The sequence below is a fragment of the Theropithecus gelada genome, chromosome 13 (assembly GCF_003255815.1).
Source record: "Theropithecus gelada isolate Dixy chromosome 13, Tgel_1.0, whole genome shotgun sequence".
Classification (NCBI taxonomy): Eukaryota; Metazoa; Chordata; class Mammalia; order Primates; family Cercopithecidae; genus Theropithecus; species Theropithecus gelada.
The window spans coordinates 17,636,352-17,708,440 of NC_037681.1; the positions used below are offsets into that span (position 1 = coordinate 17,636,352).

Genomic DNA, 72,089 nt, shown 5'->3' on the forward strand with positions numbered 1-72,089 from the left:
TCCTCTAGCACCACTGGGTTAGGGTCTCCACCACCGAGCTGGTCTTGGCAGAACCAGTGATTTCTCACACAACACCTTCCTTGTTCCATCAAAATGTACCTCTCCTGCTGCTGCCTTCTCTGGGTCACGTGTCCACTCTCTAACTAACCTAAGAGGGAAAAATAGTGAGAGGCTATTCTTCTGTATTCATTTCCTAGGACCACCATCACACATTACTGCCAACTGGATGGTTTAAAACAATGGAAATGTATTATCTTTCAGGTTTAGAGGTTAGAAATTAAAAATCAAGGTGCCAGCAGGGCCATACTCTTGAAAGCTCTAGGGAAGAATCACCCGTCACCTCTTCCTAGCTTCTGGTGTTGCCAGCAATCCTTGGCACTTCTTGGGCGGTAAACACATCTCTCCAATCTCTGCCTCCATCATCACACCAGCTTTGTTATGTGTTCCCCTGTGTCTTCACTTGGCCTCCCTTTAAGGATGCTAATCATTGGATCTAGGCCCCACCCTAACCTGGTTGGATCTCATCTTGATTACATCTGCAAAGACCCCGTTTCCAAATAAGGTCACACTCATTCACTTTAGTGGTGGATATGAGTTTCAGAATGACTCTATTCAACCCAGCACAGGTGGTCATAGGTATGCTGTTACATGGATGTCCAGGGGCTACTGAGGAGGTCACTTCTTTTTCTCCTCCCCAAGTGGTGGCTATGTGCCAGGCTGATCTAGTCATAGAAGGTGGAGCATGACTGAACAGCATAGAGGGAGGAGAAGGCAATCAGGAGTTGCTGTTGTTGAAGGGTAGATATATAGGACAGGCACAGTGATAGGTCCCTATACAGAATATTAAATTTAACTCACACAAAAGTACTGAAAATATGTCCTAGTATTCTGGTTTTGTAGGTGAGGAAATAGAGGCCCAGAGAGGTTAAGTCAGTTGCTCAAGGTCAAACAACCAGTTATGGGCAGAGCCAGGTTTGAATTGAGGCTTAAGACAAATGCTTCAAGGGAGCTTGGAGCTGATATGACCTGGTATAGCACAATTTCACATACTCCAAAATATTCCCTCCATAGACAGGGAAAAGAAAAAAACAAACAAACAAACTATGTTAGGCCACACCTTTGCCTTAGAACATCAAAAGCTCACATTAACAGTCACTATTTAAAACTCTCCGGTCCAAGCAGGTGCTGGTATCTTTCACTAGGAAACCTCAAGACAGATCATATCCCAGGTCTCTTTGCAGACATTCCCCACCAGCAGTCTAGAGCCTGGTAGCCCTGCTGGGTGGCTAGTCCCAGAAGGGAAATAACAATCATTGCAGTTCGACTCTCAGGAAGCCCCATCCTTAGGGGAAGGGGAGAACACCACATCAAGGGATCACCCCATGGGACAAAAGAATCTGAACAGCAGTCCTTGAGTTCTAGATCTTTCCACTGAAATGGTCTACCCAAATAAGAAACAGCCAGAAAAGTAATTCTGGTAATATGACAAAACAAGGTTCTATAACAACTCCAAAAGATCACACTAATTCTCCAGCAATGGATCAAAACCAAAAAGAAATCTCTGAATTGCCAAAGAATTCAGAAGGTTGATTATGTGAACCCCAAAAATCTGAGGCAGGTTTCAGTTAATCTAGAAAGTTTATTTGGCCAAGGTTGAGGACATGTGCCCGTGATACAGCCTCAGGAAGTCCTGATGACATGTGCCCAGGGTGGTCAGAGAACAGTTTGGTTTTATACATTTTTAGGGAGATAGGAGACATCAATCAACATATGTAAGATGAACATTGGTTCTGTCTGGAAAGGTGAGACAACTCAAAATGGGGAGGGGGCTTCCAGGTCATAAGTAGATAAGAGACAAATGGTTACATTCTTTTGAGTTTCTGATTAGCTTCTCCAAAGGAGGCAGTCAGATACGCATTTATCTCAGTGAGCAGAGGGGTGACTTTGAATAGAATGAGAGGCAGGTTTGCCCTAAGCAGTTCCCAGCTTCACTTTTCTCTTTAGCTTAGTGATTTTGGGGACCCAAGAAATTTTCCTTTCATATTTCCCTGCTTTTCATATTTAAAATCTTTTGGAGAAAACATTTTAGAAGAAAATGAGTCTGTGGTCTCAGGTTTCATCTGATCTGTCCTGGTTAGGATGGTTTGTTCCTAGATGGGTAGGTCCTGAGTTATTAGGAAAGCTCATTTTTAAAAGGTTGTGAAGTCTTATGTCCTTTGAAGAGAAAATAGGGGGAAGAAGAGAGAAAAACAACAACAAGCAAAAGAACAATCCTGGCAAATCGATATAGGCCACACAAGTCTAAAGTCCATAAGTCAGTGGGCAGGTATGAAAGTGGCTTATGTATGTACGTGAGTTGCTGTTATTTTCCTCTGAGGTTTAAGTTGTCTGGCTTCAGTTCACAGGAAAGCACAGCTTAGTTTTCAGTGACTCCAAATTAGGAAAAATGGGGGAAAAAAGAAGAGAAAAAATGAAAACATTATTGTGAAGACTTGTAGCCAAGAAAAATTATAATTCAGTCCAAACCGTAGAAAATAATAAAAACTGAAAAACATTGGGAAAGACCAGAATCGAACAACAGGTATACTATAGTTTTTGAAACATAATTTTTCTCTCAGGTTTCCCATTTTTACTAAAGATAAATCATGGTAGGACTGGTTTGCTTTATTACACTTGACCTAATTATTTGTACACAGTGCAGCAAAAATATTTACATAGGCTTATAAATTGGCTTTGATGGAACTTTGTTCCATAGAAGGAATCTCAGATGAGACTTTTTAAAAGCCAAGCCCAGCCATGGATTTGTACCATCAAATACCTGTGAGTTGAGTAAATTCCTCTTCTCTTGAGGTTCCAAGATAAACTTGGGGCTCCTGGGCCTGTCAGAAAGTGACATTCTTTACTTGCCACAGGTCAGGAACCCTGGAGAGGGACTGTGTAGACAAAGGTATGGGGTCAGTTTTTCCAAGGGGCTTTTATTGGCTCCATAAGTCAAGTTTGATTCCTTAAAGGAAAGCATACCATCCCTGTCAAAGCCTTGGTAAAATAACCAGTTTCTCCAATTGTGTCCTGTTACATAAAACAGATTCTTACTGCACTTATGTAAATAACAAATTGTCATAAGTTAAAAACACCCACAAATAGTTTCCAAGTTCTGGGGAAATCAGTTAGAGAGAAATGAATATGCTTCAAATTTTGTTCCTAGGAGTATACTTTACTCAATTGTTAAAAGCTGTAAATAGCTTAAAAGTGTTCTTGACTCTGAAAAACAAAACAAAGGATCAGCAACATTTTAAGCACAATTTAAAAAGATGATTTCAGACTTCTATTAGTTTAGTCCATGCAGTTAATTCCTGTTCTGCTTGATATTCCTGAACATTTCAGTTCTCTGTGGGTCCTGAAAGTTTTCCTCTTTTCTGACGTCGCAATCTCCAGAGTTATCAGAAACCTGCATTTAAGAACACCTGTTGGAGTTTTATAGCTGATTATGAAACCACCATCTAAAGAGGACCAAAACAAGACAACACTGGAAAAACTCTTCTAGGCCTTGGCTTAGGCAAAGAGTTCATGACCAGGAACCCAAAAGTAAATGCAACAAAAACAAAGATAAATAGATGGGACTTAATGAAACTAAAAAGCTTCTGCACAGCAAAAGAAATAGTCAGCAGAGCAGACAACCCACAGAGTGGGAGAAAATCTCCACAAACTATGCATCCAACAAAGGACTAATATCTAGGATCTACAAGGAACTCAAACAAATCGGCAAGGAAAAAAGAAGTAATCCCATCAAAAAGTGGGTTAAGGACATGAATAGACAATTCTCATAAGAAGATATACAAATGGCCAACAAACATATGAAAAAATGCTCAATATCACTGATTATCAGAAATGCAAATCAAAACCACAATGTGATACCACCTCACTCCTGTGAGAATGGCCATAATTAAAAAATAAAAACATTATAGATATTGGCATGGATGTGGTGAAAAGGGAACACCTTTACACTGCTAGTGGGAATGTAAACTAATACAACCACTATGGAAAACAGTATGGAGAGTCCTTAAAGAACTAAAAGTAGAACTACCATTTGATCCAGCAATCCCACTACTGGGTATCTACCCAGAGGAAAAGAAGTCTTTATATGAAAAAGACACTTGTACACCCATTTTATAGCAGCAGAATCTGCAATTGAAAAAATATGGAACCAGCCTAAATGCTCATCAACCAATGAGTGGATAAAGAAAATATTTTATATATATATATATACACACACACACACACATACACATACACCATGGAATATATATATATATGTATATACACATACATACACACCATGGAATACTACTCAGCCATGAAAGGGAACAAAATAACGGCATTTGCAGCAACCCGGGTGGCATTGGAGACCATTATTCTGAGTGAAGTAACTCAGGAGTGGAAAACCAAACCTTGTAGGTTCTCACTTACAAGCCGGAGTTAAGCTATGAGGATGCAAAGACATAAGAATGATACAATAGACTTTGGAAACTTGGGGAGAAGCATGAGACGGGGGTGAGGAATAAAAGACTACATATTGGGTACAATATACACTGCTCAGGTGATGGGTATGGCAAAATCTTAGAAATAATCACTAAAGAGCTTATCCATGTAACCAAACACCACCTGTTCCCTAAAAACTATTGAAATAAAAAATAAATTTAAAAAGATGTGGTAAAAGATTAAAAATAAATAAAAATAGAAAAAAAAAAACCTCTTCAATCGAATCGAATATGGTGGCCACTAGTGGCTATCGAGTACTTGGAATGTAGCTAGTTTGAACTGTTATGTGCTGTAAGTCTAAAATACACACATTTGGTACAACAAAGATTATAAAATATCCCAACTTTTATGTTGATTTTGAAATAATATTTTGAGTATATTGGGCTAAACAAAATATAGCATTAAAATTAATCTCACTTCTTTCAAGGTGGCTGACAAAAAAGTTTAAATTAAATGTGTGGCTCACATTTTATTTCTATTGGACAGCACGGGTGGAGAAGATCTCTGAACATAAAACACCAAATAAGTGTATTTTCCGCTGGGACTGGGGATGGGTGCTTTGGGGGAAGTGACGAGGTGCCGGGCACTGTTAAAATCAGGGTGGGCCTAGGTGGCAGTGAAGAGCAGTCTCTGTGCCGCCAGATGGCAAGTGAGAGCATGGGGTGCCTGACTGTTGGAAATGACAAAATAAATCAAGGAATTCTGAAGTTTCAGGGCGAAAAAATGCTTTAGAAATCATCATCTGACCCAATAAATGATGGAAATAAATACCCTGGATTCAGAATCTGAATGTTTTGGTTCCAGTCTCAGTTCCATCATTTATTAGATAGGACGTGTTGGGCAAGTCAGTATCTTTTCTTTTCTTTATTATTATTATTTTTTTTTTGACGGAGTCTGGCTCTGTCGCCCAGGCTGGAGTGCAGTGCCACGGTCTCGGCTCACTGCAAGCTCTGCCTCCCGGGTTCACACCATTCTCCTGCCTCAGCCTCCCGAGTAGCTGGGACTACAGGCGCCCGCCACCGTGCCTGGCTAATTTTTTGTATTTTTTAGTAGAGACGGGGTTTCACCATGTTAGCCAGGATGCTCTTGATCTCCTGACCTCGTGATCTGCCCGTCTCGGCCTCCCAAAGTGCTGGGATTACAGGCTTGAGCCACCGCGCCCGGCCAGTCTTTTTTCTTATATGTCTAATGAGGGACATAAAATCTGCTTGATCTTTCTTGAAAGGTTATTTCTATTATTTTAACTTATTTGAAAGCCCATTCAAAATTCTGAAGTACTGTAACAATATAAGATATTAAATAGATGTTACCTATTTTACAATCCTGGCTCGGCCCAGTTCTACAGAGAGTTGGTAATTTTCAAGGTGAGTAATTAATACGGAGATACTTTGGCAGTGAACGTATTATTAGTGTGTTTGTGCTTATGTTTAAATAGAGAAGAGAGAGGAGGCAAAGATAAAACCTGTAGCTCCCATTTTCTTCTTATATATGTTTACTTATTTTTTCTATCACAGTTATAACCCCTTAAGAAAAATTTAGATGAGAACTAGAATCCGGCAAAATTAGTTAAATCAGACCGAGATGAACAAGATAGAACAAAATGAGCTGTAGAATGATGTTTTGGCTGAGCTACTCACTCTGCCGGGGTCAGCACCTGCCTTAATTGACTCTTTTCAAGGAAATGCAGTACAGGTTGCTCTCTGCTGTTACCTGTGTGTCTTGACCCGCTGGGCCATTAACCCATTTGTCTTGAATTGTCAATTCTCTGGCCCCAGGATTGTCAGGAGCCAGGAGGAGCTGGGGAACACGACTGGGGCATTCTTGCTCCTGTTCCAGCCACAGGAAACCCCGCTGAGCCTGGGTCAAATCTTGGGAGTAACTGCTGACAGCGGTGATTCCTGAGCCATCCTCCCTCCACGGCTTGTCCTGGGTGAGGCCTCAGGGAGGCCAACAATTTCCTAGGCCTCTCTATTGCTGTACACATCTGGAACTGAAATTCATTGTATATCCCTTCAACCCTGAATTTAATCCTACGAAGTGTGAAAAATTGGTTTGAACGTCCTCATCAAAACTCATGTTGAAATTTAATTACCATACGTAATGGTATTGGAAGGTGGAAACTTTAATAGACGATAAAGGCCAGGGTGCAGTGGCTCACGCCTGTAATCCTGGGACTTTGGGAGGCTGAGGCAAGAGGATCACTTGAGCCCAGGAATTTGAGATCAGCCTGGGCAACATGGTAAGATCCTGTCTCTAAAAAAAAAAAAAAAATACAAAATTTAGCAGGGAGTGGTGGCACACACCAGTGGTCCCAGCTGTTTGGGAGACAAGGTAAGAGGTTCACCTGAGCCCAGAGAGGTTGAGGCTGCAGTGAGCTGTGATTGCACCAGTGTGCTCCAGCCTGGACAACAGAGGGAGACCCTGTCTCAAAAAAAATAAAAATAAAAAAATAAACAATGAGATCATGAGGCTTTGCCCTCATGAATGGAATAATACTCTTCTCTCAGGAGGGGCTTTCTTTCTGCAGGATCAGCTCAGCCCCATTTGCTGTCTGTCTTGTGTATTCACCTCCACCTTCCGCCATTCCACCATGGGATGACCCTTGTCAGATGCCAGCACCATGCTCTTGGATTTCCCAGCCTCCAGAACCATGGGCCAAATAAATTTTTGTTTATCATAAATTACCCAGTCTGTGGTATTCTGTTATAGCAACAAAAATAGCAGACTAAGACACTCACCCTCCCAGTCACCACAGGGGCAGAATTCTAGAAGATGCCCTTGCAGTTCTCATAAAACCCTGGGGTCCAAGGCTATCTAAGGGGTAGCCCTCCACAGCAATCGTCTGTGGGATCAGACATGGCTAAAGAGTTTTAATACAGCTTGTCTTTCTGACAATTAACTTAATACGGGTTCCTTGTAGAACACTTGAAAATTACTGCAAGGTACTGATTAAATCCCTTTTAATTATGTAATTTTTTTTCGTACAATTTCTTTTTCCTTTTTAAATTTTCTTTCCTTTTTTTCTTTCTGTCTTTTTTTTTTGGGGGGGGGGGGCATATGATTATCAAAAGACTAGGTCCGGGCGCGGTGACTCATGCTAGTAGTCCCAGCACTTTTGGGAGGCCAAGGCGGGCGGATCACGAGGTCAGGAGATCGAGACCATCCTGGCTAACATGGTGAAACCCCGTCTCTACTAAAAATACAAAATATTAGCCAGGTGTGGTGATGGGCACCTGTAGTCCCAGCTACTCGGGAGGCTGAGGCAGGAGAAGGGCGTGAACCCGGGAGGCGGAACTTGCAGTGAGCTGAGATGGTGCCACTGCACTCCAGCCTGGGCGACAGAGAGAGTCTCCGTCTCAAAAGAAAAAACAAACAAACAAAAAAAAGAGACTACAGTATATGAAGACTTCTATTTTAAAAAATGAGAAAAAGTTGATAATATCTTGTGATACAAAAAATTTTTAAAGCCAAATAAAATATGAAAAAGACAACCCAGTGAAGAGAGATCAAAGAATATAAACAGGCAGTTCAGAGCAGGTAAAACTGATGCAGCCAATGAGCGTATATGAAAAGATGCCCAGTCTCAGTCAGGAAATTGACTTTTCTCACCCAATTTAAGTCTAATTATAGCAAACCTTGGTGGAGATATGGAGCGTGGGAACACTTATACCCTGCTTTAGAGGGGTAAATGTGGTAGAGCTGCTTTGAAGAAGAAGTTTGTAACATCTGGTATAGTTGAAGATGCAATTCAGCTTAATTTCTATGCCTGCATATACACACACTTAAAACAAAATTGGAAACATTCATTAATACCATTTAATAACCTGCTTAAATAAAGAGCTTAACAGTATGAACATCCTTCTGTTGTTAAACAAGAAAACTTATTATTAAGAAGCCTCCAGCTGAGGCTTCTAACCCCTGCTTCCTCTGTTTGCACTGTGAGGGCCTCTGGCCTGATAAAAGGTCACCAGAACCTTTGCACACAGAGCCCAGAATCACTCACACCTGCCTGCTCCTCCACTGTCTGTGGGGATATGTGATAGCCCGAGTCCCTGCGTGCCTGATTTATTCCTCCCACCATCCACCCCCTCATCCTTCTGCCCTTGATTTTGGTCAGGTTACTAAGGAGACTGAGTTGGAGAGGTCCCCAGGGGATTCCAGTTCTCCTAGAAATCAAGACTGCAGGAGGCTGGCACGAGGCAGTGAGCAAGCACTTGGGAAAGGGCCCGCGCAAAGTGGGCTGAAGCTTGTATGCTACTGTTTGTTGCAACTGTGGGTGGAGTTAGAGGTAAGGTAAGAGAAGTAAGGTGGGAGAAAACGATGGCCCATACACTCCACCTCCAAAACCTTAAGCTTAAATCTTCCCACTGGTCCCATGATAGCCTCCTACTTTCTTCCCTTCATTTCCTATCCACTTGCCATTACTTTAACCATTCCTTTGCCAAACTCCATCTCACTTGCCCCTGTATCCTCCTTGCATGGCACCTGCAGAGCTGCGCCTCAGCCCCGGACAACTCCAGCCCTCTGCTTTCTTCTTGTCTGTACTTAGGTTGCCGTGTCATACCCCAGCATTTCAATGCCTCTAAATGAACATTTATGGGCTCCAATCTCAACTAGTCCATATGCAGACCCCACTCATCTTTTTGACTCTCTTTCAGCTCTCTCTCTCCAGTTCTACAGAGTGGCTTTTGCACTGCTCTCCATTGTCTAAGTCCACATAGTTTTTACTCCTCAGCACATGATTTGACCTCCTGTTTCACAAAGGACTTAAAAATCATTAGATAACTCCTTCAGTTTTCTCCCATCAACTCTATATACTGAACTGCATTGCTACCTGATTTTTTTCTCTTTTCTTTCTGTTACAATGGAAGAGGCATTCCCATTCCTGTCTCAGGCCAATTTCTACTCTTAAGCTTTTGAACTAATGTCTTCAACATCATTACCTGATCAAATAATCCTATAGTTTGTTGTATCCTCAATATTTTCTACAGCATTTGATTATGTTCAAGTCACTCCCAGGGTAAACCATGACAAAAGGGCTGTCTTTGACACAAGTCCTTCTCCAGATACTGCTCCAACTCTTCTCTCCATCACAGGTATAGTAAACAACCATAGAACAGTTTTTTACAAAATCATCCAGACTTCTAGGTAAGTGACTGCCTGGGGTCACAGGGTGAACAGGAGAGAAGAGGGAGGGGAGAGAAACTGGGAATGACTGCTAATGGTTGTGGAGATTCTTCCATGGATAATGAAAATGCTCTAAAATTGATTACGCTGATGATTGCACAACTCTGTGAACATACTAAAAACCACTGAATTGCACACTTTAAATGAGTGAAGTCTATGATATGTGAATTATATCTCAATCAAGCTGTTTTTAAAAAATAGCTTACTTGGCCGGGTGCAGTGGCTCATGCCTGTAATCCCAGCACTTTGACAGGCCAGGCGGGTGGATCACCTGAGGTCAGGAGTTTGAGACCAGCCTGGCCAACATGGTGAAACCCCGTCTCTACTAAAAAATACAAAAATTAGCCGGGCGTGGTGGCAGGTGCCTGTAATCTCAGCTACTCGGAAGGCTGAGGCAGGAGAATTGCTGGAACCTGGGAGGTGGAGGTTGCAGTAAGCCAAGATCATGCCACTGCACTCCAGCCTAGGCTGACAACAGCGAAACTCCATCAAAAAAAAAAAAAAAAAAAGAAAAAAAAGCTTACTTTTGGCACAATGAAAGACATAGTTAGGGGCTATCATGAGGCAGTCTTTTTATGGTGATGGGACAGTTCTGTATCCTGATTATGGTGATGGTTACTTGCATCTACATGTGGGATAAACTTCACAGTACTATACAATTCTGAAATATAAATAAATATTTTTTAAAAGACAGTGTAAAAACAAACTGGCGAAATCCAAATAAGGTCTGTACCTAAGTTTATAGTATTGTATAATACTAATGGTAATGTTCTGGGTTTGACATGCACTATAGTTATATAAGATATTGCCATTGGGGGAAGCTGGGTGAAGGGTACGTGAGAACTCTTGGTACTATTTTTGAAGTTTCTTGTGAAATTTAAACTATTTCAAAATAAAAATATTATTTTAAAATTTTGTTTCAGACTTCTCCCTTCTCCTTTCCAAACCACAGGGAGTCCCTTTTTCAAACAAATATATTCCTAGACATGGTTGAATGATCCAGAGGTGGGCACCTGACCCAGCCTAGGTTCATTGGAATTTTTTCCTGGATTTGTTTGTTTTTTTTAACTTGTGTATTTTCCCATTATATCGTTATACTACAACTGTTAGTCCATTCTTCCATTGATGAATTTTTTGGAGTGTTTCCAGTTTTGAGCTATTATGAATGAAGCACTATAAAAATTCTTTTTTTTTTTTCTCTTTTTTCTTTGCAGAACTTACAATCTGTGAAGATTCTCATACATGTCTTTTGGGAGACTTTTTTTTTTCATTCCTCTTGGGTAAATGACTAGAAATAAAATTTCTGAGGCATACAGTGTGTTTACTTTGTTAGAAACTGCTAAACAGTTCTCCAAAGCAATCATACCATTTTATACTCCAACCAGCAATGTATGAGAGTTCTGTTTTATTTCATTTTCTCACCAATGTGTGATATAGCTAGTCTTTGGTTTTTAACCTTTTTAGAGAGTGTGAAATACTGCCTCATTTTGGTTTTATTTTGCATTTCCCTGATGTCTAAAGATGTTTACCAATTTTTCATGATCTTTATTGGCCATTTGTATATCTTTTCTGAAATGTTGGTCAAATATTTGACATTGGAAGACCGGTGATGCAACCATATAAGTGGCTTCTTCAACAGGGTATGCGTTTTACCTATCATGTAGTAGATTAAAACCAAGACAAGAAAAGCACTCAGCACTTCAAGCCTGACATTGAAATATCCTGGGGTTAAGTTGAACGTTTTGGCGAAATTTTATGGAAGGGCTCCCCTTCTGCCTTCTCACCAGCTGTTGGTGCCAAAGTGCCTTTGCCACATTATTCTTGGGCAGGTCCCTCATTTTATAGGTTTCAAAGCTGTGCAACAGATGCTCGGGCTGTAGCTGCTTGTGTGACTGTTTCTGAACTTACCCTTCCTCTACTTCTACCAGGCAGGCTACAGAGTCCCGGCAATGAATAGCTCTTGCTTGTCCTGCCAAGTTTTCTTCACGGCTGAAGAGAGACTTCACCTCCTACTTCCTGTCCTATAATTCAGTTGTTAATTATTTTTCCTGAGTGCATGGATAAACAAACAAATGAATAAATCAACAAGAAGCTAAGCCATCAGGACCTGAGTGCAAACCCATTATGATAGTAACTGGCATCTCTACAAAGCACTGTAGTTTGTAACATGTTTTTACATATAAAATTTATTTTTATCTTCAAAACAAAGTCATGGGGCGTTATTATCATCTCCATTTTACAGATGAGGAAAATTAAGGCTCGGAGAGGTTAAATGAGTTGCCCATGGTCATCATCCTCCTTGGCTGTCGTTCCTGAGAAGGGAGAACTGTGCCTGGGATTCACAAATAATGACATGGCGGAGACAACCCAGTCTGTATTAGCACAGACTAGTGTTGGGAGGGAGGCAGGTGGGGACGCAGAGGGCGAGGGGACCAAGGGAGCCTGAGATACTGGATTCCTTTGACTCCCAAAAGTGCTAACCTAGGGTAGCTCGGGGCACAAGAGCAGGTCTTTGTCTGGTATGAGTTGAGAAGCCTTGCCAGGAACTCGCACCAGAATCTGCTTCCCTGGGTATACACAGTACCTCAGTTTTCATAATCATTCCTCTCCTCCTAACTAGGACAGTACTACTTAAGCTTTTCTGTTGAAGTTTTCCGATTGCTGAGGCCATTTAATCATTAGGGATGATTGGAGTCTCCACCACTGAGGCCAGGAACCCCAGATCTGTTAGGACTCCCTGGAAGCTGCCAGAGAATTGCTGCACTAAAGAGTCTTAGGAGCAGGCAACTGATTTGAGCGGGGAGGAGACCAGGCCACAGAGTTTTATTTGTGTAGCACAGACATTGCTTGCATATAGATTGTGTTTTTATTCTGGGGACTGAGGGAGATTATGACAGGTGCCAAGGTACCCTCAAGCCCCTCCTGGAAATATCAGTGCAACTCACATGTAGCCGTTCTTGGTATCCCTGGGAAGAGATGGAGATTTATTCAGTATATTTCTTCTTAGTGACAAGAAATTCCTAAGATCGTTATACAATAGTACCCACACTTAACCATCCACTGGGTCAGTAGGGCATTGCAGTTAAGAATTAGACTTTAGAGTATAACAAACTTAGGTCATTCCCCTTCCTGTTATTCTACCAGTCATACCATACAACGTCAGTGCATATTAACTACATTATTATTACTGGTGGAGAAAATATAAAGTGACACAAAGCCACTTTAGACTTAGTTAACTCATTACTTTGTATTTTAGAAATGACAACAGCACCTACAAACACTTGACAGATAGTGGTATAAAATCTGTGAGTGGTGTCATTTATCCAGACCACAGACAATGCTTTCTATCCAGATGAACTTGCACCTGTTGCAACGATTGCTCTGCAGGGTCATTTATCCACTGTGCTGGCACTTCTGATATAGTGGAAGAGCACAGATTTTGGAATCGTACAGTCCTAGGTTCAAATCCTGGCTCTGTCACGTGCTAACTGTGCCATCTTTGACAAGTTACTTAGCTTCTCTGAGTCACAGTTTCCTCATCTCTAAAATAAGGGATAATGCCTGCCCCACAGGGCCAGTGGAGGATTGAGTCATATAATATCCATAGGAACCCGACAAAACGTTGGGTGTTCAATTGTTCTCTCACAGTTTGAACAGAACAATCCACGTCAGTTTGAAAACAATTGGTTGAGTTGCGGAAGCCTGGACATTAAGACCCTCATACCTTGAAGGACTTGTAGCCCCACTAACTGAGAGCCGAAAGATAAGTATTCTTCACATTCAGCAGTGCTTTAAATGTTTTATTAATACTTACTTCTTCCAGTGCACGTAGGGACAGCCCCAGCCTCCACCTGCTCTCTTTTACCTAACTTATCATTCTTTCTTAACTTCTTCTTAGTCTCCCTTTCTTGAACTTTCTCATTGCACTTAGCCTGGAAGCCTCAGGTAAGTGGCTCTACTCACCCTGCAGTGAAGTGGGTCATGGGCACCATGTGGCTGGTGATAGACTACGGGTTTCTAAGGCCTGCCTCAGGACAGTAAGACTCCTGCAATATCCCTTATTCGAGAGTGGTCCTGACCGCAGCGTTGCCGGGGGTGGAGTAGACCCTCCATGGGTCACTTTCCTGAGAGTCAGGCAGGAAGCATCCGTTGGCTCGGAACAACCCTGCCACTCTTCCAGGGATGGAAGGCTAGAGGCCGTGCCAGGGACGTCTGTTCTACAAGCAGCAAGGCAGGCAGGGCAGAAGTGAATGCCAGTGGACTGTGCAGACCTCAGCTTGGAAGGGCACGTTCTCCTGGGAGCGGAGATTGTTTTATCGCCAGGGAGCTGGGAAGTTGCCTGTGGCTTTGTCCTCCTGTTTCCCGTACAGCGGCCTCGCACCTTTCTTCACTCGCTGGATGTGGGGGAGGACTGTGTGCAGTCTGAGACACTGGTCACGCTTGTGGAAGGACCCGGACCAGACTTCTTCCTCCCCTCCGCGCAATGTGCTTTGCCTATTTCAAGAACCTCCCTTCCATTTCCTGTTCCTGGGGCTGCACAATGAGCTTCCTGTCTTCCCTTGGACATAAGCCTGAAGAAAGATACTCTCTTCTTGGAGAAGTTTTCATCCCTGGCTGTATGCTTTTTTCCCATATCCTTAGCAAGGATGGACAAATGAGCACCCACGTTGCTACTCCCTGGTTTTGCACTGATCTCCCAGAGCGGGTGACCACACTTGCACCTGCTTGTCAGAAGTGGGACTGGAGTAAGGAGCCAAGTTCACCTATCATGATCATGTGACATACTGGCTTGAGATCATGTGACATATTGGTATGGGGATCATGTGACATTGGAATGGGGAACAAAGAGCAGGAGACTCAGCATTTCAGGTAAATAACCAATCCAAGAATAAAAATTGCTAGTATTTCCTGTTTTCTTATTTAAAGCAAATTATCTGTTTCTTATTTGCAAATTTAGAAGCTGTTTGGCACAATTTTAGCTATCTAGAAACAATCTATCAAAATATGCCTCCTGAGCAGCCTGGGGGTTCATTAGATTAATTAATTAATAGTGGTTAATCAACCCTTTGAAATCCTCTTATTAATGGGGTCACGTAAGTCCTAAGTACTATTATAACCAGGCCTAATGAGGTCAATGGTTTAAAGAGAGGGTTTTAAACCATATATAAAGCTCCTCTAATGATCGTTGGTACAGGACGAAGGTAAGAAAAGCCAGGTGAGTCTTCATCCTGGTGTTTAAAAGTTTCCTCCACAGCAGTAGACGACACTGACATCTACTCAGTTGAAGCCGGGTATGCAGTGATCTACTGACTAATGGATTCTCCAATTGTTAAACCTATGTTACAGGACAAAGGCCACCGCTTTGGAAAAGCTTGAAGTGCAGTTTGCTGCTGAGTACAGAAGACATTTGCAAACAGAGAGGGGAGATTTTCTCTGTAAGGTTGCAAACAAGGTTAGTGCTGGCCTTCTTGTATCTTGTAAAACTTATCAGCTACCATTTGAATGAAACCAAGAATAGAGTTGATTGAGGAAGAAATGGAGCAGAGGAAACCTCTTCTAAGTCATGTTCTTTGATGCTCCTGTTGGTATTTTGTTTTATTTTGTTTTCCCTACCGAGACCCTAGTGTAAGAATGGAAACACCCAGGCATGGTGGCGCACATATGCGGCCCCAGCTACTCGGGAGGCTGAGGTGGGAGGATCGCCTGAGCCCAGGAGTTTGAGGCCATAGTGAGCTATGATTATGCCACTGCCCTCCAGCCTGGGTGACAGAGCAAGATCCCATTTTTAAATAAACAAATGAAAAACCAAAACTGATCCTTGAAGGCAGGGGTAGGGCGAATAACTAGAAAGAAAGGATCAGTTTTTTTTAAAGAAAGGGAACAAAATTGTGGGGTTACCAAGCTTAGAGATGGGATGGGAGTGTATATCTGGTTACATACGTAAGATATGCATGGCCCATGTCAATATGAAATTGGATTGAAGTGAGTTGGGATTTTATGCTTAGCAAAGAGAGTGTGCTAACAAACCATGTACTGAGCCTGTGAGAATACTATCTTGAAACTGGGAAATGAATAGTGGATTGGAAACAACTCTGAACTTTTTAAAATAACAATGCAAATTTTTCTTTAGGAAATTTTCAAGTTTTAAAATTAACCAGTTTTTATTTCAAATCAGAGCAGGTCCTGGAAGATCAGATTCCCCGCCATGTTATCCTCTGTGGTGTTTTGGGGACTAATTGCCCTCATTGGTAAGTCACTGGCTGAGATTTAGCATTGTTTACGGGGTGTCCACAGAAACCTCCAGCACAATAATGAATCAGAAAGAGCAATGATTACCCGCAATGGAAGACTGAGCTCTCATTCTGACCAGCTTGGCCATTCATCAACTATTATTTCTATAATTAACAGTGTGTTCTGCTTGCTAAGCAGGTGAAAAACAGGATCTATGGGAATTTCAAATAATCTAATATTTATTGATCTGCTTACTTCCTGTCTGACAATGCACCTATCAGACTGGATATCTTACTGAGAGGTATATGGAACAGTGCCTTGGAAGCAAAACACATGAAGAGGAAATTATCAATGCCAAGCAGTGGATGAGAGTTCAATGTGTGTTGGTGGGAAGAAAGCACTAGTCTGGGAAAGGTTTGGGAGGAAGAGCTCACATCCAACTAGAATGCTCAGATGTGAAAGGCTTTTAGGGGGGACGTGTCAATTGAAGAATGCTTGGTGATTTAATAAGAAAAGGGAAGAGCCTGCTGGATGGGAAGAATGATTTCAGTAAAAGAGGAGAGGCAGAAATGAATGAAAAGTCTTTGGGTCGGTGTGGCCTGGACAGAAGAGGGGATTTCTCGGGGGAAGGCTGGAAAGATAGGTTGGTGAGTTGGTAAGAGATCTTGAATAAGAGAATGTTAAAACTGTGACCTAACCAAAATGAAAAGCCATTATGAGCAATGTTCAAGTTGTCTTTAATTATAGAATGGTGACTGAAAAGAAAGTGTTTCTAAAATGTTTAATTCTAAATTTGGAAAGACAAGGCTTCCCAAAAGTAATTTCCAGTCACTTATGGTCAAAAGCAGGGCAACCTAGTTTTAAATTTTTACTCCTTTTTAAATTGCCAGGTGAGAGCAGAGTTAAATAGCCAGCAGATTAATTATGAGCTACCATATTAGCTGTGTATAGCTGAAAGGTGACTCTTAATTTAAAAAGGGCTTGTGTGTTTGTAATGCCTACACAAGCAGTGTAGGTTCCATGGTCATATTCCAGTTCCCTTAAAGCAGTGGTTCATAAACTTTATGTGTAAGAGTCAACTGGGAATGCTGGGCAAAGTGCAGCTTCTTTAGCCTTATACTGCAAGATTCTGGTTCAGTAGATCTGGTGTGAAGAGCCCAGTGATAAGCTTTTTTCTTTTTTTTTTTTTTTTTTTTTTTTTTGAGATGGAGTCTTGCTCTGTTGCCCGGGCTGGAGTGCAGTGGCGCAATCTTGGCTCACTGCAAGCTCTGCCTCCCGGGTTCACGCCATTCTCCTGCCTCAGCCTCTCGAGTAGCTGGGACTATAGGTGCCTGCCACCATGCCCAGCCAATTTTTTTGTATTTTAGTAGAGATGGGGTTTCACTGGGTTAGCCAGGATGGTCTTGATCTCCTGACCTCGTGATCTGCCAGCCTCAGCTTCCCAAAGTGCTGGGATTACAGGAGTGAGCCACTGTACCCAGCCCAGTGATAAGAATTTTTAATAAGCATGTGTGGTAACTTTGATGCCTGTGATCTGTGGGCCACACAGTGAGCCTGGCAAAGACTGCCTCCCAGTGAAAGGACATTGAACCTGTCAATATAGGGACACTTGATCCAGATAATTTAAACAATCCCTTTCTGTCTCATTCCTTCATCCATCCAACTATCCATTCTTCCATTCAGCAAATATTTATTAAATGTCCACTTTATGCCAAGCATTGTTCCAGGTGCTGAGGAGGATATAGCAGAGAAAAACATCTAGTATCTGACCTAATGAAATTTATCTTCTAGTGAGAGGAACGAACAGAAAGAGAGTGAGAGGAAAAAAGGAAGAGAGAGGGAAAGAGTGAGAGGAAAGAAGGGAGATAAAAACATTTCACCTGTAAAAATTTTTGATGTGTCTCTAACATATAAGGACCAGCTCTAGCACAAAAAGATGTTCCTGGTTCATCTTGAACATTTTCTGCCCCAGGCTAGCAATCAGCCATTATTCTGAGGAGTGCTGGTTCCTCTTAGCAGGAAATGGTATTTAGAGACCACAGTGTGGGAAGTAAAAGTGCTCCATTGCTATGGAGTTGTCATTTATTTCAGGTGTTTTCAGTGGCGGGAACTAGAAAATACATATTTTTAAAAGAAAAACAATTATGCATTCAGATATTTCACATTTATATTTAAGAATGCAAGCATTTTATATCAGTTTTATATTTGTACCTCTGCTATCTTACACTAAAAATCCTAGTTCTAATGACATTAGCATTATTACTTATATACATACAGTAGTGTCAAAATAACTGTGACAGTATTACCAACCAATATTGAGACAGTAAATATAATTTAAGATTTTCTTGTGATTATTTATGTTCATTGGATGTATTCCTACGTAGTAGTATACACTTATATGGATATATTTTAAAGTCACTTGAGATAATTCTCCTCTATGTGTTTATTAATTTTTCAATTTGTTATAGAGTTGTGTTCATTTGTTTTTCTTTTTTATGGATTCCTTTTCTCCCTATTTGATTTAATTTTAAAATTTATGATAACATTTACATGGTTCCAAAATAAAAACTTTTTAAAAGATACAGTTAGTCTATCTTCTATCCCTGTTCCCTTTACCTTCCTCTTACCCTCTCCATAACTAACAATTTTTACCAGTTTTTCATTCATCCTTGTATCGTTTCTTTTGAAAATATGAGCAAATCACACAAAATATACAATTGTATTTTCTCCCCTTTCTTACACAAAGAGTACAATTCTATAAATACTATTTTGTCCCTGGAGAGAATTTTACAGGAGTATATACAGGTCTCGCTCTTTCCTTTTGCAGTTGCACAGTACTCCACTGTGGATGTAGCATCACTTACTCAACCAGTCCCTACATTAATGACGTTTGTGTTGTTTGCAGTCCTTTGCTGTTATCAACTGCTGGGATGAACAGCCTGTTGTAAAACTGTGTTCCACAGCAATGTGTGAGACAGCCTATTTCCTCACAGCCTCTCCCACAGAGCATATTATCAAACCTTTGGGCTCTTGCCACCTAAAGAGTTGGAAAATGCTTCAGAATGATGTTTTAATGTGGCCTTTCTCTTCTTCTGAGTGTGGTTTAACATCTTTTATATGTTTAAGGACCATTTTCTTTTTTTGTCTATAAACTGTCTATGTATTCTGCTGATAAGGTGATATTTGGACAGAGACCTGAAGACATGATCATGTAGATGCCTGGAGGAATAGCATTCTAGACAAAAGGAACCACAAACATAAAGGCTTTGAGGCAGAAACCTGCCTGGCATGTTGAAGGATAAACACAAGGAAGAATGTGGCTGGAGGAGAGTGAGCAAAGGGAAGGAGAAGTAGGAACAGGAGCAGCCAGATCTAGTAGGTCTTGGAGGCTGCAGGATGGACTTGGCTATTCCCCTAACGGAGGAGAAAGCCACTGGAAGGTTAAGACAGAAGACTGATAGCAGCCTGTGCATATTCCCACAGGGCCACTCTGTCTGCTAGGTAGAGGATCGGCTGCAAGAGTGAATCAGGGAGGTCAGTTAGGAGGCTGTTAGGAGAGTCCAGATGAGAAATGACACTGGTTGGGACCATGGCAGTAGCAGAGGTGGGAGGAGTGGTTAGATTCTATTTTTTTTTTTTTTTTTTGAGACCGAGTTTCGCTCTTTTTGCCCAGGCTGGAGTGCAATGGCGTGATCTCAGCTCACTGCATCCTCCTCCTCCTGGGTTCAAGTGATTCTCCTGCCTCAGCCTCCCGAGTTGCTGGGATTATAGGCGTGTGCCACCACGCCTGGCTCATTTCGTATTTTTAGTAGAGAGGAGGTTTCTCCATGTTGGTCAGACTGGTCTTGAACTCCCAACCTCAGGTGATCCTCCTGCCTCAACCTCCCAAAGTGCTGGGATTACAGGTGTGAGCCACCACGCCCAGCCAGATTCTATTTTTTTTACATCAAACATTTTAACAAATACTTTTTTTTTTTTTTTTTTTTTTTGAGATTTGAGACAGGGTCTTGTTCTGTTGCCCAGGCTGGAGTGCAGTGGCACCATCAAAGCTCACTGCAGCCTCGACCTCCCGGGTTCAATCACTCTTCCTGTCTCAGTCTCCCATGCAGCTGGGACTACTGGCATGTGCCACTACACCAGCCTAAGTTTTGTATTTTTTGTAGAAACGAGTTTTGCCAGCTGGTCTCGAACTCCCAGGCTCAAGCAATCCTCCTGCCTTAGCCTCTCAAAGTGCTGGGATTCTAGGCATAAGCCACCACATCCAGCCCAAAGTACTGTCTTATAACAAATATTTGGACTCTTAAGGTACAAATTAAAAGCCCTTGAAACAGTTAGAACAAACTTTTCAGCATTATAGAAAATAACCTTGTATCTCCCTTAGCAAAAGCTCTGCCTCTCCTTTAACAGGTAGACTTGGACAGAAACTCACTTTTTAAAGACAGAACAAAAAAACAAGAATAGATTTGACTTAAATCATTTTGGTAAATTCAATTTTTACTTCTAATTTTATTAGACAGACATACATAGGTACTCACCTTCACAGTAAATGATATAAAATAAGAATATATCTAAATTGTTATGGTACCCTTCTTTCTTATCTTTCTAAACAAAGGCAAATTGTTAATCCAGATGTTAACATTCCTCTCAAGACAATAGACACTGGGGACTCTAAAAGGAGGCAGGGAGGGAGGGAGGCAAGGGTTGAAAACCACACATCAGGTACTGTGTTCACTATTTGGGTGAAGGATCAATAGAAGGCCAATCCTCAGCATCACACAATAGGCCCATGTAACAAACCTGCACGTGTACCCGCTGAATCTTAAAAAACAAAACAAAACCTCTCAAGTTTCCTGCTTAAAAACCATCTGTCAGTTTTAATTCTGACATACAGTATGGTATGACTACAGTGCCTGAAATCCTTTGGGAGGCCAAGGAGAGAGGATGGTTTGAGCCCAGGAGTTTGAGACTAGCTTGGGCAACATAGCAAAACCCCATCTTTACAAAAAGATAAAATAAGCCAGGCCTGGTGATGTGCGCCTGTGGTTCCAGCTACTCAGGAGGCTGGGGTGGGAGAGTCGTTTGAGCCCAGGTGTTGGTACCTGCAGCGAGCTATGATCATGTCACTGCACTCCAGCCCGGACAACAGAGCAAGACCTTGTCTCTAAAAAACAAAGGAAAAAAAAGACTGCATATGTATTTGGGATCTATAAGAGATGAATTTCATAATATTTTGCATAGTGTCTTTGGATTAAGTGCTGTGTTAATACAAAACAACAAAAAAGGTCGGAGCAGAGTGGGCACGGGGATCTTCTGTCTGATGAACAAACAATGGCAACAAGAGAGTTGGGGAGTTCTGTCTGTGGCCTTCCGCCTTTGGTTTAGTGATGTTTATTGCAGCAATCCAAGCAATATCTTCTCACAGGATTCATGTGCGTTATGCTTCCGCCTCTAGGCACTTCCAGGGGCTCGTACCCCTTCACCCACTCAATGAACCCTCACCTACATCCGCGCCTGTACCACGGCTGCTATGGGGACATCATGACCATGAAGACCTCTGGGGCCACTTGTGATGCAAACAGTGTGATGAACTGCGGTAAGTGAAAGGCAGAGCAAACATCTGGCTTTTCCCCTTTCATCGTTTTCAGATTCTTTCTTAGGAAGTCACTTAATTTTGGAAAGGTATAATCATCATTATGACAATAGTACTAAAATGAAAAATGAGCAAAAAACGCAATCCTGGCCAATCTAACAACCCTCTTCTTTTCATTTTCCACCCTCATTCTTTCCAAACCTTGTCCAGCTGTGTTTGTTTCCATGTGTTGAAACTACTGCTTGAAAAAATATTAGAATTTGGCTTTGATTTTTGGGTGGTGCTGCTGTGTTTGCTTCATGTTACACATGAACATTTGAAGCAATACTGTTCCAAAGTCTTCTTCATCATGTTATCCTGGTTTTAGGGTGTCGGAGCTGGCAGCAACCACAAGCTCACATCGGACCCCAACCCCTCAATTTACAAATCAGAGCTCAGAGACTCAGCAAGGAGGGGGGTACTTCCCAATAGCACAGAACCAGCTAGTGGCAGAGCCAGGCTAAAACATACACTGGCTGACTCCTAGTCCAAGAGGCTTCCCAGTGCACCAGTGTGGCAGAATTTTTTTGTGTGTGTGACAGAGTCTTACTTTGTCACCCAGGCTGGAGTGTGATGGCATGATCTTGGCTCACTACACCCTCCACTTTCCAGGTTCAAGCAATTCTCCTGCCTCAGCCTCCTGAGTAGCTGGGGTTACAGGTGCCTGCCACCACGTCTGGCTCATTTTTGTATTTTTAGTAGAGACAGGGTTTCACCATGTTGGCCGGGCTGGTCTTGAACTCCTGACCTCAAGTGATCCATCCACCTTGGCCTCCCAAAGTCCTGGGATTACAGGCATGAGCAATTTGAAGGAGAAAAAACAGCAGAAGTGGCACCTGTTGGGGGTTGTGGACCTGTCTGTTTCTGCAGTCAGAGATCAAAAGAATATCTTAGGATGACTGTCCCAAGCCATTAGCAGTGATCACAGGCTGTGGCTAACTTAGCAAATTTTAAAAAATGGTTTTCTTCTGAAGTAGAAGAAACAGTTTCTTTTCTTTTTTAACTTTAAATTCTTTCTTTCTTTCTTTCTTTTTTTTTCTGAGTTGGGCTCTCGTTATGATGCCCAGGCTGGTTTTGAACTCCTCCTGGGTTCAAGCGATCCTCCTGTTTTAGCCTCCTGAGTAGCAGGGACTGACTTTAGGCACACACGAGCATGCCCAGAAAAACAGTTTCTTTTCTATTGATTTAGGGATCCGTGGTTCTGAAATGTTTGCTGAGATGGATCTGAGGGCCATAAAACCTTACCAGACTCTGATCAAAGAAGTCGGGCAGAGACACTGCGTGGACCCTGCTGTCATTGCAGCCATCATCTCCAGGGAAAGTCATGGCGGATCTGTCCTGCAAGATGGCTGGGACCACAGGGGGCTTAAATTTGGCTTGATGCAGGTATTTAGCTAGAAACTTTCTATCAGCCCCACTTCATCCCTCCTCACAGAAGCTCAGCCTCAACTAGAAATCCATTTGCAGTGCTTCCAAACCCCAGAATACCCTGGCATCTGGCTATAGGTACTTCAGCATAATTTTTTTCTTTTCTTTTTTTTTGGGGATGGAGTTCACTCTTGTTGCCCAGGCTGGAGTGCAATGGCGTGATCTCGGCTCACTGCAACCTCCACTCCCGGGTTAAAGTGATTCTCCTGCCTCAGCCTCCTGAGTAGCTGGGATTACAAGCACACGCCACCATGCCTAGCTAATTTTTTGTATTTTTAGTAGAGACAGGATTTCACCTTGTTGGCCAGGCTGGTCTTGAACTCCTGACCTCAGGTGATCTGCCCACCTCAGTCTCCCAAAGTGCTGGGATTACAAGCGTGAGCCACTGCGCCCAGCCACTCCAGCATAATTTGATCTGGGATTTCTGCAACACATCTTTTTATGTCATTCAAGGCTTATTCATTATTAGATATCCTTTAAAAAGTATTTTAGGAGTTTTATAACTACCTATTTGTGATAAATAATATGTAATACACTAAAACTGAGAAAATCTTATAAATAGCACTGTTATTACAGGTGTCCTCTTGGGGTTTGTGAAGTAGTACATTTCATCCATGTGGATCAAAACATGGTATAATTGAGCCCTACTTGAAACAACTTGTTCCTTTGGGTAAACTGGAGGAAGGGGATCCAAATTATCTGGATATTTGCTTCCAGGCTCGATTTTAAATTGTCTGCCGAAATACAGACTTCTGGCCTTCCCAGTTAGAAACAAATTTTTGTCTGAATTAGCTAGATAATTATTTCTTACGATAAATGTGTAGACTTCAGGTGTTATTTGTTTCAAAACAACTTTAACATTTTTTTTTTTTTTGTATATTAGAATGTTTCGCTAAAACTACGCCATGTCCATTCTCCCAAACGTTACTTTGTTTCTCTGACTCCACCTCTATGAAAGAAAGAACAATAGAATTGACTCTCTGGGGATAAAGGCCGGTATCTATGACTTGAATACCAGGAGAGGAAATTAGGAATGGCAGAAAAACGTGTTACCTCATCCAGATGCTGACTTTATTATCTGAATTTTCTAGCTTGATAAACAAGCGTACCACCCTGTTGGTGCCTGGGACAGCAAAGAGCATCTTTCACAGGCTACTGGGATTCTAACAGAGAGAATTAAGGCAATCCAGAAAAAATTCCCCACGTGGAGTGCTGCTCAGCACCTCAGAGGTAGGCTGTATTCTGAGCACTTTGTTTAAATGAGCAACGAATAAGACCACTCAAGGCCAGTGTGACCCGAGGCTCCTTGGGAGCATTTCCATGGGGTCCGCAGTGGCCCTGGGAGGAGCTGTCTACAGGCTGCATTCACACTCTCTGAACCACAGAGTTACTTCGAGTGGTCCTCCATCCTCAACCTCCATTTCCCCTCTGCAGAACACTGGGGTTCTTATTCATTGCTTATTGAGCTATTGAGTGATACCTTGAAACATAGTGACACCTGTTTCTACAAAAAAAAAGCATGGTGACACACTCCAGTCCCAGCTACTCAGGAGGCTGAGCCAGGAGGATTGCTTGTGCCTGGGAGGTTGAGGCTGCAGTGAGCATTGATTACATCACTGCACTCCAGCCAGAGAGACAGAGTGAGACTCCATCTCTCAAAAAAAAAAAAAACCAAACATATATATATATATATATATATATATATGTTTGCCTACCTCTCATAGGTTTTTTCCTGTTATAAGAAACTGTCAACAACTTTCCAAATTGTCTGAAGGATTTTACTCTGTGAGTATTCTCAGGACTTCAGGTGCTACGTATCCAAGTGGAAATCTCTGCTTGGCTGATCACAGGCCCCCTCAAGTTCAGCATCTCCCAGATGGAATTAACTCACTAACCTCCCACTATAAATTTGCTCTTTCTTCTGCATTTTACATGTCTTGGAGGCACCATAACACAGCGAGTCATCCCAGCCTGAAAACCAGATTGCTTTCTTAGGCTCTCTGGTTCCTTCTCTCTTCACACCCAACCACATCAATTCCTGTTAGGTTTACCTCCTATCGGCCCATGTTATGTTCTCCACACTCTAATGGCCTTAATCAGAACAGATTCTACTCTCGACTTCAAGGTCCTTGAAGGCAGGGATCGGGACCAGGCATCTTTTTCTCTGGATATCACAGCAGAGCGCAATTATGTTAAACACATACATAACTACTAAAGATAAAATTCTAGGGTAAAATAGCATACACACGCATATGTACATGTACCCAAAGAAATAAGTGTGTCTTGGGTACCTTGTAGTTAGTATGGGATCTCTCCTGGCACATAGTAGGTGCTTGAAAACATTTCCTGAATGAATAAATGAGTGAATAGATGAGTGAATTATTGTATAAATGAGAGAATGTTACAAGCATTTTCAGCAGAGGATGTACTGGGGGTCTAGTTCTGCCAGGCCTGGATTACATAAAAAAGCAAATATGATTTTTGCAACAAGAAAAACCAAAGACTTTGGAAAAAGAGAAAGAAAGCAATCTGGAATTTTCCCAGTGATTCTTGGGGTAGCGTGTCCTTTCAGAAAGGGAGAGAGAGGGAGGAGGATTTGGGATTGCCTGCTTTGGAAGATTTTCCTGGAGAGCTAACATCTTGGCCATGCTCATTGCTTATTTCTACTGAGAGTTAATATTTGAGCCTCACTCTGTGTTTCATTTCAGGTGGTCTCTCAGCTTTTAAGTCAGGAATTGAAGCGATTGCCACCCCAGCGGACATAGACAATGACTTCGTCAATGATATCATTGCCCGAGCTAAGTTCTATAAAAGACAAAGCTTCTAGGCAAAGTTCTGTGGGTGGGCCAGGCTGGCAGAGTGCTCAGATGGCCGCCTTTGAGAGTTTTATGTGAATGTGCTGTATTCAACACTGGCAAAGAAATGATTAAAATAATGAAAGAAAATTCATTTCCCAATTTTCTGAATGAAAATAAGAATTGAAAAAAGGAAAGAAAAATAAAAGAAATCCATCCAGTTCACAATATGCTTCCCAGGAAATGGACATATATAATTACTTTGTAGTAAAGGTGAATATCATGACAAGTGGCCCCTACGTATTCCAGCCAGGCTTCATTTTAGCCCATGATTCCAATGCCCACCTACTCCCTGTCTACCAGAATTGCTAACAAGTTAAGTAAGCCTGACCCGAGCCTTTGTCCTTTCCCCAGTATCTGCCCAAACCACTTGGGCTTTGCTTAGGAGAAGTTCCTGACTCGTAGGCCAGCCAACCCATGGGACAATGGAGGAAATAGGGATGGAATTCTAGCTGCATAGGAAACTGAGAGCCAACTGAGGTGAAGCTGTCATTCAAGTTACATACACCAAGTCCTTCAAACCCACAGCAACCACCTGTGTTTTCTTTTGTTTGTGAAGATCCAGGGACTGGCTTTTCTTATTTTCAGGAGTTGCTGCCACACACTTTCTTTCACGGGGTCCACCCCTCACAAAACATGGCTGAAGATAAGCATGTAGGACCCAAATCAATTATGGTTCTTTGTTTGCAAGCAAAAGTAACCACTTATAGAAATTTTAAGCAATACAAGGAAATTACTGGAAGGCTAACAGAACCAACTGAGAAGGTCAAGGAGATGAAGAGACACCAGGCAACTCTGGGGTCTGGGTAGCAGGAACGGGTTAACCATACTTAACAGCATCCCCAGTAAGTGAATGAATTAGCACCCTCACCAATATCCTCATACATGTACTCCAAACACCTTTTCTGATTACGTCATCATTCTGCGTCACTTTCCCAGTGCCAGGAGAGGCTCAGAGCTATGTATCCTGGTCACATATACACCTACCCCTTGGCTATTTTGCTACCTTGGTCTTGCTCACACTACCCACAACGGAGAAGAGACATCTCTGGAAGGAAACTGTGTGCTGTTTGTGGCCTTAACTTCCATAGTCAGGAGAGGACACAAGTGGAGTGTAAAGTGGACGCGTGACGATGTGGCCCTGCTGGGCCTTTAACTCCCTTTGGAGATGTTCAGTGAATGTTTCAGTCCGTCACTTCTGTTTCTGAGAAGGAATAAAAATCAGACGCACCTGCCTCGGAGCCCCCTTGGAGAAAGCCAAGTAAATCCTTCTTTGCCCGCTGACCTCTCAACCCAGCCTGAAGACTTGACCCAGGCAGAACCAGGAATCCTTGTTTCACCGGGCAGGCCAATGGTCAGTTTGTGTGGCAGCCCCTCAGCAGGTAGGCCGGCAGCTTGTATGACTGGTTGAGGCCTGTGCTGTACCAGGTGTTAAATATTTTTATTATCCTCCCTGCGTGTGGGCCATCCAGGATGCCCTTCAGATGTTCACTTTGCTCAGGAATAACTTACTTTGGGCTTTCCCTCATATGCATCAATTTCATCTAATCACTAGCCCCTTCAGTGTCATTACTGAAACAATAAAGTACATCTAGATGACATCACTTTCAGGTAATTTGAAAAACAAGAAATAGTACGCTCACGTGTTCCCTGAATGCATTCCCCCAGTGTTCTCTTTATGACTAGGAAGCCAAGAGATGTCCTGTGGGAGACCTCACATTCAAGTTGTCTTAGTTTGATTCCCCAGAAGCAGAACTTGAGGCAAGGATTCCAGTGTGGGTAGTTTATTTTGGAACGCTGGTATGAGGTGGCTGGATGATACAGGGACAGGAGGACAGCCAATAAAACGTGTCATCAAGCCAGCTACCACAGTGGGTACTTGAGCTCAACCTTGCAGGAATACTGCTAGGAACGGTGCAAAACCCACACCACAGAATTATTCTGCCCAAGGTACAAGGAGCTGGGGCATTTATACATCAACTCCTGAGAGCCGTTGGTTGAGGGATCTGACTGTAGGGCTTTGGGGGGTATCAATTCTGTGCTACTCTGGTTTGCCTTGCAAATAGGCAACACGTATTTCCAAGGAAAAGGGGCTGCAGGCACAGAGGTACACATACTGGCAGTTGGAAATCAACTGAAAATTCTAAAAGGCCCACGGATATGGGAGGGTGCTAACAGCATCGGCTTCACCAGGATTAGGTACATCTGGAGGTTGGGAATATCCTTCAAACATTGCTTGTTTTCATCTGTGACTTAACAACATGGTAAGAACAATCTGGATATAATACACAAACTTCATTATACCTAATGATTTTCAGGCCAAACTTCTCCACAGCCTGTTAGAATTAATAATTAGATATATTACAACTATCCAAGTCTTTTTTTTTTTTAAATGGAATTTCGCTCTTGTTGCCTAGGCTGGAGTGCAGTGGCGGAATCTCAGCTCACCACAACCTCTGCCTCCTGGGTTCAAGCGATTCTCCTGCCTCAGCATCCCGAGTAGCTGGGATTACAGACATGTGCCACCATGCCCAGCTCATTTTTTTTTTTTTGTATTTTTTGTAGAGACGGGGTTTCTCCATGTTGATCAGGCTGGTCTCAAACTCCTGACCTTAGGTGATCCATCGGCCTTGGCCTCCCAAAGTGCTGGGATTTCAGACGTGAACCACTTCACCCAGCGAACTATCTCCGTCTTTGTCCTCTTCCCATCTCCATCTAGCTCAACAGCTGATTCCCAGAGAGTTGCTGAGAACCATGTCGAAGATGTTAGACACAAACGTGGCACCATTAGCTATGATATCCAGTCATTCTCCATTTCCTTTATATTTTTTGCCTGTGCCCCCTTCAGGCATTATGAATTATTACGTGTCTACATCCTATTATGTAAAATAGCACTTTTATAGTTGTCCAAAAACCAGGTTCTTAGGCCAGGTGTGGTGGCTCACGCCTGTAATCCCAGCACTTTGGGGGGGCAACACAGGAGGATTGCTTGAGCCCAGGAGTTCAAGATCAGCCTGGGCAACATGGCAAAACCCTATCTCTACAAAAAATACAAAAATTACCCAGGCATGGTATCACAACGCCTGCAGTCCCAGCTACTTAGGAGGTTTGATCGGGGAGAATCACCTGAGCCCAGGAGTTCAAGATCAGCCTGGGTAACATGGCAAAACCCTATCTCTACCAAAAATACAAAAATTACCCAGGCATGGTATCACACGCCTACAGTCCCAGCTACTTAGGAGGTTTGATCGGGGAGAATCACCTGAGCCCTGGGAGGTCGAGGCTGCAGTGTCATGATCGCACCACTTCACTTCAGCCTGGACAACAAAGTAAAACCTTGTCTCAAACAAACAAAAAACCCCAAAACCAAACCAAAACAAACAAAAAATTAGGTTCTTACTGGAGGATGAGGAAAAATTGTCTTATAGATAGTTTTTGTTAGGTTTTAAGGGAAGGCAAGGGTTAAGGAAAGACACAGAGAGAGTGGTGGCTCTACAGCGAATGCAGGCTTTATGTCCAGCATAAGACCTGCAGAGGTGGGGGACCAGGTTAATGCCAGTGTCCACCGCTGCTTACAGGCTGGGGCAACTACAGGCTGGGCGGGAGGGGTCTGGAACAGGGGGCATGGCCGGCTGCCTGGGAAAACGTTCGTAACGTGTTCCCGTGATTAGGCAGTTTGGTGTTCCGATGCAGTGTGAGGTTCCTTACACTTTCTTCCAGCAGAATAGAATAAGAGAGTCAGGCGGTTGGGCAGGTGTGCCCGAACCCCTGTGGAATGTTGCACTTTGACCAAGGTCTGCAAAATGGCTGGGGGTTTTACAAAACGGTGCAGTTTGGACTAACAGTTTCCAAAGCAAAAAAAAAAAAAAACAAAAAACAAAAAAAAAACAACAACAAAAAAATAAAAACACCTAAAAATATTTCCCTTGCTAGACTTATTCATGATTATATTCTCATCCTTTCTTTTTCTTGGCTGTTAATGCCTCACCTGCTGAGAGAACTGTGACCTAATAAGAAACAGGTGTTTGGTCTCTGCAGCGTGGTGCAGGGGAGGCAAGGGGAGGAAGCCTCAGCTTCCACACCGGTGACCTCTAAGAACACCCTCCACACTGATGAGTGAAGTGCTGCGCGCTGTGATGCCTTCTGTTTTACAACACTAGGTAGGGGAAACATTCCCAGGCATACACAATATCCATTCCCATAACACAATCAGGTAAGAGACACATGCAAGCACTTCTCATGAAGCCTGCTGAAAAACACCAATTCACCTACAGACTTTAATTCCATCAACCACTACCTTCCTAACTGTGGCCTCCATTAGGACTTAATTAACAGGTTTGGGTGTTACAATACTAGGTATTAAGAAGTGTTAGGCCGGGTGTGGTGGCTCACGCCTGTAATCCCAGCACTTCGGGAGGTTGAGGTGGGCGGATCACCTGAGGTCAGTAGTTTGAGATTAGCCTGGCCAACACGGTGAAACCCCGTCTCTACTAAAAATACAAAAATTAGCTGGGTGTGGTGGCGCACACCTGTAATCCCAGCTACTGGGGAGGCTGAGGCAGGAGAATCGTTTGAACCTGGGAGGCAGAGGTTGCAGTGAGCCGAGATGGTGCCACTGCACTCCAGCCTGGGCAACACGGCGAGACTCCATCTCAAAAAGAAAAGGTGTTCCCCAGCCGGATGTACTATCCATTCCCATAAAACATTCAGGTAAAGGACACACAGCTTCTTTACCTAAAGTCTGTTGAAGCGTTCCACCTTTCATGATCCTATCAACCCTTGCCTTTTACTGTTCCCTCATTCTAACTGCAGCCTGCCTCAGGGCTTCATCAATAGGTTTTGGTACCGCAGTGCTGGGGGTTCCTGTATTGAGTCCCAGTAACCTTTTCTCCACACCCCACTCCTCTCGACCATTTTACCTACTGATGTACATAAGGCTTTGGGTCCCCACTGAGGAGGGGTAGAGCCAAGGGACTGTGACCCTTTTGTCAATCTTCATCTTGATGAACCTGCTAACAACTGTCACAGCGATTGCTGGTCAGGTTTCTCGTGATAAACTTTGCCTTTGGCTTTTTAAATGTCTCCAAACTGGAGTAAATAGAGTAGGCTTGTTTGGAACCCTTTAATGTTGAGGGACCAGCAGGGGTCCCTTGGGCCTGCTCAACCTTTGGTAGTGCTGTGTTAAATCCTTTGTTTTAATCCATCACTATCCATTTTATTCATACCATTTCTTAATAACCATCTAAAGCTTTCCACTCTGCTGGGACAAGTCCCACGACTCTCCTCTTTCTTCTTCTTCTTTGTTTTGCTTCTGTCAATATTTGCTTTACACACTTTCTTTCTTTTTTTTTTTTTTTCTTTTTTTTTTTTGAGACAGAGCTTCACTCTCGTTGCCCAGGCTGGAGTCCAATGGCGTGATCTCGGCTCATTGCCACCTCCATCTCCCGGGTTCAAGTGATTCTCCTGCCTCAGCCCCAGGTAGCCAGGACTATAGGCAAGCGCCACCACGCCCAGGTGTTTTTTTGTTGTTGTTGTTGTTCTATTTGGTGTAGAGCTGGGGTTTCACCATGTTGGCCAGGCTGGTCTCAAACTCCTGACCTCAGGTGATCCACCCACCTCGGCCTCCCAAAGTGCTGGGATTACAGGAGTGAGCCACCGCACCTGGCCAAGCACCTTATTTCTTAATTGCTGTTTAAAATTTTCTACCATGCTAAGACCTGCCCTCTGCCTTTCTCCATTCTCTTCTTAATTAACCTAATGTGCTTTTTTTCTTCAACTTTCATTTTAGATTAAGTGGGTACTTGTGCAGACTTGTACAAGGGTACAAGGCGTGATGCTGAGGTTTGGAGTACAACTGAACCCGTCATCTAGGTGGTGAGCATAGTACCCAATAGGTAGTTTTTCGACCCTTGCGCTCCTCCCTACTTCCCCCCTCTTATAGTCTCCTGTGTCTCTTGTTCCCATCTTTATGTCCATGTGTACCCAATGTTTAGCTCTTACTTATAAGTGAGACCATGCAGTAGTTGGTTTTTCTGCATTAGTTCTCTTAGAATTATGGCCTCCAGCTATATCCATGTTGCAGCAAAGGACATGATTTTGTTCTCTTTTTTTTATAGCTGCATAGTATTCCATGGTGTATATGCACCACATTTTCTTTCTTTTTTTTATATTATACTTTAAGTTCTGGGGTACATGTGCAGAACGTGCAGTTTTGTTACATAGGTATACATGTGCCATGGGGGTTTGCTGCACCCATCAACCCATCACCTACATTAGGTATTTCTCCTAATGTTATCCCTCCTTTAGCCCCCCACCCCCTACAGGCCCCAGTGTGTGATGTTCCCCTCCCTGTGTCCATGTGTTCTCCTTGTTCATTGTGGGTGGATCACAAGGTCAAGAGATCGAGACCATCCTGGCTAACTTGGTGAAATCCCGTCTCTACTGAAAATATAAAAAATTAGCCAGGCATGGTGGTGTGCACCTGTAATCCCACCTACTCAGGAGGCTGAAGCAGGAGAATTGCTTGAACCTGGGAGGTGGAGGTTGCAGTGAGCCGAGATCACGCTGCTACACTCCAGCCTGGGTGACAGAATGAGGTCCATCTCAAAAAAATTTTTTAAAGGCCGACGTGGTGGCTCATGCCTGTAATCTCAGCACTTTGGGAGGCTGAGGCAGGCAGAACACGAGGTCAGGAGTTCGAGACCAGCCTGGTTAACATGGTGAAACCCGTCTCTACTAATAATACAAAAATTAGCTGAGTGTAGTAGCGCATGCCTGTAATCCCAGTGACTTGGGAGGCTGAGGCAGGAGAATCACTTGAACCTGGGAGGTGGAGGCTGCAGTGAGCCGAGATCGTGCCATTGCACTCCAGCCTGGGCAACAAGAGCTAAATTCTGTCTCAAAAAAATATATATATATTTAAAAATAAATAAAAATTAAAAAAAAGAAACTACCAAAAAGTTTTCCTATGTGGTCTTACCAGTTTACACTCTTACTAACAAAGTATGAAGAGTTCCAGTTGCTTCATACTTCTCCAACAGTTGCTATTGTCAGTCTTAGTTTTAGTTATTAGTTTTATTTATTTCGTTATTAGTCTTAGTTTTAGTTATTGGCCATTTGGATATCTTCTTTTGCTTTGTGCCTTTAAAATCTTTTACCAATTTTTAGTGGTTTCTTTTTCTTTTCTTTGTTTTCCTTTTCCTTTTTTTTTTTTTTTTTTTTTGAGATGGAGTTTTTGCTTTTGTTGCCCAGGCTGGAGTGCAAGGCATGATCTCAGCTCACTGCAACCTCTGCCTCCCAGGTTCAAGTGATTCTCCTGCCTAGCTTCCCGAGTAGCTGGGATTACAGGCATGCGTGACCATGCTTGGCTATTTTTGTATTTTTAGTGGAGATGGGGTTTCTCCACGTTGGTCAGGCTGGTCTCGAACTCCGGACCTCAGGTGAGCCACCCACCTCGGCCTCCTAACTACTTTTTAGGATTACTTTATATATTCTGGATATGAATTCCTTATCTGATACATACTTTGTAACTATCTTTTCCCAGCCTGGAATTTGCTTTTTATCTTACATGTGCACTTGAAATGAGCGTGCATTCTGTGGCTGCTGGATGTAGCGCCCTGTGTAAGTAAAAATAGGATAGTCAACTAATTATATCATCTCTATCTTTTATTTTTACTAAATGTTTGTCTAACACTTGTTCAGAGGAGGGTATTAAGGTTTCCAACTATAATTTTAAAAGTTTCTGTTCTCCCTTTTAGTTCTGGTAAGCTTTGCTTTCTATATTTTGAAGTTATGATGTTAAGAGAAGGGTTCTAGTTCCAGATAACACGGAGCAAACACATGCCTACTTTTCTCTTACACTAAATGCAATGACAAAATCTGGACAAACGCATGGGCAGCTGTTTACAACCTCCAATAGGTAAACATCAGCAGGATTAGGAGGGAAGAACATCAGAATTTGATATGAGAATACCACCAAACTGGTGATGAATTTACCTTTATTTTTCCCTCTAGGATTCCCCTGCGTGAACTCTAAGCAGGTCAAACCCCAGAAATGAGAACTGAGCAGAGACAGAGAAACATTGAGGAAAACTTTCTAGTTCTGAATCGAGGGGCCAAAGAGAAAAATGCCACAGATAAAAACCCCACGTATTTTTTGTTCTACTTCCTCTCCATTCTCTCATGCCCTGGTCCATAAAAAACCCTCTGGCAGGGGTGATGGCAGCAGCAAAAGCAGTCAGCAAAACCCAAATCACTGGCGTAGGGGAATTCCCTGTTAATTCTGTGCAGCTGTAGCTCTAAGAGAATGGAACCAAACCCCATTGTTCTTTTACTCTCTCTGTTCTCCTGACACTGGGGCACCAGACATATCGCAATTGCCGAATTGGTTGGTTTCTGGCCAGAGACCCAAAATGCTTCCAGAGACCTCAAGCCAACAAATTCCAATAAGATTTATTTATTTTTTGTATTTTTAAAAAAACTTATCTATTTATTCATTCATTTATTTATTCTAAGATGGAGTCTAGCTCTGTCATTCAGGCTAGTGTGCAGCGACACGATCTTGGCTCACCGCAACCTCTGCCTCCCGGGTTCCAGCAATTCTCCTGCCTCAGCCTACTGAGTAGCTGGGATTACAGGCACCTGCCACCATGCCTAGGTAATTTTTGTACTTTTAGTAGAGACGGGGTTTCACCATGTTGGCCAGGCTGGTCTTGAACTCCTGACCTCAAGTGGCCCACCCGCCTTGGCCTCCCAAAGTGCTGGGATTACAGGCTTGAGCCACCACGTCCAGACTTTACTACTTTTAAAGGCACCTTTTTCCTGCTTCTTGAACAAGGGGTCGTTGTTTGTTACCACGACTTGGAACCAACGGCCATTTTATGGTAGGTCCTCAATAGGTAGAGTATATGGTTCCAGAAACGAAGTATTGGAAACAGTTGCGGCATCTCTCAGGATCACTCCCGGTGAGCCACTAGAGGTATTTGTGTTTCCAGTCCCTGCAACACTAAGTTGGGTTGGTCTGAAGGATCTGGCTTCTTTTTTTTTTTTTTTTTTTTGAGACGGAGTCTCGCGCTGTGTCACCCAGGCTGGAGTGCAGTGGCGCGATCTCGGCTCACTGCAAGCTCCGCCTCCCAGGTTCAGGCCATTCTCCTGCCTCAGCCTCCCGAGTAGCTGGGACTACAGGCGCCCGCCACCTCGCCCGGCTAGTTTTTTGTATTTTTAGTAGAGACGGGGTTTCACCATGTTAGCCAGGATGGTCTCGATCTCCTGACCTCGTGATCCGCCCGCCTCGGCCTCCCAAAGTGCTGGGATTACAGGCTTGAGCCACCGCGCCCGGCCAAGGATCTGGCTTCTAGGGACAGAGGCATGGAGGATGATGGTAGAGAACATATCTACCAAGGGACCCAGTAACTCAGTGAACTTAAAATATGGCTGCCATCTGATCATCTGGGGGCTCTTGTGCTGTTGGAACAGCAGGCAAAGACGAGATCTTATTCTAGTAACCCGTTAGAGAAGATTCAAGAAGACAAGAGTTGTTTTTACTAATGGAGGCATGGATAACTATGTCTGGGGCTCAGAAGATCCACTAGGGCATATCTTGGTTCTCCTGTGCCATATTTGGATGTAACTGAGGAGGAGGGACTCCTCCCTAACTAATTCTATGAGGCCAACGTCATCTTGATACCAAGACCTGGCAGAGACACAACAAAATAAGAAAACTTCAGGCCAATATCCTTGAAGAACAATGATGCAAAAATCCTCAACAAAATTCTGGCAAACCAAATCCAGCAGCACATCAAAAAGCCTATTCACCACGATCGAGCAGTGATTTTTGCACATTCATTTTGTATCCTGAGACTTTGCTGAAGTTGTTAATCGGCTTAAGAAGCTTTTGGGCTGAGACTACGGGGCTTTGTCAAATAGGATCGTGTCATCTACAAACAGGGATAGTTTGACTTCCTCTCTTTTTATTTAGATGCCTTTTATTTCTTTCTCTTGCCTAATTGCCCTGGCCAGAACTTCCAATACCATGTTGAATAGGAGTAGTGAGAGAGGGCATCCTTGTCTTGTGTCAGTTTTCAAGGGGAATGCTTCTGGCTTTTGCCCAGTCAATATGATGTTAGCTGTGGGTTTGCCATTGATGGCTCTTATTATTTTGAGGTACGTTCCTCAATACCTAGTTTATTGAGAGTTTTTTTTTTTTAAACGTGAATGGATGTGTCATTTTATTGAAAGCATTTTCTGCATCTATTGAGATAATCATGTGGTTTTTGTCTTTAGTTCTGTTACATGATGAATCCCATTTATTGATTTGTGTCTGTTGAACTAACATTGCATTCCAGGGATGAAGTCTACTTGATTGCATATGTACCAAATAAATGAGGCAAAACTGACAAAAATAAAGGGATAAATAGGCAAATCCATAATCACAGTTGAAGATTTTAACATCGCTCTTTAAGCAATTGATGGAATAAAATAAAAGGAAAAAAATTGGTGAGGATCTAGAACTTTGCTGTTGATATGATAGCCACTAGAGCCACAAGTGGCTATTGTACTCTTGAAATGTGGTTAGTCTAAAGTGAGGTTTGCCAGGAGGTATAAAGTTCACACTGATATTCAAAGACTTAAAATGAAAACAATAATGTAAAATATTTTATTCATAATTTTATGTTGATTACAGGCTGGGCTTGGTGGCTCATACCTGTAATCCTAGCATTTTGGGAGGCCAAGGAGGGTGGATTGCCTGAGCTCAGGAGTTCGAGACCAGCCTGGGCAACATGGTGAAACCCTGTCTCTACTAAAATTACAAAAAATTAGCCAGGCGTGGTGGTGCACACCTTTAATTCCAGCTACTTGGGAGGCTGAGGCACGAGAATTGCTTGAACCCAGGAGGTGGAGGTTGCAGTGAGCCAAGATTGCACCACTGCGCTCTAGCCTGCGTGACAGAATGAGACTCTGTTTCCAAAAATAAATAAATAAATAAAATAAAATGAATAATTTTATGTTGATTACATGTTAAAATGCTATTTGGATATTTGGACTTAAATAAAACGTATTATTACAATTAATTTCACCTGTTTCTTTTTTCCTCATTGATTGTAGCTATTAGAAAATTTAAAATTACATATGTGGCGACATTACATTTCTTTTGGACAGTGCTGAACTAGAAGACCTGTAAGATACTGTCAAGCATGTTGACCTAATTGACATTTATAGACATTCAAGCAAATAACAAAAGAATAGGCATTCTGTGCATGAAAACATGGAAAGTTCCCTTAGACAGACCAAATTTGTGCCATCGAGCAAGTCTCAATAAATTTCAAAGATTAAAATTTTATAAGGGATGTTCTGTAACCACAATAGTATTACATTAGAGAGCAAATGGCCAGGCGCGTAGGCTCATATCTGTAATCCCAGCCCTTTGGGAGGCTGAGGCAGGAGGATTGCTTGAGGCTGGGAGTTTAAGACCAGCCTGAGCAACATAATGAGACCCCATCTCTACAAAAAGTTTTTTTTCATTAGCCGGCCTGGTGGTGGGCCTGTGGTTTTAGATTCTCGGAGGCTAAGGCAGGAGGATTGCTTGAGCCCAGGAATTTCAGGTTGCAGCGAGCTAGGATCATGCCACTGCACTCCAGCCTGGGCCACAGAGTGAGACACTGCCTCAAAAAAAAAAAAAAAAAAAAGAGTAAAAACGTTAAAATATCTATAAAATCCCTAAATGTTTGAAAACAAAACAACATACTTTGAAACATCCCATGGATCAGAGAAGGAGTCACAAAGCAAAGTAGAAAAGTAGAAAATATTTCTTCTTCTCCCTTTTTTTTTTTTTTTGAGATGGAGTCTTGCTCTGTGGCCCAGACTGGAATGCAGGAATACGATCTTGGCTATCTGCAGCCTCCACCTCCCAGGTTCAAGTGATTCTCCCACCTCAGCCTCCCGAGTAGCTGGGATAACAGGCACCTGCCATCATGCCCGGCTAATTTTTGTAATTTGTTGTTTTAGTAGAGATGGGATTTCACTATGTTGGTCAGGCTGGTCTTGAACTCCTGACCTCAGGTGATCCACCCACCTCGGCTTCCCAAAGTGCTGGGATTACAGGCGTGAGCCACTGCGCCCAGCCGAAAATATTTCAATTGTATAATAATGAAAACATGAGATACCCAAATTAGTGGGATGCGGCTAAAGCACTGCTTAGTAGGAAGTTTATGGCTTTAAATGCTATTCTTAGAAAAAAAAGAAAGGCTTAAAATTAATGATCTATCAAGTCCAACAGAAGCTTAAATGTAAAAATGTAAAAATAAAACATTTTTAAAAATTAACGATCTAAGTTTGTAACTTAAGAGACTGGAAAAAGATAAGCAAATCAAACCAAATGAAGCAGAAGAAAGGAAACAATGATAATTATAGTGGAAATAAATGAGACAGAGAGCAGAGAAGAATAGAGAAATTTAACAAAACCAAAAGTTGGTTCTTTCAAAACATAAAAACAATAAAATTGATAAATTGATTGCAAAGTAATCAAGAAAGCAAACACAAATTACTTACATTAAGAATGAAGGAGTGGAGCTAATAGCAACCAACGTAGGTGAAATAGACAAGTTTGTGAAAAACACAAACTACCAAAATTGAAATTAAATAGAAAATCTGTCTCAAAAAATAAAATAGGAGCAATTATATCAATATCTATATATTTACATGTAGATTCATAACCCTCAGTATAAGAGACTTCAGGCATAAATGGTTCCACTGATTATTTTTCTTTTTCCTTCCCTCCTTCCTTTCCTTCCTTCCTTCCTTCCTTCCTTCCTTCCTTCCTTCCTTCCTGCCTTCCTGCCTTCCTGCCTTCCTTCTTTTTNTCGTTCTTTCTTTTTCTTTCCTTCCTTCCTTTCTCCCTTTCTTTCTTTCTTTCTCTTTCTTTCTTCTTTCTTTCCTTCCTTTTTCTCTTTCTTTCTTTTCTTTTCTTTCTTTCTTTCTTTCTCTTTCTTTCTTTTCTTTCTCTTTTGTTTTCTCTTTCCTTCTTTCTCTTTCTTTTCTTTTTCTCTCTTTTCATTCCTTCTCTCTCTCCCTCTCTCCCTCCCTCCCTCTCTCTCTCTTTTCTTTTTTTCTCTCCTTCCTTCCTTCTTGCTTTCTTGCTGTCTTTTTCTCTCTCTTAATTTTTTAGTAGAGACGAGATCTTGCTATGTTGCCCAGGCTGCTCTCAAACTCCTCAGCTCAAGCAATCCTCTCCCCTCAGCTTCCCAATGTGCTCAGATTACAGGGGTGAGCCACCACACTGATGATTTTTCTATCAGACTTTACATAATAATTAATACCAATATTAGGCTGAGGTGGGCAAATCACCTGAGGTTGGGAGTTCGAGACCAGCCTGACCAACATGGAGAAACCCCATCTCTACTAAAAATACAAAATTAGCTGGGTGTTGTGGTGCATGACTGTAATCCCAGCTACTCAGGAGGCTGAGGCAGGAGAATTGCCTGAACCTGGGAGGCAGAGGTTGCGGTGAGTTGAGATCATGCCCTTGCACCCCAGGCTAGACAACAAGATCGAAACTGCGTCTCAAAAAAAAAAAAAAAGGAAGAATTACACAAACTCTTTTGGAAAATAGGAAAAACACTTTCCAACTTCTTTTAATAGTTCAGACTAGCCCCCGACACCAAAATCTGATCAAAAAAATTGCAAGAAAAGAAAAACAGAAAAGAAAGTCAAAGACCAATATCCATCAGAATTCTTAACAAAACATTAGCAAGCCAAATCTAGCAATAGATGAGAAAGATAATTATTCATGACCAAGTGGAGTTTACTCTAGTAATTTAAGGTTGACTTAAAATTCAAAAATAATCAATGTAATCTACCACATTAGCAGAATAACAGAGAAAAATATAATTTCAATAGATGCAGGAAAAGCATTTGGCGAAATCCAATATGCATCCATGATTTAAAAAACAACACAAAACAAAAAAACTTCTCAGCAATCCGGAAAGAGAAATAACCTCTCTATCTGATAAAGGTCACCAACAAAAATGTCAGCGAACGTCTTACTTTATGTGGAACTACTCCATAGTTTCTCCCTAAAATCAAGTCAGGAACAAGGCTAGTATGTTACGTGTGAATCGGACTTGTAAAGGAAGTCTTATCCTATAGTTTATTGTAGCTATAAATGCCATTGCTGTGTGCAGCTGTTATCTTGCGGCTGACTGCAATTCTCTGAAATGCTTGGGGAGGTACAGGAAATGGATTTGGGCTGTGGCAGCAGAGTGGTGAAGGCTGGCTCAGTCAGTCAGTGAATTCTGGCTATAAACCGTGAGAAGAGATTCAGGGACTGCTTATCTTACAGCACGAAAATGATCCTAACTCATACGCTGTCTTAAGTCAGCAGAATGTGCCCTTCCAGGTCCCATCTACCCTGCACCTTTAGCCCTCATCCACCCAACTGGGGCTTCCTCCGTGGTGGATCTCCTCTGTGCTCCTCTAGGCTGCTGCTTTCCGAGGACCCCACGCTCCCACTTCCTCCCCGATCCCCATCAGACTGAAATGCTGGCCTGAGCATCTCGGATAGTTAGTGGCTCAGACCTCGCTCTTTTCTGAAGAGTTGTCCCTTCCTAGGGGATTTTAAAGACTCAGAGCCTTAATTTATTTTATTTCTAATTGACAAATAGTAAATGTATCTACTTATGTGGTACTTATGTGGTACAATGTGACATATGTATACTGTATATTATGGAACGATGACAGGTATATTATGGAATGATTACATCAGGCTAATGAACATATCCATCGCCTTATATACTGTTTCGTACTATGAACACTTAAAATCTGCTTTCTTACAATTTTGAAATATATATTACATTATTATTAGCTATTGCCACCATGCTGTACAATAGATCCTATTTAAATGACTCTACTTCTGACTGTGGAAAGTCAGCCCTCGGCAGAGTGACAGGGAGATGTTTTGGACAAGGGTCCTTTCCGAGTTCTGTTCTACGCTCCATCTCTGGGAAGGCAGTTTCTTGCAATTGTGCTGAGTCAAGGCTCTACATCCAGACAGATTTTACCAAATTAAGATTGTAAATATAGAAAATGACTTAATAAAAGCATCACCCCCTGCCAGGGGCCCCCCAGATGTCTGAACCAGAGAGTGTGAGAAAGCAATACATGAGATGTGAGTGTAAGTGACAAAGTGTCCCAGGGACAACTGTAACCAAAAGTAATAACTTTTCAAAGCAGAAAACTGACTGAGAAAGACAAACACAGAATTTATTTAACTTTCAAAAAAAAAAAATTCAGTGAGTATGACTGCAGACTAAAGGGGGAGAATTTAATGAAGTACAGTGAAAAATACTTAATTTAACATCCCAACAGGAACCTGGAATTTAGGGTCCACTCTTTCAGAAGGGTTGAATACTCTCTGAGAAATTATTGACCCTCTTGTCTGAATTTCTTGGTTTTTTTTTAGACAGAGTCTTGCTCTGTCACCTAGGCTGGAGTGCAGTGGCACTACCTCGGCTCACTGCAACCTCTGCCTCCCAGGTTCAAGCAATTCTCATGCTTCAGCCTCCCAAATAGCTGGAACTACAGGCACCTGTCATCACATTCAGCTAATTTTTGTATTTTTAGTGGAGACGGGGTTTCATCATGTTGCCCAGTCTGATCTTGAACTCCTGACCTCAAGTGATCTGCCCGCCTTGACCTCCCAAAGTGCTGGGATTATAGGCATGAGCCACCATGCCCAGATCTGTATTTCTGAGGTTGAATATGTGCCACAAACCCATGGGAACACTGAACCGTGAAAAACATATTTATCAAGGCACCAAGATGCTGATTGATTAGGTTAAACACATCAGCTAGAAATTTCCCAAGTGGACAAAACAAAAGCTGAGAGGCTTGTTGTGCTCCTGTCTTCCCGCAGGGCCCCGAGCCAGGTGAGAAGCTCCAGCTGCTCTTTGCCTCCCTTCCTGCAAGTCCTGCTCTGACTGAGCCTGGGGACGTATTCATTTCAGGAGGAAACAGTTCCTTTTGTAAGAACCTACCACTTTGTTCCCACATCCCAGTGAGTCTAGACCAGAGCCCCAGCATGAGGGTGAAGTGCTGGGGTGATGAGGATACAGGTGCATTGGGAAGAGGGGTGTGCCCTGTGGCTGCTGTTAGGGCCATACTGTGTTACAGGAGCAGTCACTACAGCTGCTTGTTTCCTTCCTTAAGTGTTTATTCTATCTATCTATCTATCTATCTATCTATCTATCTATCTATCTATCTATCTATCTATCTATCTATCTATCTATCTATCTATCTGTCTATCCATCCATCCATCCATCTATCCATCAAGCTATCCATTTGTTTGAGTAGCTTTTATTATTATTTAGGTAGGGTAACGCCAACAGATTAGGAGATGACTGCCAATGAAAAGATAATTTTCTATACTCCCAGATCCCCAGAGAGGGAGTACATGCCACACCACAGGGGGCCACACAGGGAATAACTGGCGTCAGTCATGAGGCAGAGGGAAGGGAGGAGCCATGGGCAAGCATCTTTGTTGTGGTTTCTGCAGAAAGGAGTGGGAGAAGCAGGGTAAGCAGGCTTAAGATTAGCTTATTTGAATAAGTTCAGTGGGCTCTGGGTATAGGACTATCCCTGGTTGTGTGGTACCTGGCCATGGACTGATTAGGACAGGTGGATAATGGCCCCAAGTATGAGACCCTGACAAGAGAGGTGTTGGGAGTGTGGACTTAATCACCTGCTCAAGAAAAGGAACTTAATGGCCCCTAGTCCTGGCTCCAGACAGCACTTAAAAAGTATATTGCACCATCCATCCTTCCATCTATCCATCCATCCATCCACCCACCCATTCACCCATCCATCCACCTACCCATTTACCTACCTAACCACCCACTCATCTATCCATCCATCCATCCATCTATCCATCCACCCATCCATCTCTCCATCCACCCATCCATCTATCTGTTCATCCATCCATTCATCCATTTATCTAAACAGCACATTAGCAGAACAGGTGGTGAGCAGACAGCCTGAAATCCTAAGTTCAGTAAAAGGTGTCCTGCAATGTAATATATAGTAACAGTCTCTTGCTCCTGTTTTCTGTCCATTTCATCCGCTCCAGGATCGAAGTTTACCTGCTTTGAAGCCTGTGGAGAGTGGGCTGAGCTGGATGGAGTTGGGGGACCCCTACCCAACCGGGCTGTATTTCTCCTTGCCAGTGGGTAAAGGCTAGTCTCACAAGCTCAACCTCAGGCCCCAGGCTGAGCTGGACAGCAGAGGGGAGAAGAAAACATTGCTGCTGCCAGAGTCATCTCTTTGGGAAGGAGTCTTTTATCCCAAGCCTGGGGTTCAGCCCCCAGCTATGAGGATGGAAGGCCCCAGAAGTCCCAACCATATTTCCTCAAATGCTCCCACTTCTATGGGGGTGCAAGAGTTTATCTTCTTACTTAAAAAATGCTTTTGTAGGCCGGCTGCAAGTGGCTCATGTCTGTAATCCCAGCATTTTGGAAGACCGAGATGGGCAGATAGCTTGAGATCAGGAGACCAGCCTGGGCAACATGGTGAAACCCCATGATATGGTTTGGCTGTGTCCCCACCCAAATATCACCTTGAATTGTAGCTCCCATAATTCCTGTATGTCGTGGGAGGGACCTGGTGGGAGATAACTGAATCATGGGGGTGGGTTCTCCCATACTGTTCTATTGGTAGTAAGTCTCATGAGATCTAATGGTTTTTATAAGGGGTTTCCCCTTTCACTTGGCTCTCATCTTTCTCTCTTGCTTGCTGCCATGTAAGACGTGCCTTTCACCTTCTACCGTGATTGTGAGGCCTCCCCAACCACATGGAACTGTGAGTCCATTAAACCTCTTTTTCTTTATAAATTACGCAGTCTCACTATGTCTTTATCAGCAGCATGAAAATGTACTAATATACCCCATCTTTACAAAATATTTAAAAAATTAGCCAGGTGTGGTGGCATGCACTTGTAGTCCCAGCTACTTGGAAGTCTGAGGCAGGAGGATTACCTGAGCCTGGGGAGGTCAAGCCTGCAGCGAGCTGTGACCACGCCACTGCACTCCAGCCTGGGTGACAGAGTGAGACCCTCTCTCAAAAAAAACTGCTTTCGTAAAGATCACATCATTTGTAATTGGTGAGTCAAAAAAGTCCACTGAGCTTTGACATATTCTCATAGTCAGTTGCTATTACTATTAGTGGATATTGTGAACTACTCTCTCTTTGGGACTTGTGTCTCCAGGAGCTCCTGGCTTTCATGGCTGGGGAGAAAGAAGCTACTGGTCTCCACACAACTATTTCAGGATTTCCTCAGAGAGAAGCCTCTTATGAATGGAAGAAAAGAAGCTCTTGCTAGAAATCACAGTGTGATCAGGTGGGGAGGAACAAGTCCTGGGCAGATGCCTGTTACCAGAAGAAGAATGAACTGGGCAGACTTGAGTGGTTGAAGCCGGAGACTGTGGGGACAGAAGAGGCCAACCAACAGGAGTTATGTGGACATGAGTTCTCTAGGACAATATATAGTTGGACTGGAATTAAGTCAGATTGAGTCAGAGTTATGGAGGCGTCTGATAGTCATGCAGTAGAGAGGTGTGTTAGTCCGTTTTCATGCTGCTGATAAAGACATACCTGGAACTGGGCAAATTACAAAAGAAAGAGGTTTAATGAACTTACAGTTCCACATGGCTGGGGAGGCCTCACAATCATGGTGGAAGGCAAGGAGGAGCAAGTCACATTTTATGTGAATGGTGGCAGGCAAACAGAGCGCTTGTGCAGGGGAACTCCCCCTTATAATACCATCAGATCTCATGAGACTTATTCACCATCATGAGAACAGCATGGGAAAGACCTGCCCTGGTGATTCAATTACCTCCCACCAGGCCCCTCCCACAACATGTGGGAATTCAAGATGAGATTTGGGTGGGGACACAACCAAACCATAGCAAGAGGATTGGTGGGGGTGAACCCACCATTTGCCAGTTGCCAGGCAAATGATTCAGTAGAATTCATGGGGGAATCAAGTTGGGTGAGAGGTTGATTTCCTGGGTGAGGGTGAGATCTGGTGAGGAGGATCGGTCTAGAGACAAGGTGGGGGTCTAGTTAAGAAACAAGATTCATTATCTGAGTGTGCTCTGGTGGGGGTGGGGGTTGGGAGGTGGTCCACTAAGACTGTAGGATCTAGGGGCAAATAGGGCTCAGGTAACAGAAAGAACCCTAGAATTGATGGTGACCAAGGGAGAAGTTGAGAAGAGGTAGGGATTTTTTGAAGCTGGGAGGAGGCAGGGCAAGATGGCTGCATAAAACACTTCATCGATCATCCCTCTGCAGGAAAACCAAATTCAACAACTATCTATGCAAGAAAGTCCCTTCATAAGAACTCAAAATCAGGTGAGTGACCACAGTACTGGTTTTAATATCATATCAAGGAAAAATGCACTGAAGAGGGCAGGAAAGACAGTCTTGCATTGCCCAAACCATGGGTCCCCAACCCTCAGACCACATACCTATATATTCCATAGGAGATTATTTAAGTAAGTTTTGCTATATTTAACCAATAGAATATGATGCAGCTATTAAAACAGTGATTATGAAGGCTTTGTGATAACACACAAATGCTTATAATACATTGTTGAGTGATAACACTGCATATATAGTATATATTTATTTGAATATACATTATGTAAAAAGAGATATATTAAAGTAGAAATCGTGATGTTAGCATTTAGTACCTTTGTTTCCTTTAGTTTTCAATGTTTTTAATGTGGCCATGTTAATTTAATATTAAACAATTTAAATTTAAAAAGTAAAATAAAATAATTACCCACCCCCAACTCCACACACACACACAAAAAAACAGTACTGGGCCATGACCTGTTAGGAACTGGGCCACATAGTGGTGGACTAGTGAGCATTACTACGTCAGCTGTGCATCCTGTCAGATCAGCAGCGGCATCTGGTTTTCATAGGAGCGTGAACGCTATTGTGAACCGTGCATGCAAGGTATCTACGCTGTGCCCTCCTTATGAGAATCTAATGCCTGATTATCCATCACTGTCTCCCATCACCCTCAGACAGGACAGTCTAGTTGCAGGAAGACAAGCCCAGGGCTCCCACTGATTCTACATTATGGTGAATTGTATAATTATTTCATTATATATTACAATGTAACAATAATAGAAATAAACTGCACAATAAATATAATGCACTTGAATCATCATGAAACCATCCCCATCCCCTTCAGCCTGGTCCGTGGAAAAACTGTGTTCCATGAAACCGGTTCCTGGTGCCAAAAAGGCGGGGGACCACTGGCCTAACCGTCCCTTCCCCATCCCCTGGCAGTGTCATGTGCCAAAACAGAATTTGTGTGCTCAGGGAAGGGAGAATGAAGTGATCATGGCATTCTGCACTGGAACTCCCTGCTGCCCTGTCACAGCCAAAAGCAACACAGAGCTGAATTCTGCTAATGCCCATGGAGGGAGCATTTAGATCAGTTTTGGCCAGAGAGGAATCCTCTGCCCTAGCAATAGGAAACTGAGTTCTGGCCAGCTTCGCTGCCAGCTGACTCAAGTGGACTGGGGTCCTAAATATATTTGAAAGGCAGTCTCAGCCACAAGGACTGCAGTCCCTGGGCAAGTCCTGGTACTGCAATGGGCTCAGACAGAGCCTGTGAACTTGGGGTACATGTGACCCAGTGAGACACCAGTTGTATTGGCCAAGGGAGTGCTTGCATCACCCCTCCCCAAATTCCAGGCAGTGCAGCTCTGGGAGAGAGTCCATCCACTTGCAAAAAAGAGAGGGAAGAGTAAAGAGGACTTCGTCCTGCAACTTGGGTACTAGCATAGCCACTGTAAAATAAGGCACTTAGCAGATTCCTGAAGCCCCTGAATTCAGGCCCTAGCTTCTGGATTTGGCATTTCTAGACTCACCCTAGGCTAGAAGAAAACATGCTGCCCTACAGAGAAGGGCATAGTCTTGGCAAAATTCACCACCTGCTGAGGAAAGAGTCTTTGGGCCTTGAATAAGCATCAGCAGTAGCCAGGCAGTAGTTGCCAAAGGCCTTGGATGAGACCCAGTACTGTGCTGAATTCGGGTGTGACCCAGTGCAGTCCTACATGTGGTGGCCGCAGTAGTGCTTACATCACCCATTCTCCAACTCTAGGCAGCCCAGCACAGAGAAAGAGACTCCTTTTAGGGAAAGTGAGGGAAGAGAATGAGAGATTCTGCCTGGTAATCCTGGGAATTCTTCCAGATCTCAACCCAGGTCCGCAAAGGTGGTACCTCTATGAGTCTTCAAGAGACTCATAACTATACATCTATCCACACATTCCTAGTACAGATAGAGGGCTTGGGACACCTTTCAGTACAGATAAGACTGCAGTGACCAAAGACTTAGATCACAACACTCAATTCCCTTTGAACCTGAAAAGTCTTCTCAACAAGGATAGGTACAAACAAGCCCAGACTGCAAAGATTAGAATAAACACTTAACTCATTGATGGCTCTGTGTCCCCACCCAAATCTCATGTTGAATTGTAATTCCCACTGTTGGGGAAGGGACCTGGTGGGAGGTGACTGGATCATGGGAGTGGATTTCCCCCTTGCTGTTCTCATGATAGTGAGTGAGTTCTGATGAGATCTGATGGTTTAAAAGTGTGTGGCACATCCCCCTTCATTCTCTCTCTCTCTTTCTCCTGCCACCATGTGAAGACATGCTTGCTTCTCCTTTGCCCTTCACCATGATTTTAAGTTTCCTGAGGCCTTCCCGGACATGCTTCCTACACAGCCTGCAGAATTGTGAGCCAATTAAACCCTTTTTCTTAATAAATTACCAAGTCTCAGGTACTTCTTTACAGCAGTGTGAGAACAGACTAACGCACTCATCAATGCCTAGATATCAACGATCATTCACAATCATCAAGAGCATCCAGGAAAATATTACCTCAGCAAATGAACTAAAGAAAGAACCAGTAACCAAGCCCAGAGTGACAAAGATATGTGGCCTTTCAGACACAGAATTCAAAATAGCTGCTTGCAGGAAGATCGATGAACTTCAAGAGAACACAGAGAAGATATTCAAAACCCTATCAGAGAAATTTAACAAAGAGATTAGAATAATTTAAAAGAATCAAGAAGAAATTTTAGAGATGAAAAATTCAATTGACATACTGAAAAATGCATCAGTCTCTCAATAGCAGACTTGATGAAGCAGAAGAATTAGTGAGTTTGAAGACAAGCTATATGAAAATACAGTCAGAAGAGAAAAAATAAAAAGAGAATGAGAAAGAATGAAGCACCCCTATAAGATCTAGAAAATAGCCTCAATAGGCAAATCTAAGCATTATTGGCCTTGAATTAGGAAGTAGAGAGCGAGGTGGGGGTAGAAAGTTTATTCAAAGAAATAGAAATAGAACTTTTCAAACCTACAGAAAATATCCAAGTACAAGAAGGTTATAGAACACCAAGGAGATTTAACTCAAATAAGATCTTAAGGCATTTAATCATCAAACTCCCAAAGGCCAAGGATAAAGAAAGGGTCCTCAAAGCAGCAAGAAAAAAGAAACAAATAACATATAAAGAAGTTCGAATACATCCAGCAGCTGACTTCTTAGTGGAAACCTTAAAGGTCAGGAGAGAGTGGTATGACACATGCAAAGCACTGAAAGAAGAAAACTCTTATTTGAGAATATTGTATCCAGCAAAAATACCCTTCAAATATGAAGGAGAGACTAAGACTCTTTCACACAAATAAAAGCTGAGGAAAGAGCTTGTCAATATCAGACCTGTCCTACAGGAAATGTCAAAGGGAGTTCTTCAACCTGAAAGAAAAGGATGTTAAAAAGCAATAAGCAATCATCTAAAATTCACTGGTAACAGAGGGTACACAGACACATATAGAATACCCCAACATTGTAATTGTGATGTATAAGCCACATATATTGGTTATATACTCATATACTGCATAGGAAGACTAAAAGGCAAACCTATCAAAAATAATAACTACGATGACTTTTAAAGAGATAGATAGTATAAAAATATATAAATAGAAACAACAAAAAGTTTTAAAATGGGGATAAAGTGTAGTTTTTATTTTCTCTTTGCTTGTTTGTTGTTTTTTGTGATCAGAATTAAGTTGTTATCAGTTTAAAATAATAGGTTATTAGCCGGGCACGGTGGCAGGTGCCTGTAGTCCCAGCTACTCAGGAGGCTGAGGCAGGAGAATGGCGTGGACCCAGGAGGCGGAGCTTGCAGTGAGCTGAGATCACGCCACTGCACTCCAGCCTGGGCGACAGAGTGAGACTCTGTCTCAAAAACAAAAACAAAAAATAATAATAAAATAAAATAACAGGTTATAAGATGTTATTTGCTAGCTGCATAGTAACCTGAAATCAAAAAACCCACAGAGATACATGAAAAACAAACATCAAGAAATTAAAACATACTATCAGGGAAAATCACTTTTACACAAATAAAGACCAAAGGAAGGAGGGAAGAGAGACTGAAAAAACAACCAGAAACAAATAACAAAATGGCAACAGTTTAAGTCCTTACCTATCAATAATAACATAGAATGTAAATGGTCTAAACTTTCTAATTAAAAGGCATAGAGTGGCTGAAGGAATGAAGAAAAAAGACCCAACTATATGCTGGCTACAAGAAACTCACTTTACCTATAAAGATACATACACACAAAGGGTTGCAAAAAGATATTACATGCAAATGGAAACCAAAAAAGAGCAAGAATAGCTATACTTATACCAGAAAAAATATATTTCAAGACAAAAATTATAAAAAGAGACAAAAAAGGTCATTATATCATGATAAAGGGGTCAGTAGAGCAAGAGGATATAACAACTGTAAATATATATGTACCCAACACTGGAGCACCCAGATTTATAAAGCAAATATTATTAGAGCTAATAAGAGAGAGAGATTTCAACACAATATTAGCAAGAGACCTCAAAAACACCCACTTTCAGCATTGGACAGACCATCCAAATAGAAACTCAACAAAGAAACATCAGATTAATCTGCACTATAGAGCAAATGGACACAACAGATATTTACATTTCATCCAATGGCTACAGAATACATATTCTTCTCAGCACATGGATCATTCTAAAGAACAGACTATATGTTAGGCCACAAAACAAGGTCTAAAAAATGTTTTTTAATTGAAATAATATCAAGTTATCTTCTCAGATCATAATGGAATAAAACCAGAAATCAATCGAAAGACCTTTGGAAACTATACAAACACATGGAAATTAAACAATACGCTCCTGAATGACCGGCAGGTCAATGAAGAAATTAAGAAGGAAATTTAAAAGTCTCTTGAAACAAGTTAAAATGGAAACACAACATACCCATACAGGATACAAGAAAAGCAGCACTAAGAGGAAAGTTTATAGCAATAAGCACCTAAATCAAAAAAGGTAGGAAAACTTCAAATCAAACAACCTAAATGATATGGTTTGGCTCTGCGTCCTCACCCAAATCCTGTCTTGAATTGTAATCCCCACATGTTGGAGGAGTGGCCTGGTTGGAGGTGACTGAATCATGGGGGTGGTCTTACCGCTGGCTGTTCTTGTGATAGAATTCTCATGAGCTCTGGTTGTTTGATAAGTGTGTGGCTCTTCCCCTGCACATTCTCTCTCTCTCACCTGCTGCTATGTAAGACGTGCCTTGCTTTCCCTTCACCTTCTGCCCTGATTGTAAGTTTCTTGAGACTTCCCCAGTCATGTGGAACTGTGAGTCAATTAAACCTCTTTTGCTTATAAATTACTCAGTCTCAGGTAGTATATTTATAGCAGTCTGAGAACAAACTAATACATTAACAATACATCTTAAACAATTAGAAAAGCAAGAGCAAACCAAATCCAAAATTAGTAGAAAAAAAATAAAGATCAGAGCATAAATAAATAAAAGTGAAACTTAAAAAAAAAAAAAAATACAGGCTGGGCATGGTGGCTTATGCCTGTAATCCTAGCACTTTGGGAGGCTGATAAGGGCTGATCACTTCAGCTCAGGAGTTCGAGACAAGCCTGGCTAATATGGTGAAACACAATCTCTACTAAAAACACAAAAATTAGCTGGGCATGGTGGTGAGTACCTGTAATCCCAGCTATTTAAGAGGCAGAGGCATGAGAATTACTTGAACCCAGAAGGCAGAGGTTAGAGTGAGCTGAAATTGTGCCATTGTACTCCAGCCTGGGTGACAGAGACAGAGCAAGTCTCAGAAAAAAAAAAAAAAAAAGAGAATAAATAAACAAATGAAATGAAAAATTGATTTTTTGAAAAGATAAACAAACTGAGAAACTTTTATCCCGCTAAGAAAAAAGGGAGAAAACTAAAATAAATAAAATCAGAGATTTTAAAAAGAGATGTTACAATTGATACCACAGAAATTCAAAGAATCACTAGAAACTACTATAAGCAACTATATGCCAATAAATTGGAAAACCTAGAAGAAATGGATAAATTCCTAGGTACATACAAGATTGAAACAAGAAGTAATCCAAAACCTGAATAGACTGATAACAAGTAACAAGATCAAAGCCATAGTAAAAAGTTTTCCAGGCTAGGCGCAGTGGCTCATGCCTGTATTCCCAGCACTTTGGGAGGCCGAAGCAGGCGGATCATTTGAGGTCAGAAGTTCAAGACCAGCCTGGTCAACATGGTGAAACCCTGTCTCTACTAAAAGTACAAAAATTAGCCAGGCATGGTGGCGTGCACCTGTAATCCCAGCTACTCGGGAGGCTGAGACAGGAGACATGCTTGAACCCAGGAGGCAGAGACTGCAGTGAGCCAAAACCATGGCATTATACTCCATCCTGGGTGACAGAGCAAGACTGTCTGGGAAAAAAAAAAAAAAAAAAAGTTTTCCAGCAAAGAAAAGTCGTGGATCTGATTCCTTTACTGCTGAAATCTACCAAACATTTAAAGAAGAACTAAAATGAATCCCACTCAAACTATTCCAAAAAAATCAAGGAGGGAATACTTCCAAATGAATTCCGTAGGGCCAGTATTACCCTGATACTGAAACCAGACAAAGACACACCAAAAAAGAAAACTACAGGGCAATACCTCTGATGAACAGAGATGCAAAAATTCTCAATAAAATACAAGCAAACTGAATTCAACAACACACTGAAGTGGTTATTCATCATGACCAAGTGGAATTCATCCCTGGGTGAATGAATTTCACTTGGTCATGATGGGTGGCTCACCATGTGAAAGATTTCTACAATAAAAACTGTAAAACACGTATGAAAAAATGGAAGAGGACACATGAAAAATGGAAAGATAGGCCAGGTGTGGTGGCTCACGCCTGTAATCCCAGAACTTTGGGAGGCTGAGGCGGGTGGATCACCTGAGGTCAGGAGTTCGAGACCAGCCTGACTAACAATGTGAAACCCCATCTCTACTAAAAATACAAAATTTTAGCCAGGCATGGTGGTGCGTGCCTGTAGTCCCAGCTACTCTGGAGGCTGAGACCGGAGAATCGTTTGAACCCAGGAGGTGGAGGTTGCAGTGAACCAGAATGGTGCCATTGCACTCCAGCCTGGGCAACAAGAGTGAAACTTTGTCTCAAAAAAAAAAAAAGGAAATATATTCCATGTTCATTGATTGAAAAAAGAAAAAAAATCAATGTTGTTAAAATGTTCATATTACCCAAAGCAATCTACAGATTCAGTCCCTATCAAAATACCAATAACATTCTTCACAGAAATAGAAAAAACAATCCTAAAATGTATATGGAACCACAAAAGATCCAGAATAGCCAAATCCATCCTGGACAAAAAGAACAAAACCGGAAAAATACATTGCCTGACTTTGAAGTGTATTGTAGAACTATAGAACTGAAACAGCATGGTACTGGCATAAAAACAGACACATAGACGAATGTTTAACAGTAGAGAATCCAGAAATGAATCCACACATCTACAATGAACTCATTTTTGACAAAGTTGCCAAGAACATACGTTGGGGAAAGAGCAGTCTTTTCAATAAATGGTGCTGGGAAGACTAGATATCTATATGCAGAAGAATGAAACTAGACCCCTATCTCTCGCCATATAAAAAATCAAATCAAAGTGGATTAAAGACTTAAATCTGACACCTGATACTATGAAACTACTAAAAGAGAACATTGGGAATTCAAGACCAGCCTTGGCAGCATAGTAAGACCCTGTCTCTACAGAAACAAAATAAAAATAGCCAGGCATGGTGGCTAACACCTATCCCAGCTACTCAGGTGGCTGAGATAGGAGAATCACTTGAGCCCAGGAGTCCAAGGTTGCAGTGAGCTATGAATGCACCACTGTACTCCAGCCTGGGAGACAGGGTGAGACCTTGTTGAAAGAAAGAAAAGAAAGGAGAAATAAATAAATAAAGGAAAAAGGAAGAGAAAAGAGAGAAGAAAGGAGAAGAGAAGAGAAGAGAAGGACATTAGGGAAATGCTCTAAGACATTAGGGAAATGCAAAGACTTCTTGAGGAACACCTCAAAAGCACAGGCAACTAAAGCAAATATGGACAATAGGGATCACTTCAAGCTAAAAAGCTCTGCACAGCAAAACAAACAATCGACAAAGTGAAGAGACAACCCACAGAATGGGAGAAAATATTCTCAAACTAACCATCTGACAAGGGATTAATAACCAGAATATATAAGGAGGTTAAACAACTCAATGGGAAAAAATAAAATAATCCAATTTTAAAATCGGCAAAATATCTGATTAGACATTTCTCAAAAAAAAAAAAAAAAAAAGACATACGAATGGCCAACAGGTAGGTGAAAAAATGTTCAACATCATTAATCATCAGAGAAATGCAAATTAAAACTACAATGAGATAATATCTCACTCTAGTTAAAATGGCTTTTATCCAAAAGACAGACAATAATGAATGCTGCCAAAGATGTGGAGAAAGGGAAACCCTTGTACACTGTCGGTGGGAACGTAAATTAGTACAGCCGGCCTGGTGCGATGGCTTATGCCTGTAATCCCAGCACTTTGGAGGCGGAGGCAGGCAGATTACGAGGTCAGCAGATCGAGACCACCCTGGCTAAGATGGCGAAACCCCGTCTCTACTAAAAATACAAAAAAAAAAAAAAAAAAAAATTAGCTGGGCGTGGTGGCGGGCGCCTGTAGTCCCAGCTACTCAAGGCTGAGGCAGGAGAATGGCGTGAACCCGGGAGGTGGAGCTTGCAGTGAGCTGAGATTGCAGTCACTGCACTCCAGCCTGGGAGACAGAGTGAGACTCAAAAAAAAAAAAAAAGAAAAAAAAATTAGTACAACCACTATGGAGAACATTATGGAGGTTCCTCAAAAAACTAAAAATAGAACTACCATATGATCCGGTAATGCCATTAAGTATATATCTAAAAGACCAGTATATTGAAGAGATATCTGCGCTGCATGTTTATTGCATGGAGTGCAGATTTACATTTACACTGCACAATAGCCAAGATTTGGAATCAACTTAAGTGTCTATCAGTGGATGAATGGATAAAGAAAATGTAAATATATACAATGGAATATTATTCAGCCATAAAAATGGAATCCTGTCTTTTGCAACAATATGGATGGAACTGTAGGATATTAGGTTAATTGAAATAACCCAGGCACAAAAAGACAAATTTTGCATGTTCTCACTCATATGCAAAAATTAAAACAATTGAGATCATAGAGCTAGACAGTAGAATGATGGTTACCAGAGACTGGGAAAGGTAGTGGGGATGGGGGGAAAGTATAGATGGTTAATGAGTGCAAAAATATAGTTAGAGTGAGTAAGATCTAGTATCAGCATAACAGGGTGACTACAGTCAACAATAATTTATTTATACTTTTTTTTTTTTTTTACTTTTTAGAGATAGAGTCTCACTGTATTGCACATGCCAGAGTGCAGTGGCACAATCATAGCTCACTGCAGCCTCAAATTCTGAGCTCAAGTGATCTTCCTGCCTCAGTCTCCTGAGTAGCTAGGACTACAGGTGTGCCCCACCTCACCCAGCTCATTTAAAACATTTTTTTGTAAAGACGCGGTCTTGCTATGTTGCCCAGGCTGGTTTTGAATACCTGGCCTTAAGTGATCCTGCCACCTCAGCCTCCCACATTTTTATTGTATAATTAAAAATGACTGAAAATTGAATTGGAACGTTTCTAACAGAAAGAAATAATAAATGCTCGAGGCGGTGAATACCCCAATTACCTGGATACGATTACTACACACTCTGCGCCTGCATCAAAACATCACGTGTACCCCATACATTTACACAGCTATTATGTATCCATACTAATTAAAAATCATAATAAAAAAAGAAGTAGGGTCTGATGACAGAGAAGACCCTGGTGGCCAAGATGAGGAAGCACATAGTAGGGGTCGGAGGGATGGTGAAGAGGACACAGTGGCCTGAGACTCTGGAGCAGAGGTGGTAAGGCCATCGGTGGGAGTGAGAAAATGTCAGTGAGAACAGCTGGGGCAACAGTAGGGAAGGCTGTGCTGGCAGAGGAGAGCCAGGGATGGGGTGGAAAAAGTGAGGTGGGGCAGGGCCCACTAATCAGGAGGAGACCATGAAGGATAATTGCTGGGAGCCTAGATGGGGGACAGAGCGGGCAAACAGACCTGCATGAGACACTCCAGCAGGGATGTGACAAACAGGCCTGGTAGGGTCCACTGAGAAGTGAAGGCCAGTGCTCATTGCAGTGAGGAGAACCACCCCATGTCCCCATGTGGGGCAGTCCAGGAAGAGGGGTTTGGAAAGGATTTGGGCTTTTATCAGGTTATTTTGATGAGTGTTCCAAAGAAGTAGGGTTTGCTCTGGATTGGATGCTGTCAGGAGAAAGATAATTCTGTGACTGGTATCTTAATCAATGTTATCTAGAAGGAGGGAGAAATGAAATGAAGCTCAAGCTGTGATTGGCAAAGCAGCAGTGACCCACCTTAGCCAGAATAGGTGGATGCTTGGTTATTTTTGTGCCTTGAACCACATTCGTGTTTCGGTCTGTGCTCAGACATGATTCTAGAGTGGTCTTGTTTTTGCCTTGATCCATTACATTCAGAGCAGCTTTATCCGATGTTGATGGTCTGTGAAATGGCTTATGTTCAACAGAAGAACGGCACCTGTGAGGCCAGGGCAGCTCCTGGAAACACCAAGGCCTGAGAGTTCCGGGTCAGTTCCTGGCTGTCAGAAGCTGCTTTTTCTTTTCCTCAATCCCCCTCTTTAGTCAGGGGCAGGTGAAGTCATGCCACAGTATCCATGACATCCAGATTTTCACCACTGTCCAGACCAGGAGGATGTCCAGGAAGCATGGTCTGTAGTCGGACTAGAGCGAATCCCTCCTCCTGTTGCAGGATGAGTTGTTGACACCTTTGACGTGACAACGGGTACAGAGCGGTAGTTCAGATTCTGGACGGCATACATCAACCAGCTGTAACACAGGCCATTACCGGAAGCCAACGGATGATGAGTCTTAAAACGGGTCTTAATGCCGGGATCCCAGATTGTAAAACCCAGGTGAAGAAACATGTCCCAGAATCCAGATGGGTCTTTTGGAGAGTCAGGTCACTTTTTTGTTTATCCTAGTATTTTCTGTTTTGCTTGCCCTGTAGTGTGTAAGTGCAGCAAGAAATGTTTGTGACAGTATCAAGTCCTCCTTGGCTAGCTGATAGAAAATCAAGTGTTCAATGGGCCTCAACATTCCCAGGTCCTGTTGTAATGATCTTGTCAGGATTATGCCACTGGCAGGTGGGACACATATTCGAAACATCCTCAGCAATATGCTTAAATTACCCTATCCATCTTGGTTCAGTATTTTTTGCCAATTCCTCTCTGCTATTGTGGGTAATATCACAAAATAGTTTTGCTAATTTTCATTTTTATTATGGCCATCTCCTTCCATAATGGCAAAGCATGTCAAGGCTCTTTAATTCTTTGTCAGTTCTACAGGGGTTCCTGTAGTGGTCAGGTGATTTTTGTTGTTTCTAAAGCATTGCAGTCATACACTACCCCCACATCAAATACCTCCTATGGTATCAATATAAATATTTACTTTTGTAACTTGGCAGATCCGGGAGGGGGCAATTAATTTAGCCAAACTAAATGAATACGATTTCTGAGAAAAGCTTTGACTATGATGATATAGTCTACATAGCATTTTTTTTTCCCCCAGGGGAGTCTGTCGCCTAGGCTGTAGTGCAGTGAGTGGCACAATCACAGCTCACCGCAGCCTTGAAATCCCAGGCTGAAGCAATCCTCCCCTCTCAGTCTCCAGAGCAGCTGGGACTACAGCGAGTGCTACCACACCAATTTTTTTTTTTTTTTTGGTTCTAGACATGGGGTCTCTCTGTGTTGCCCAGGCTGGTCTCAAACCCCTGGCCTCAAGCCATCCCCCTGCCTCAGCCTCCCAAGTTGCTGGGATTGAAGGCATGAGCCACCACGCCTTAGTATACTTGGCAATTTTTACTTTCACTTTTTAAGTGTGAATAATCTAAAACCACAATGAAATCAGTTCTCCAAGGGAATCTCTCAGTCTGTGAAGGGTACGGATAGTTCCCTAAGAGGGGTAAGCAATTATGGGCGGTTGCTTTTTTGGGTGAAGGAAGTGGCTGGGTTTAGAGTGTTGTAATACAGGCCAGTGATGTGTAAAAGCAAAGCCAACAATAATTCATGGGAGGCTAGGTAAGTGGCTGAAAAATCCTGAGCGTTTATTGTCAGTAGAAGATCCTGCATAGCACAGCATGGGAAGATGTCACGTTTAGTGGAAACCCTGGAACTAAATCAACAGAAGTTTTCACTTTTGTTGCTGCTGGTATAGTTCTCAGATGAGGTGAATATGTCTTGGCTACTGGATCTTATGAAATAAGCAATGGACCCCTGGTGATTTCCACTTAGTTGAATCAGTACCCTAGTGCCTGTTCAGCTTTATAATAAAAAGAAAAGAGGTATGGAGGACTGGTGAATATAGCATAATGGAAATAATCTTTTGGGACACAGTAATTGTACTACTGTTTTTCTCTTCCTTTTGAGACAGATCTCACCCTGTTGCCCAGGCTGGAGTGCAGTGGTGCAGTCATAGTTCACCACAGCCTCAAACTCCTAGACTCAAGTGATCCATCTTGCCATCCTAAAGCGCTAGGATTACAGGCATGGGAGTGGGGTGGGGAGTGGGGGTGTGCACCATGCTCAGCTGTTTATATGATCTGATCTTTAAAGTGATCAACAAATTTTCCTTTTTCCAGATAATAAAGAAAACTAGAGAACAGGAAATGAAGAATTGTTTATTTTTCTTCTTGAGCACTTATTTCATGTCATTTTAATAATTTTGAGGCAAAAAATAAACAGAAATAATATCCAAAGACATTTTCAGTTTAATTGATTGCCATTCTAATATATAAAGGTAAGAATTTTAGTGACCAGTGTTTTGTATCTGACTCTTATTTTAGAATTTCCAGTGTTCCAAGGATTCCTTATTAATTATTTACCTCAGGTCTTGAGAGAGAAGTTTTGATACAGAAAAGCAGATTTTGACAAATATACACAAAGAGTGGTAAAGGGTTTAGACAGTAATTTGGACCCTTGAAAATTTTATCAAGCTGTGTGATAAAAAAGTCAGTACTTATCAATCCTCAAGAATGGAAAGGGATACTACTTATGTTAAGCAAAATTATCTCATTTTGAGAAAAACAAGACAATCTCCTCATAAAGGTTTCTTTGCTTTTTGTTTTAAGGTACCTCCCAAAGAAGCAACCTTGTTCATGTCAAAAGCTCCCTAAAATGGCCAGTGCAGTTCCACATTGTCCTTGGTGAAAGTGTGCCAGTTAGATAATAGGCATACTAGTTAGTATTCTTATGATTTAAAAAAAAAAAAAAAAAAAGAAGAAAGTTTAGCCTGAAAGAGGCACAATTTTAGATTGAGGAGACCCTAAGAGAACTGCAGTGGTCCTTAAGGGTAGTGTTTGGGTAACTATCTGTTGAGTTGGACCAAAGGCCATGGCCACCACTAGATGCCAGGCAAAACCTCCTGAAAGAAGGCAGGGGACGCTAAACAAAGCAATCCTCAGAGACACAAAGTCAAGACCGAGGAATAAGCCCTTATAGGGTTTTGAAATGATGATCTGAGGCAAAGGAATGCCAACCTGAAGAACCCTTCTAAACTACACAGCCACTATGATAAGCTCCAGGATTGACTTATCAGGCTTGGCTGGCTGGCTTTAAGGAGGCCTCCATGAGCCCTGCCTCCTTGCGGTCACACTTCTGTGTAATTCCTCCCTTTCTTGAGTGTAGGTAGGAGGTGCAACTTGTTTTTAATGAATGGAATGCAAAAAAGGTGACGCAAGGTACATGATTGCATTTATTTGATTAAGAGTGTAGTGCCCATCTTGCTAGTCTCTCTCTAATGCTGGTTTTGGATGAAGCCACTTGCCATGAATCCTACAGCCGTAAGGAAACAAATTCTGCCAACAACCTGAGAGTGCTTGGGAGCAGATCCCTTCCCTGTCAAGGCTACAATGAGCACCTGGCCAGACATGTTTTTCCAGCATCGAGATCCCAAGCAGGCTACCCAGCTAAGCCTTGCCTAGACTTCTGACCCACAGACGTTGTGAGACAGTAAGTGTGCGTTGTTTTAGGCAGCTAAGTTTGTGGTAATTTGTTCTGCAGCAATAGAAAGCTAATGCCACTGGCCTATGCCCATATTTTCACTAAAGACTCTTCTTCTTGTAGACACTTTTACTTCTAAATATTCAAGTTAACATTTAGATCCCTTCTTCTAGCTATGGGCTGTTGAGGTTAAAATTAGTTACTCAAACTTTCTTACCGTTTGAGTAAAAATTAACCATGGTATTTTCCTCAATTTACACAATATTAATATTACTACACTAACGCCAGGTGTGATGGCTCACACCTGTATTCCTAGTACTTTGGGAGGCCGAGGCAGGAGAATCATTTGAGATTAGAAACTCTAGATCGGCGTGGGCAACATAGCAACACCTTGGCTCTACAAAAAATTAAAAAAAATACTAGCCAGGAGTGGTGGCGTGCATCTGTAGTCCTAGCTACTCAGGAGGTTGAGGTGGGAGGATCACTTGAACACAAGTGTTGGAGGTAACAGTGAGCTATGATCATACCACTGCCTCCAGACTGGGTGACAGAGACCCTGTCTCTAAAGAAAAAGAAAAATTAGCACAGTAAAAGAGATGGTACTAAATTAGCAGAGGCTTCTTTTATTTACACAGACATCTTCAACCCCACATAGGCAAGGACACTATATGTTGTGGCATACAGGTTTCTCTCCAACTAGACGGAGCTCTTAGAAGTTAGTGTCCTTTGGCTCCCCTCCAGGCCTTACACACACTGGATATTCAATAACTACGGAATTAAAACTGCAATCGCCTTTAAGCTTATTAGTGGGATCTGGTTTCACTGTGGGTGGCACTTCCACTTTAATGCAATGATCAAAAACATTAAGATTTCTGCCTCCTCCTTTTTTCTTTTCAGTAGCAACCTCAACTGTTGACAGAGGTTCCTTAGGATTCAAAGAACAATTTTGAAGCTGAAAACAGAATAGTCTGTTTTTGAATAAATCCTAAAATATTTTCATTTCACACCCTTGTTCCATGAGGAAAAAATTTACATGGAGATGAATATGTTTTGTTCAGGCAGTGTGCAATAATAAAGTTTAGGCCAAATTAGGTTTATAATTAGAAGATAAATGCTGATTTGGTACTATATTTAGGGATAAAATGAACCCATATCCACATATGTACTTATAGACACTATAGCACAAAACTAGCTGGCATCCAGTGTTTCTTGACTTTGGCTGAATCTCTGTTCCCCAGAACAGACTGTAAGTTCCAAAAGGTGGGGACCATGTTTTGGTCAGCTTTGGATTTCTCCAACACATTGCACAGTGTTCATGCAAAGAGCCACTCACAGAAATTGTCAAATTCACTTAAATAAGAAAACAATTTTGGCTGGGTACAGTGGCTCATGCCTGTAATCCCAGCATTTTGGGAGGCTGAGGTTGGAGGATGGCTTGAACCCAGGAGTTTGAGATCAGCTTGGACAACACAGTGAGTCCCCATCTCTATGAAAAAACTTTAAAAAATTAGCTGGGTGTGGTGGCACACTGCCTGTAGTCCTAGCTACTCTGGAGGCTGAGGTGGGAGGATCACTTGAGTCTGTGAGGTCAAGGCTGCAGTGAACTGAAATCATGCCACTGTATTCCAGCTTGGGCGACAGAGCAAGACCCTGTCTCAAAAACAACAACAACAATAATGCAATTTTTATAAAATAGTTGATGATGCTTGCTAAGGTGGCAGTAGACCCGAACCTGGATGTTCAAACAATGCCATTCTTACCCGTTTTGGAGTGAAACAGTGAAAGGACAAAGAATTAAACCAAATTAAACTAAAATCTTCAAGTCTACAGTAAAAAAGAACTGCAGCAGGTTTAGTCAGTGAATTTTTTTTTTCCCCCCGAGATGGAGTCTCGTCCTGTTGCCCAGGCTGGAGTGCAGTGGCACCATCTCAGCTCACCCCAACCTCCACCTCCCATGTTCAAGCAATTCTCCTGCCTCAGCCTCCCGAGTATCTGGGATTACAAGCATGCACCACCACACCCGGCTAATTTTGTATTTTCAGTAGAGACGGGGTTTCTCCATGTTGGTCAGGCTGGTCTCGAACTCCTGACCTCAGGTGATCTGCCCACCTTGGTCTCCCAAAGTGCTGGGATTACTGGCGTGAGCCACTGTGCCCGGCCTGAAAATGGTTTTTAAAACATATTTTAATGAAAACACTTTCTCACCATCTTTAAATAAAAACAATTTACATTTTCCAATCGGAAGCTGCTGGGGCACTAGGACTCATGTGTTTTCTGCTCCACAGGTTTCAGATGCCACTGCACTACTAACTCCCCAGTGCTTTTGAGGCACGTGTTAGACATGTTCTCCTCTGTCGGAAGTCCTTGTGGCAACTTCAAGGGCTGGATTCTGTGACATAAGAAAATGTGTTTAGATAGGAGGAATATGTTCTAGTGTTCTGTATCCCTGCAGGATAACTACAGTTAACAATAACACACAGTTTCAAACAGCTAGAAGGAGGATGTTGAACGTTCCCAACATGAAGAAATGATAAATGTCTGAGATGATGGATATGGGTATGCCAGTTGCCTTGATCGGATCACTATACTTTATATATATTGAAACGTCACTATGTACCCCATAAACATGTACAATTATTACGTGTCAATTAAAAAAACCAAAATTTTAGTTTTTTAAAAAGTTTTTTTCAGAACATTAACAGAAAAGAAAGAAAAATGCATTTAGAATTACTCTACACAATACATTTTAAAAAGAGAAGAAACAACAAACCTTATCAAATGCTTAACCACCTTCAATTTTGAATTCACGGAAGGGATATTCTTGTGAACTTGAGGGGTATGCGACTGTGAACAACAACAACAAAGCAATGTTATCAACCAACCTGAAGAGCAGATTGTTCCATGTTTCAGTACAATGTTAAACTGAGGGCTCATTCTAAGCCAAATTTACAAATAAATTACCCTAAGCAATACGCAATAAATAATAAATAGACACCTCAAAGTTTTTTTTTTTTTTTTTTTGAGACGGAGTCTCGCTCTGTCACCCAGGCTGGAGTGCAGTGGCCGGATCTCAGCTCACTGCAAGCTCCGCCTCCCGGGTTCACGCCATTCTCCGGCCTCAGCCTCCCAAGTAGCTGGGACTACAGGCGCCCGCCACCTCGCCCGGCTAGTTTTTTTGTATTTAATAGAGACGGGGTTTCACCGTGTTAGCCAGGATGGTCTCGATCTCCTGACCTCATGATCCGCCCGTCTCGGCCTCCCAAAGTGCTGGGATTACAGGCTAGAGCCACCGCGCCCGGCCGACACCTCAAAGTTTTAAAAGTATAAAATTTAAAGCAAATGTAAACAACACTAAAGATGATTACAATAATTGCATACTTTTTCTAATCCAAGCATCTTTATTATATCTTTTTCCCAATATGGACGTCTTCTTGTACTTTTTATTCTGGTAACAATATGCAGTTTATGAGGGTTCTGTGGATCTCCACCATATTTTTCATGATCTTCAGGTGAGGCCTGAAACACCTAGAAAGGAAATAATTATAAATGGTAAATTTCCAGCTTACACAGTTTCTATATACCTCCCATTTTTTCTTAAAAGACACACACACATACACAACTACATAATTATCTCATCCTTAATCATCACGTAATCCTCAACCTCAAATTGAACATTTCTATCAGTCTGATTACTCAAAGAGATGGATTTTAACCTGTAGAACAAAGTAGGAGCAACCAATGACACTAAATAATTTAAATGCCAGGAGACTCTGTAAGCCCTGCTATGAGCTGGGCACTGGGCTGCATCCTCTTCCCTCCCTATTCTCAGGTGAAGAGCTGACTGTCAGGTGGAGAAACAAACATGTAAATTACAAGTGAAAATAAAACATAAATACTATAAAAACATTCTACAAAGTATTACGAGAATACAGGCAAATGACTAATGAATTCTGCTTATGAGGGATCAGAAACAGCTCCACAGAGCTAATATTTGAATTAATTATCTTAGAATCAAAAGGTTCTAAGAAGTTATCCCACAGAAACACTCCTCTAAGTGCACAAAATGTACCGAATAAGGATGTGTATTCTAACACTATTTGTAATACTGAAAAATTTTAAGGCAACCCATGTTCCTCACTAGGATAACTACATTATGATGTATCCATTCTAAATAAAATGATTAATAATAAAACTAAGCAAAATGATACAAATACACAAATTCTTTTTTTTTGAGATGGAGCCTTGCCTTGCTCTGTTGCCCAGGCTGGAGTGCAACGGCACGATCTCGGCTCACTGCAACCTCTGCCCCCGAGGTTCAAGCAATTCTCTTGCCTCAGCCTCATGAGTAGCTGGGATTATAGGTGTACACCACCATGCCCAGCTAATTTTTGTATTTTTAGTAAAGACGGGGGTCTCACCATGTTGGCCAGGCTGGTCTTGAACTCCTGACCTCAAGTGATCCACTTGCCTCAGCCTCCCAAAGTGCTGGGATTACGGGCGTGAACCACTGTGCCCAGTGCAAATACACAAATTCCGATGTATCCTATAGGATACAATACTACCATTAAAATGAATGAGGTTTACTATCCTTGCAGGTCTTCACACTGAATGATGGCCATAATATATTCTTGAGCCAAAAACCAAAAAGAAATATCCATATAATTATGTGTTGTAAGCTGTTATGTGCATCATCCGTACCAAATACATGAGTGTGCATATGTGATATATTCTATAAATACTGTTTCTAAGATTCATATAAAATATATATAAAGGTCTCAAAGACATTAGATCAAGAGTCATACCTCTGGGGAATCAGATTGAGAAAAAAAATTGACCCCAAAAAGATGGTATCTTAATAAAAAAGAATATTATTCAATGATTAAAAATAGTTTTGTAGAAATGTATATAGTGTAAAAGCGTTCCTATTTCTCCACAGCCTCACCAGCATCTATTGTTTCTTGACTTTTTAATAATCGCCATGCTGACTGGCGTGAGATAATATCTCATTGTGGTTTTGATTTGCATTTCTGTAATGATCAGTGATGATGAGCTTTTTTTCAAATGTTTGTTGGCCACATAAATGTCTTCTTTTGAGAAGTGTCTGTTCATTTCCTTTGCCCACTTTTTGATGGGGTTGTTTTTTTTTTTCTTGTAAATTTAAGTTATTAGCCCTTTGTCAGATGGGTAGATTGCAAAATTCTTCTCCCATTCTGTAGGTTGCCTATTCACTCTGATGGTGAGCTTCTTTTGCTGTGCCGAAGCTCTTCAGTTTAATTAGATCCCATTTGTCAATTCTGGCTTTTGTTGCCATTGCTTTTGGTGTTTTAGTCATGAAGTCTTTGCCCATGCCTGTGCCCTGAATGGTATTGCCTAGGTTTTCTTCTAAGGTTTTTATGGTTTTACACTATTGGTGGCAATGTAAATTAGTTCAACCATTATGGAAGACAGTGTGGCGATTCCTCAAGGATCTAGAACCAGAAATATCATTGGACTCAGCAATCCCATTACTGGGTATATACCCAAAGGAATATAAATCATTCTACTATAAAGACATATGCACATGTATGTTTATTGAAGCAGTACTTACAATAGCAAAGACATGGAACCAACCCAAATGCCCATCAATGATAGACTGGATAAAGAAAACGTGGTACATATACACCAAGGAATACTATGCAGCCATAAAAAAGAATGAGATTGGCCAGGCACGGTGGCTCACGCCTGTAATCCCGGCACTTTGGGAGGCCGAGGCAGGTGGATCACGAGGTCAGGAGATCGAGACCATCCTGGCTAACACGGTGAAACCCCGTCTCTACTAAAAATACAAAAAATTAGCCAGGCATGATGGCAGGCGCCTGTAGTCCCAGCTACTCAGGAGGCTGAGGCAGGAGAATGGCATGAACCCGGGAGGCAGAGGTTGCAGTGAGTGAGACTGTGCCACTGCACTCCAACCTGGGCGACAGAGTGAGACTCTGTCTCAAAAAAAAAAAAAAAAAAAAAAAAAAAGGAATGAGATCATGTGCTTTGCAGGGACATGGATGAAGTTGGAAGCCACCATCCTCAGCAAACTAATACAGGAACAGAAAACCAAACACTGCATGTTCTCACTCATAAGTGGGAGTTGAACAATGAGAACACATGGGGAGTCGGGGGCAAAGGGAGGGAGATCGTTAGGACAAATACCTAATGCATGCGGGGCCTAAAACCTAGATGCCGGGTTGATAGGTGCAGCAAACCACCATGGCACATGTATACCTATGTAACAAACCTGCACATTCTGCACATGTATACCAGAACTTAAAAAAAAAAAAAATGTATACAGTGAGAGGTTCATATTATATTACTAGACAGAGAGAGTAGCTAGAGAAGCACTGATTCATATGAGATAAATCACATCTTAAAACATACAACACAGATTGAACTCCTTATTCTACTCTTTCCTTCTCATTACTGCACTTGAGTAGTCTAAAAGAAAAAAATAAAACATACAACAGAGAAGGATGTGGAAGGAGCTGGCAGCAGTTATCTCTGGGTGGGTAAGATTAAGAGTATTTTTTGGTGAGTTTTGTTTGTTTATATTTTTCTAGGGATTTTGAAGAGATTAGAATGAGAAGGATGGTGGAGATCAGAGGAAGGGGTAGGTGCACCAAAGAAAGGTGAGAATATTTAAAAGAACAGTATGAAAAAGCACAAAATACTTTGGAAAGGCAAGTGGTTCAGGGTGACTAATATAGAAAAAAGCATGAAAAGCAATGCAGGGGACGAAGTTAAACTATGTGCAACCATGTTGAGCCTTTAGAAATTACTGCTGGGGATACAGAGTTAATGAGGGTTAGAACCAATAGGACCATGTTTTTAAGAGATTTGGAAAGAAAACTCTTACCTGAGAATAAAACCAACTGGGGATAGAGCCTGACACAAGGAAACCCAGTTAGGAGGCACTTACGACCATGGTTAAAGAGCCTGAACTACAGTAGCTGTAACAGAAAAAGGACTGATAGGGGAACTTTGGGCAGTAAGATAGATGGATTTGTGTTGGGTGAAGAAGAGGGAGGCTAAGCTTGATTCAGATGTCTCCAGTCTGGGAAATGAGATAGAGGATGGTAGCATTAACTGACATAACTAATACAAGAGAGGCATCTTCTTTTTTATTTGGTTGTTTGGAGGGAAAGTAAGATGAGTTGAATTTTGGATATGAACTTGAAATACCTATAAGTTATCTAAGTAGCAATGTCTAGAAACCAGTTGAGAATACAGGAATAAGTTCAGAAGATAGGCGGGGCCGGGTGCGGTGGCTCATGCTGTAATCCCAGCACTTTGGGAGACTGAGGGGGGTGGATCATGAGGTCAGGAGATCAAGACCATCCTGGCCAACATGGTGAAACCCCGTCTCTACTAAAAATACAAAAATTAGCCGGGCGTGGTGGCACGTGCCTGTAATCCCAGCTACTCAGGAGGCTGAGGCAGGAGAACTGCTTGAACCTGGGAGGTGGAGGTTGCAGTGAGCCGAGATCACACCACTGCACTCCAGCCTGGAGACAGAGTGAGACTCCGTCTCCAGAAAAACAAACAAACAGTCAGGGACTATTTTCCTGAGGTTTAAAGGTTTTCACATTTATCACAGCTGATGATCGAAACCACTGCCTTGCACATTTATTTTATTTTAAGTTCCAGGGCACAAGTGCAAGATGTGCAGGTTTGTTACATAGGTAAATATGTACCATGGCAATCTGCTGCACTATTTGCTGCACTTATCATTCCATCACCTAGGTATGAAGCCCAGCATGCATTAGCTATTTTTCCTGATGCTCTCCCTCCACTCGCCCCCCACAGGCCCCAGTGTGTTATTCCCCTGCCTGTGTCTAGCCTTGCATATTTTAAATGAATGCCAACATTTGTATCTATCCTTCCAGAAATATAGAGTAAGAAACATGGAAAGATGTAAGACAACATAGTTGTGGAAAGGATAGCAGTGGAAAGACAATGACTCAAAAAATAAAAAAGATTTTTTTATTTTGTTTTGAGACAAGGTCTCACTCTGTTGCTGAGGCTGAAGTGCACTGATCCGATCATGGCTCACTACACCCCTGACCTCCTGGGCTAAAGTGATCCCCTCATTTCAGCCTCCTGAGTGGTTGGGACTACAGGCATGCACCACCACACCTAGCTAATTTTAAAATTTTTTGTAGACATGGAGTCTCACTATGTTGCCCAGGCTGGTCTTGAATTCCTGGACTCAAGCGATCCTCCTGCCTCAGCCTCCCAAAATGCTAGGAATATAGGTGTGAGCCATTGTACCTGGATGAGATTTCTGATAAAAGAACACCAAGCACATTAACGGTATCAAAGTAGTCAATGGTAATACTGTTTTATCTTTTAAGAAAAATCAATGGGGAATGGTAGTCACCAAAAGCTAGGGAGAGGAGAAAATGGGGGAGTTACTATTATTATTAATTTTTGAGACAGGATCTTGCTCTGTTGCCTAGGCTGGAGTGCAGTGGCACAATTACAGGTCATTGCAGCCTTAACCTCCTGAGATTAAGCAATCCTCCCCGCTCAGCCTCCTGAGTAGCTAGGACTACAGGTGTGTACCACAACACCCATCTCATTTTTTTTTTTTGTAGAGACTGGGTCTCCTTATGTTGCCTAGGTCGGCAGTTATTATTTAGTGGATATAGAGTTTCGGTTTTACAAGATGAAAAGAGTTCTGGAGGTGGATGGTTGTGATAGTTGCACAACAGTGTCAATGTACTTAATGCCATTGAATAGCACACTTAAAAGTGGCTAAGATGGTAAATGTTATATGTATATTTTACCACAACAAAAAATATTAGGAACCCCTCGCCCAAAACAAATAAACAAAAAACCCAGGCTTTACAAAGCTAAATATAGTCTTTAACATACAATCCAGCAATTATGCTCTTAGGTATTTAACTGATGAGTTGGAACTTTATGTCCACACAAAAATCTATACATGAATGGTTATAGCAGCTTTGTTCATTACTGTCCAAAACCGGAAGCAACCACGATGTTTTTCCACAGGCAAATGCACAAACTGTACACATCCATGCAATGGAATATTATTCAGCAATAAAAATAAGCTAGCAAGCCACAAAAAGACATGGAGGAACCTTACGGGTAAATTGCTAAGAGAAAGAATCCAGTTTGAAAGGGCTGTATACCATATGATTTCAGTTATATTACATTCTAGAAAAGGCAAAACTATGGAGGTAATAAAAAGATCAGTGGTTGCCAGGGGTTGGGAGTTGGGAAGGATAAACAGGTGAACCACAGGTGATACTGAGGGCAGTGAAACTATTCTGTATAATACTGTAATAGTGGATACATGACATTACGCATTTGTCAAAACCCATAGAACTTCACAACATGAAGAGTGAACGCTAGTGTAAACCATGGTATTTAGTTAATAATACTGTGTCCCGTTGGTTCATCAGTTATAGAGGACACTGTGTATGCTGCGGGGAGGGAGCATATAGGAACTCCCCATACTTCCCAATCAATGTTTCTGCAAACCTAAAACTGCTCTAAGAAATAAAGATTACTAATTAAAAAACACACAAAAACAGGCCGGGCACCTGTAATCCCAGCACTTTGGGAGGCCAAGGCGGGTAGATCACTCAAGATCAGGAGTGCAAGACCAGCCTGGGCAACATGATGAAACCCCATCTCTACTAAAAATACAAAAATTAGCTGGGTGTGGTGGCACGGGCCTGTGGTCCCAGATACTCTGGAGGCTGAGGCACAAGAACTGTTTGAACCCAGGGGACAGACGTTGCAGCCAGCTGAGACTGCGCCACCGTGCTGCAGCCTGGGCAACAAAGCAAAACTCTCTTAAAAAAAAAAAATTAAAACAAGAATCAATGGTGGGCTTAGTCAGTATTATCTAAAAGAATGATAGGCACACATAAATCAAATAGAAAAAGCTGAAAGATCCAAAGTAGCAATGATCGATATGGAAAGTGAAAATGAAGAGTGACACAGTGAGAGCCTGAGCAGGAAGAGCTACTGCTTTCTCAGGACAATGGTGATACCAACACATATACACAAACCATAAGTAGGAATAAGTAGACTGAAATGATAAAAACCCACTACTGTGAAGGCCAGTGACACAAGTGACAGAACAGTTTTGTTTTTAATAATCACCATTTACATAAATCCCACTATGCTTTAAACTCTGTACCCCCACCTACATCCACATATAATTTAACATAAAATCTTTCAATATTACAAAAATAGGTACCACTTAAAACATATTTTTTAGAACAACACTAACATTAAAAAAAAAAAATCAAACTTTGTTCTTACTTTATCTGGAATTCTTGATTTGGTGAATTTGTGACGAATCCAATCTGTACCAATGAGAGACTCCACACCTTTTGTCACCGTCTAAAATATGATATAAATAATTTGTTTTTTAGAATTCTACCTAGTACAGAAATCCATACCCACCAATCTTTAGGTAACAGAAGTCTGTTCCAACCTACCCTGTAATTATTAAAGGTATATCTTAGCACCCTAGCTGAGCGAATGCATCCCATCTAAGCGCTAACACAATACAAAGGTAAAAGCGCATAAATATACTTTTAGACCATGGATTGGTAACTGTTTTCTGTAAAGGACCAGACAGTAAACATTTCCAGCTCTAGAGCTATGTAGTCTCCATTGCCAAAACTCAGCTTGGCCATTATAGGGTAAAAGCAGTCGGACAATATGCAAACAAACAGGGGTGGCTATTTTTCTTCTCCTTTCTTTTTTCTTTTCTTTGTTTGAGATGGAGTCTTACTCTGTGGTTCAGGCTGGAGTGCAGTGGCGCCATCTCGGCTCACTGCAACCTCCACCTCCCAGGTTCACGCCATTCTCCTGTCTCAGCCTCCCGAGTAGCTGGGACTACAGGTGCCCGCCACCACGCCTGGATAATTTGTTTTTGTATTTTTAGTAGAGACAGGTTTTCGTCATGTTAGCCAGGATGGTCTTGATCTTGACCTCATGATCCGCCCACTTCAGCCTCCCAAAGTGCTAGGATTACAAGCGTGAGCCATGGCGCCAGGCCGGGTGTAGGTAGTTTTCAATAAAACTGTTATTTACAAAAATAGGTGGCAGGCTGAATTTGGCCTAGAGGCCATAGCTTAGCAACTCTTGCTCTAGAGAATGTGCAATAATTCACATTTAACAAGACAATATAAAAGAAATCCAAAGTGAGTTTCCAGTTTCCTTTCTAGTTCTAACAATGTCATCATTCCTAGTTCCTATCCCTTGTTCCTGCTCTACGTTCCTCCAATCCCACTTCTCTCAGGCTGCTGAAGAAAAAGGATTCACTGCCGACCTTTCATACCAGGACACTGCCGTGGGAATGGGCAACAGTCGTTCCCATCACTCCCTCCTAGCATTTCCTGCATTGCAGAGATGGCATAAACCACTAGAAGGCAGGCAGTGGGCTGAGTTCTGCTGCCTACCAGCTGTGAGACATGAGACACTTACTCTTTCAGAGGGTCAGTTTCCTCAGCACTAAAAAAGAAATCATACTGACCTCCCAGGATTAATCTGAGGTTAAGGTAATATAATATAAAGCCCCTTACATTGTTGTCATCTGCAGCCAGGAGCAGGTCAATAGGCTCATCTAGGCTCTGGCCCTTAGGAGCAGATGAGGCCGCACCACTGCACTTTCTAAAGGCAAGCCTAGAAGGAGATACAGGAAAATACTAACACTGATGGTCTCCTAGAGATTATTTCTCTTCCTTCTGATTTTCCATATTTTTCTAATGTTGTATTATTGAAAACGTACTTCCATAATCTAAGGGGAAAAAAACCCTAAAACTTTAAGATTAAGACAGACCAAGGGGAATCAATGAGCCATTTTTTATTGGCATGTTCTCCAGAAAAAGATCTTTTTTGATTCTAGATCTTTAGGGATAAAACAGCAGATAAACCATAAATAAACAAGATTAATTCTCAATATCCAAAAAATATCAAAAAGGAACTGGGGAAAGCACTTAACTTTGGGTGGCTGGGGCGGGTGGATCACAAGGTCAGGAGTTAGAGACCAGCCTGGCCAATATGGTGAAACCCCCGAGTATATGAAAAATACAACAATTAGCCAGGCGTAGTGGCAGACACCTGTAGTCCCAGGTACTCGGGAGGCTAACGCAGGAGAATTGCTTGAACCCGGGAGGTGAAGACTACAGTGAGCCCAGATAGCACCACGGCACTCCAGCCTGGGCGACAGAGTGAGATTCTGTCTCAAAAAAAAAAAGAACTTAACTTGCCTTGGAATGATTAAAAAAAAAAAAATTCATAAGGGGTAGAAAAAGACAAATTCTTGAAAAGAAACACTTACCTGTAGTCTGCCCGGGGGCCTCTGAACTACTAAGCGCAAAATCCCAGCCATAAGTGCAGTGACTGCTTTCTTTAGAGGCTGTGGGAAGTAGGAGGTAGACCCATGAGTCAACTATGTCCTGGAAATGAACAGGTTTCCCCTTCTCTAGCATTAAAAAACTAAGCAGCAAATTAATTGTAAACTTGACTTAAGTTCAACAGTAAAACATATTGGTTATTTTAATACAATAAGGGCACGAACTAATTTATACATATTTT

At 42.0% G+C, this 72,089-nt stretch overlaps 2 protein-coding genes across 5 annotated transcripts in view; one reads left to right on the top strand and one right to left on the bottom strand.

Annotated features, from left to right (window-relative positions):
* Positions 1–15,098: 15,098 nt before the first annotated feature.
* LYG2 (lysozyme g2) lies at positions 15,099–25,959 on the top strand. Of its 2 annotated transcripts, none has more exons than XM_025354676.1 (6): positions 15,099–15,178; positions 15,907–15,974; positions 21,410–21,550; positions 22,776–22,972; positions 24,106–24,244; positions 25,723–25,959. In XM_025354676.1, the coding sequence occupies exons 2-6, from the start codon at positions 15,932–15,934 to the stop codon at positions 25,839–25,841; spliced, it is 639 nt and encodes a 212-aa protein (XP_025210461.1). In that variant the 5' UTR covers positions 15,099–15,178; positions 15,907–15,931; the 3' UTR covers positions 25,842–25,959. The 2 variants fall into 2 exon arrangements, with proteins under 2 accessions (XP_025210461.1, XP_025210462.1); XM_025354677.1 differs by lacking the exon at positions 15,099–15,178 and adding an exon at positions 24,739–24,799 and having other exon boundaries at positions 15,917–15,974; positions 25,723–25,886.
* A 31,939-nt stretch (positions 25,960–57,898) lies between these two features.
* MRPL30 (mitochondrial ribosomal protein L30) overlaps positions 57,899–72,089 on the bottom strand; it is a 39,880-nt gene continuing 25,689 nt past the window's right edge. For 2 of the 3 annotated variants that reach the window (XM_025405901.1, XM_025353481.1), the window contains exons 2-6: positions 71,833–71,910; positions 69,804–69,884; positions 62,856–63,002; positions 62,248–62,321; positions 57,899–61,866 (exon numbers count right to left, since the gene is read on the bottom strand). In XM_025405901.1, coding sequence (XP_025261686.1) covers positions 61,734–61,866; positions 62,248–62,321; positions 62,856–63,002; positions 69,804–69,884; positions 71,833–71,883 — 486 coding nt within the window. In that variant the 5' untranslated portion in view covers positions 71,884–71,910 and the 3' untranslated portion in view covers positions 57,899–61,733. Of the gene's footprint in view, positions 61,867–62,247; positions 62,322–62,855; positions 63,003–69,803; positions 69,885–71,074; positions 71,175–71,832; positions 71,911–72,089 lie in introns of all 3 variants that reach the window. The other variant, XR_003115228.1, reaches the window with a different exon arrangement.

Excerpts from the sequence above, each read along its gene's own strand:
- LYG2 (XM_025354676.1), top strand. The coding sequence starts at position 15,932 with ATGTTATCCTCTGTGGTGTTTTGGGGACTAATTGCCCTCATTG. Across the intron at positions 15,975-21,409 it reads GGGACTAATTGCCCTCATTG|GCACTTCCAGGGGCTCGTAC; the intron begins GTAAGTCACTGG and ends TTCCGCCTCTAG. Across the intron at positions 21,551-22,775 it reads AAACAGTGTGATGAACTGCG|GGATCCGTGGTTCTGAAATG; the intron begins GTAAGTGAAAGG and ends CTATTGATTTAG.